The 72089-nt window shown below is 36.8% G+C and overlaps 3 protein-coding genes across 10 annotated transcripts in view; all 3 read left to right on the top strand.

Annotated features, from left to right (window-relative positions):
* spock1 (SPARC (osteonectin), cwcv and kazal like domains proteoglycan 1) overlaps positions 1 to 3852 on the top strand; it is a 218237-nt gene extending 214385 nt beyond the window's left edge. For all 3 annotated transcript variants that reach the window (XM_026242697.1, XM_026242695.1, XM_026242696.1), the window contains one exon: positions 1 to 3852. This exon is cut by the window's left edge and continues 1394 nt beyond it. The gene's annotated coding sequence lies outside the window, so the exon portion shown is untranslated.
* A 13132-nt stretch (positions 3853 to 16984) lies between these two features.
* LOC113069548 (eukaryotic peptide chain release factor subunit 1-like) lies at positions 16985 to 30825 on the top strand. 2 transcript variants are annotated; one of them, XM_026242693.1, is made up of 11 exons: positions 16985 to 17134; positions 17449 to 17542; positions 21746 to 21921; positions 23007 to 23146; positions 23228 to 23366; positions 25706 to 25896; positions 26107 to 26236; positions 28392 to 28565; positions 29685 to 29749; positions 29899 to 30046; positions 30265 to 30825. In XM_026242693.1, exons 2-11 carry the CDS (start codon positions 17457 to 17459, stop codon positions 30345 to 30347), a joined length of 1332 nt encoding a protein of 443 aa, XP_026098478.1. In that variant the 5' UTR covers positions 16985 to 17134; positions 17449 to 17456; the 3' UTR covers positions 30348 to 30825. The 2 variants fall into 2 exon arrangements, with proteins under 2 accessions (XP_026098478.1, XP_026098479.1); XM_026242694.1 differs by having other exon boundaries at positions 17046 to 17134; positions 17310 to 17542.
* A 1050-nt stretch (positions 30826 to 31875) lies between these two features.
* On the top strand, positions 31876 to 64404 carry LOC113069547 (F-box/WD repeat-containing protein 11-like). Of its 5 annotated transcripts, XM_026242688.1 has the most exons (14): positions 31894 to 32031; positions 41153 to 41257; positions 45712 to 45780; positions 48663 to 48882; positions 51232 to 51418; positions 52953 to 53043; positions 53169 to 53306; positions 53388 to 53506; positions 56704 to 56953; positions 57060 to 57178; positions 58470 to 58580; positions 58697 to 58775; positions 61562 to 61726; positions 63497 to 64404. In XM_026242688.1, exons 1-13 carry the CDS (start codon positions 31993 to 31995, stop codon positions 61721 to 61723), a joined length of 1689 nt encoding a protein of 562 aa, XP_026098473.1. In that variant the 5' UTR covers positions 31894 to 31992; the 3' UTR covers positions 61724 to 61726; positions 63497 to 64404. The 5 variants fall into 5 exon arrangements, with proteins under 5 accessions (XP_026098475.1, XP_026098474.1, XP_026098473.1 ...); XM_026242690.1 differs by lacking the exon at positions 41153 to 41257 and having other exon boundaries at positions 31876 to 32031; positions 45664 to 45780; XM_026242689.1 differs by lacking the exon at positions 41153 to 41257 and having other exon boundaries at positions 31884 to 32031.
* The last annotated feature ends 7685 nt before the right edge of the window (positions 64405 to 72089 follow it).

Raw genomic sequence — 72089 nt, 5'->3', positions numbered from 1 at the left:
ATTTATTTCTGTTGTCAAGGCAACATTTTCTAATTTTCATTTACTTTACATTCAGAATGACATAAGACAGTTCGTGAGGTCAGAAAAAATGATCTTTATTTGAATGAACTTGACTTCAAGATTATTTTTCTGACCCTAGTGGTGCTTCATTTTGCTACATTTTAACAACAAACAACACTTGAAGTGAGTTTATGCTTAAACCAAGAACGAATATCTGCAAATGGGGTCAGAAAAATACATTTACAAGATTATTTATTCTGACCCCATTAGCAGATATGTGTTCTAGTTTTAAGCATGAACTTCTAAAGCTTTTCAAATTTCAGCACAGATATCTCAGAAAACAAGACTTGATATCTTATTCCGTTTTGGATCTGGAGTAAATGTATCTTGAGTTAAAAATGTTTAGACGTTTGTACTGGAAAACAAGACAAAAAATAATGAGGAAGAACAGCATTCTTTTGCAGTGTTGACCAAACAAATCAAATGAAGACAGTTTCCTGACTTCTTGTTTGGTAGGATTTTATTTTAATGCAGGTAATTTCTGAGCCTTTTCTTAGTTTTTCAGTATTTTACTAAATAATCTGAACATAAATTCTTATATTTACTATCACGGATGCCATAGTGAGAAATACCCTGTGTGTCCAAGCATGTGAACTGAATCTGGTAATTGCAGGAATTCTGAGACGATGTGAGCGCAGCGTTGAGCGTGCCGGCCGTGAGCCTGATATTATTGTTTGTTTGATGTTTTCGGCTGATGAGTCCTTCATTCTGTTTTGTTCTGTTTTTCTTTCACCGACTCGGAGTGTGTAAGTGGATCTTGACCTTTGCGTCGGCTCTCTATGTGAGTTTCGTCTTGACATAATTCAGAAGCGATCAAATGGCTCATCAGCCTGACCTTTTCAAACCATTACTGAACGCTTCCTCGCGCCGAAAAACTGAAGGCGAATAAAATAGCATGACGGCTGTCAGCAGATGTATTTGCCGTCGTTAGCGCATCCGTGAGACTCTGGGCCCTGGGGTCAGGTTCGCTTCCAATCTTCATCTCATTTTGCATTTGATCAAAATAGTTTGATCCGACCCAGTATGTCAAGCTTGAAAGTTTTATAAGCACACATGAGAATCATATGGCTGAATCAAGGCCTTCTGATCGTTTTCTGCGTTTGATTTGCATACAGTTCTGAATTTCTCATGCTTTTGCTGATCTCACTTGTTCCCCATTGTGAAGGAACTGGCGATGCACCGATCCTCAAACACAAACACTGCTGAAGAGTTAAGTGCTGATATCTGATCACAGCAGCTTAGTTCTGTTCCTCTGACTATATTCACACATTCGTTTCTCATCTTTTTGGCGCGTCTTTTCTCACTCATTTAAGTGGTGAGTTCTCTTCAAAAGGAGATGTTTCACTCAGTGATCATAGACACCTGTGCAGATAGATTATATGAGGCATGTTGTGCCTAGGGGGAAGTCTCTGGGTGCTCCTGAGGGATTATGGGTAACAGAGGAATGAACTGATAGGCTTATGGCTTCCTAACACCTTTTTATTCTCTGCTTTTTTCATGTGTTCCTCACTGCAACTTTTCATTTACATGTAAATGGTGATATATCTTGCAGTAGGAGACACATTAAATAGATCAAGATGAGTAAATAATAACACTCATCCTGGTGTTGTTCCAAATCCATGTGAACAGGTTTTTGAATAAAGTTTTCACTGCTTTTAAACATTACAGTGAAGGCAGACAAAAAAAAAAAAAAAAAAAAAAGCATCATAGAGTCTTGAAATTTTTTTTTTTTATTGGCATCAATGGTTCCACGAAGAACCTTAAACATCTATTCTACAAAAGGTTCTTTATAGTGGAAAAAGGTTCTTTACACAAAGATAAAATGGTTCTCTTAAGAACTTTTCATTAAAAGGAATTGCATTTCTATGGAATTTAAGAAATACATTTCTAAAATCTGATTTGGTATTTTATTAAATATGTTTAAAATGTGAATATGATAACAGACACCATTGGTTTTCATATAACTGGAGGGATCTGAGAACTGCTAAAAAACAAAATCATGGCGCTTTGGAACAACGCACGTTTTTTTTTCTTTGGATACCCTGAAACAGGGCTGCATGATTTCAAGAGGAACAATTATTATTATCATTATTTTCATTAATAATTAGGAAAAATTAAATACAAAGATGTACATTATTAAATTAATTATTTAAATGAATACATCTTAAAAGCTTTAACTTTGGCAGAAAACCACAGATATACACACAGCGTATTTATATCTTTAATTAAATCACAGCCTTTTTTTATTTCAACAAAGCCATATTGTGATTTAGGATTTAGTTTGATTAATCTTGCAGCCCTATCCTGAAATATGAACATCAAGCTATAATAAGTCCATCTTTCTTTCATTTTGACTCTCTTTCTCTCTCTCTCTGTCTATCGATCACATTCTCAGATGAAATCAGTTGTCATCTTGATAAGCTGAGAGCATCACACACACACACACACACACACACACTCCTACCCCTTATCTGATCTCTGCAGAACTGCATCATGGACTTCTGCAATAACCTAAACTCTTTGAGGTGACCTCTCCCCCCTTTAGCGCTGCTGTCTGATGCCTGGCCTGCAACTGTAAACTTCCCCCGGCCTGTCATGCCCACTTCCTGTCCCGCCTCTGCCTGCTTCGCTCCTGTACAAAGGTGCAATAAAAGCTTCATCACAACGTTTTCACATATTTTACCACACACACACATACACAGGCGATCTGACCGCTCACACCTGCAGCTACAGATGAAACAGTCGATGGCCATATTTGCAAGAGTTTCCTTTGTTAATCCTCTATATTTTTTACTCTGTAAAGACAATAATTAATGTGTAAAAAAACATGCTGAATGTTCAACTGGAGATGTAATTAATGACGTCATGTGGCTTTGTCCTTTTGCCTTGCCTGAGTCTGGATGTGTAAAAACCCTCTTGTGGTCCTGAGTTCAGTGTACAGCCCCTCCTCTCGCGATCTGTCTGTCTGTCTGTCTCTCTATCTGTCTGTCTTGCTCTCTTTCCACTGTCACAGTGCCGCTGTTCGCACCAGATTCAGTGTTCAATCTGGCCCAGTATAGGTTTTTAACAGCCAAAACTGAAAACTTGGTGGCTTACCAAATTTAATGGTGGAAAATGAGGTGAATACAACATGATTGAAATGGAATAAAACATCTAAACTCTTAAAAATAAAGTTTCTTTATTGGCATTCCTTGAAGAACCTTTGAAACTATGTAATGAAAGTTTGCATGGATGATAAAGGTTTTTCAAAAAAATAAAAATAGGGTATTTTAAGAACTGTTTCCTAGAAGGTTCTTTGAGGATCCAAAAATGGTTCTGCAAAAACCCTATTAAAACCCCTTTGAAATCTTTATTTTTAAGAGTGTATTTAACTCATTCTGTGTTAATAAATCACTAAACCACAAAACGGGGCAGTTTTGAATTCACCGCCCAAGTAGACATTGTTATAGGTCCATGATCTCAAATATGAAGTTCTGGGTCAGATCTGAAAAGTGAAGCTGCTGGTTTTGATTCAGTAACATCCGACATGTTTCAGATTCTCCAGCCGAACGCAGGCACCGATTCGGTGGTTTCTCTCTCTTCTTGTGTTTTCCCGTCATTTTCCCTCCTGATCGAGAGTCCCAGTGGAATGTTCTTGTTCTGGGCTGATTTACTTGCTCTCTTTGGTTTGTTTTGTTTCTCTCTCTCTCTATCTCTCTCTCTCTTCCCTTTTTTATTTTTATTTTTAGATGTAAAATGGTTCCTTGAGAAACTGTTTGTCTGAATAAAACTGGAGTTTGTCCTCGTCCAGTTCTTCTCCATCTGTGAAGCTCTTTTTCTGCTTGTGTGTCTGTAGGAAACTGCTCACTGTGAGTCTACACAAGGTTTGAGAAGTAGTTCTTATTCTAAATAGAATGGAATTAAACAGTTTTCATTTTCATTTTTGAATGTCTTAAATCCATCAACACAAATATTTCACTTCGATTTGTGTATTTAAAGTCACATTGAAAAGAAAAAATGTAAGGCGGGACTTGGTTCTATGCATCAGTTGTTGACTGGATGTTGATGGATGAGAGCAGTCTGGCACTCAATAGTGAATGCAGAGTTAGATGAGTTTGCAAGGAATTTTTATTTTGTATTATTTTATTTTTTCTGCACGGATAAATTATACACAGTAAGATCTATAACATGCGGTTAGAGTTAGGTTTATTCTGAAATTAGTTAGGGTTAGGGTTAACGTTAGTTAGGGTTAGGGTTAAGATTAGAGTTTTTATCTCATGGTGACTTTCATCACTGTCACAGCTCAGATCAGTATTTGGCTCTCATCTAGAAAAATACAATCTGTCCATCTTAATATCATCAATGATCCCTATGTATTGATTGTTGTCTGAGATACTATTTCCCATAGATACGCCCTCAGAACGGCACGCATCTGTCAAAGCTAATGATCTCCAGTGGACACGGCAGACGCTGTTCCTTTGTCTTCATTTGATAAGCTTTATTCACCCATTTATTTCATAAGATCCGATTTATACGCTTTAATTCATTAGGCCAACAGAAAAATCCATTATTTTGTCAGTCACACTTCCTGAGCGTCTGTGTCGCCCACTCGATCTCTCTCTCTCATCTCTCTCTCGTCTCCCTCCATTTAGGAACTGCTAACTGATATGGTTTCAGTGGGATTCTGGAACAATCCTCTTATTCCAGAAATCTTTATTGAAGTGGGATCTCCTCACTCTCAGCTCCTCACCTCCGATAAAAGCAATTTCGAGCTGACAGCAGCCGTGGAGTTTATTTACAAAGGGTAACATGGGATTCTGCACCATCTGGACTGCTTAAAATACCTGCATTCAACGTGTCAAATTTTCCCCTTTCAGAGTCCGTCAGAAAACAAGAGAGATGTTTCAGAGGTCTCCAGAGGGGTTGTGGGTAGCTGGAACATATGCCAGAACGTGTGTTCCCTCTGAGTGAGACAGCAATTAGCATTAATCTGTTATTTCCTAGTATTTGCCAAAATGTTGAGGATTCAGATTCTAATAATAGAATTGAAAGGTAAAACTTGATTTTTGTGTTTCTTCCAGTTTTGTGTCCAATTTAGTAAATCATAACTGTTTAACTATATAAATCATAATGTTTAACTATATACATCACTTAAATCATAACTATGGCAAAAATGATGAAGAAATTCACTGCTTATGTCAGAATTATAACATTTTATCCCATTATTTCAATGTTCAATTTATCTTTTAAAACTAATAAAACTACTTATCTCATAATTTTGAATTAACTCATAATTTCAACAGTATTTAATATTTTCAGGTTATCTCCTAAGTTAGCACTTTGTCATAAATTACTTTTCATCTCAAAATCTTGATCTCAAGAAGAAAGTCAAACTAACTCATAAGTTTACTCTGTCTCATAATTTCCAATTTCATCACTTTCATTTTATCTTCATAATTTCCACCTTATATCTAATAATTTTGGGAAATAATTTATTATAATTGCAACTTTTATTTCATAATTTACATTCATCTCATGCTTTTGACACTTTTTCTCATAATTTTGAACTTTTGAATTTCGAATTTATTGCAAGCTGCATTGTGTTTATTATAGCAAAGGCAGCATATCATTTGAATTCCGTGAGCAGAGGACGAGAGCGAAAGAATAGAAGAAGAAATTGAATCGAATAGAAGAAATCTCTAGCATTAATTCTGATGATGGCTTGTCTTGGAAAACGAAGACAGTACGCCGTTCGTCGTAAGAGAAGTAACACTGCAGGGCTGTGCGCCAAATCTTCTGACACTGCCAGAATTCCGGCGTAGGTAAAATTAGATCGCAACAGCCATTAATCGGCTGTCGGTGAACATGTCAAAAAAGCAAAGACTACATATTTTAGCCTTGGATTACAGGAATCTTTTAGGATTTTCAAAAGTTGTCTCAGACGACCAAATCGTTGCCAAAATCAAACAGTGTGAGCTGGGCTTTATATTTATATACATATATATTTAAATTTGTCTCCGCAATTCCAACTTTTTACCTCATAAATTTGTCATAATTATGACATTTTATCACAAAAATTCAAATTAGCTCATACTTTTGACTTTTATATAATAATTTCAACTTTTGTCATAGTTATGATTTTTTTCTTATGATGACAATTTATATCATAAATATGGTTTATATTAAATCTGAAAATAGGTTTTTCTTATGTGGTGGATATGTGCTTACCTGAGTTGTGAGAAGAGTCCTGATCATCTAGTTTCTAGATATTGCAGGACGATGCACACACTGAACTTTCATTAAATATTTAATTTGGAGTTTTCAAAAAATCCCTAGTCATTACCACGTGCCAATCTTTGCCTTGGTGAATATCACTAACTAGCACAAGCTCATTCATATTGAAAGGTGAATTGTGAGGAGAGCAACTCTTTTTCTGCACTAATGATGAAGAGGGCAGTTGTTTCTTGCTCAGATCAGATACACTAGCCACTAGAGGACGTGCTTCTCTTCCTGCACTGCCATATTAAACAGAATAACAGCCTCTTTCGGCCTGTCAGTCAAGCCAAAACGGCCCTGAACTCCTGCTTTCCCTCGTGTTTGACCTTCACCGCTTAAATGACATGCTCACATACACATACGCGTAGTTGGATTAGCTGTGCGCTTCGCCTGCACCAGTCGCGGAAAATACAGCCTGCATGTACTGTCCTAGATCTCAACTGTCTGTAAAACTCCTATTTATATTTATGAAACTGAAGCTCTTAAATACTTAATATTTCAGAGCTGGAGCATAAAGCAGCTTCTATCAGATGTGACAGGAATGATCTCATAGAGATTAAAAGGGAAAACCCACACACACACACACACATAAGATCAATGACAAATAAGCATGTTTGAGATCTTAAACAGCTAAACTATATTAAATTGAAGGTGTCAGTTTGTTAGAACTGCTTTTCATTTTCCATGTTATTTAAAATTCAGTCCATTAAATGCCTGACAGTTTTTTTTTAATTAAACCATAATTAAACAACTGCTTTACTTATTTTCCTTATAAATATTTGTAATAATAATCCTAATAATAAGCAGATTTTTTTTTTTGTTACAATCTCAAGAGGGTTACAATACCTAAATATTTTTAACACCTCACAAAAAGGTTAAGAAATTAAAACATTTCCTGTGTCATTATCTGTCTGAACAGCATTTTTAATGTAAAATTGAAAAAAATCCAAGGCAAAGCTAATGCTTAGCCCAATTTATTAAAGGGGTTATACGATGCAATTTCAATTCAATTCAATTCAATTAAATTCAATTCAAGTTTATTTGTATAGCGCTTTTTACAAAACAAATCGTTACAAAGCAACTTTACAGAAAATTATGTTTCTACAATATTTAGTAGTAGCTAGTAGTTTGTGCACATTTGACAGGATTTTAGAAAAAATAATAATAATACAAGACGTAGTCAGCTAGACGATGAACTATCAATATTATTAAGTTATTATATGATTCAGTCACACATTTAGCAATAATTGTTAGTTCTGTTTGTTGATTCAGGGTTAGCATCATCTGAGGTCCTCTGAGGGTCAGCATCATCTCTTCTCAGGTGTTCTGGATCCAGACTGGAGCTTGTGTAAATCCTAGTTACCACGGGATGTGAATCCCGTGGCGAAACATAGAAACAAAATACAGACATCATTAGCATAGCTGCTGATCCAACAAAGTAAAATTAGTTTAACCCAAGCTAATGAATAAAAATGCACCTTTGATCAGATGCAACTACACTCACAATTAAAAAGATACATTATTCGAATGCTTGGCGAAAGAGATGTGTTTTTAATCTAGATTTAAACAGAGAGAGTGTGTCTGAACCCCGAACATTATCAGGAAGGCTATTCCAGAGTTTGTGAGCCAAATGTGAGAAAGCTCTACCTCCTTTAGTGGACTTTGCTATCCTAGGAACGACCAAAAGTCCAGCGTTTTGTGACCTTAGGGTGCGTGATGGGTTGTAGCGTGGTAGAAGGCTAGTTAGGTATGCTGGAGCTAAACCATTTAGGGCCTTATAGGTAAGTAATGATAATTTGTAACTGATACGGAACTTAATAGGTAGCCAGTGCAGAGACTGTAAAATTGGGGTAATATGATCATATTTTCTTGACCTGGTAAGGACTCTAGCTGCTGCATTTTGGACTACCTGTAGCTTGTTTATTGACTAAGCAGGACAACCACCTAGAAGTGCATTACAATAGTCCAGTCTAGAGGTCATGAATGCATGAACTAGCTTTTCTTCATCAGAAACAGATAACATGTTTCGTAGCTTGGCAATGTTTCTAAGATGGAAGAATGCAGTTTTTGTAACATTGGAAATATGATTTTCAAAAGACAAATTGCTGTCTAATATAACACCCAGATTTCTGACTGTAGAGGAAGTAACAGTACATCCGTCTAGTTGCAGATTGTAATCTACAAGATTCTGTGTAGTGTTTTTTGATCCAATAATTAGTATCTCTGTCTTATCCGAATTTAATTGGAGAAAATTGTGTGTCATTCAGTCTTTTACATTTTTAACACACTCTGTTAGCTTAGATAATTGGGAAGTTTCATCTGGTCTCGTTGAGATATATAGCTGAGTATCATCAGCATAACAGTGGAAGCTAATTCCGTATTTTCTAATAATATTACCAAGGGGCAACATATATATTGAAAATAGAAGGGGACCTAGGACGGATCCTTGTGGCACTCCATATTTTACTGATGATAAATGAGATGACTCCCCATTTAAGTAAACAAAATGGTAGTGATCGGACAGGTAGGATCTAAACCATCTTAGAGCCTGCCCTTGAATACCTGTATAGTTTTGTAATCGATCTATGAGTATGTCATGATCTATGGTGTCAAACGCAGCACTAAGATCAAGTAAGACTAGAAATGAGATGCAGCCTTGGTCTGACGCAAGGAGCAGGTCATTTGTAATTTTAACAAGTGCAGTTTCTGTGCTATGGTGGGGCCTAAAACCTGACTGAAATTCTTCATACAGATCATTTTTATGCAGGAATGTGCTCAATTGAGCAGACACAACTTTTTCTAAAATTTTAGACATAAATGGAAGATTGGAAATAGGCCTATAATTTGCCAGTACACTAGGATCTAGTTTTGGTTTCTTAATAAGAGGCTTGATAACCGCCAGCTTGAATGGTTTTGGGACATGTCCTGAAGATAACGACGAGTTTATGATATTGAGAAGCGGTTCTTCGGCTACAGGTAACAGCTCTTTCAGTAATTTAGTGGGTACAGGATCTAATAAACATGTTGTTGGTTTAGATAGTGATAAGTTTATTTAGCTCTTCCTGTCTTATGGTTGTAAAGCACTGCAGTTTATCTTTGGGTGCGATGGATGAAACTGAAGTGTTAGACGCTGTAGAATCTACATTCGCTATTGTATTTCTAATGTTATCTATTTTATCAGTGAAGAAATTCATAAAGTCATTACTATTTAACGTTTTTGGAATATTTGAATCAGGTGGCGTCTGGTAATTTGTTAACTTAGCCACTGTGCTAAATAAAAACCTTGGATTGTTTTGGTTATTTTCAATGAGTTTGTATATATGCTCTGCCCTAGCAGTGAAAAGCGAAAATAATGTGAAAGCACTTTATTTGGCCTTCAGAAAATAGATGCATTTATGAATCATTAAGTTATGCATTTTAAAGAGAGGAGAGGCATAGAGGACCTACAAAAATGTGCAGTATTTGAAAAATAATGTTTCTTGAACATTAAAGCATGTCAACATATTATTTCACACCAAATACACAAAATAATGATCTTTAAAAAAAGCATCATATGACCCCTTTAAAGGCTTTTTACATCTCATGATGAGCACCTTTACATTTTTGATTTTACATTTATGAGCACCAATGGCCATGTATTTCCCCTTCAAGAATCTGTGGCATCAGAAACGCTTTGGGAATTCCTCTGCGTGACTGCATCCTGAAGCACATGTGACATCAGTCCAATAGAGTGGTGAGACAAAACAGGTGGGGTGAAGCAGCAACCAGGAAGCCATAAAGCACACTTGGGGTAAACGGCATTAGCTTCTGCTCTTCAGCAAGCTCGGTGTTATGTCTTTGAAATGCGTGTGAACTGTGTATGTTGTGCCAATGCACAAAATAATCAGTCAATATGCAAGATAGCAAACAGAGTGACAGGCAGTCTTTCAGGTTGTGTGTTCCTCTCTGCCATTGCTACATTATAGGTGGGGATACATTGTGAAACACAGTCAAGTAGATTGTGAAAGCATGCAGGTCCCCCATGCAAATGGCTAGTAGAGGGGTTAGAGACAGGCATGGCCCTTTCTTTGTCCTCACCCACCAGATGTGACGGTGGGTTTTGGGAAAAACACAAGGTGAGGGCAGGATCCAAATGCAAGTATGGTTTATTGTAACAAAAGGTAACATACAAAATAAACAGTCATGAGAGACAAATAAAACCAAAAATTAAAGAGGAAACCGGATGGAACGGGAACTCGGAGGAAGCGAGAAGGTAAAGTGAAGACTCGGGAGACGAGCACAATACACACATAGGGTAAGGACTCCATCCAGACAACAGAGAAAGACAGCTCTATATAGGGAGACTAATGACAAAGGATTGTCAGCACCTGTGCGATTTAATTGGAGTGCAATTACTGTGACGACATGACCGGAATTAAAGTGCCTATGGTGAAGTGCCTAAGGAAAAGTGAGCTCACTAGGGGACACCCAGGAAAACAGAGACTGACAGCGTGACACCAGATCCAGTGCCCTCTCTTAGGGTTCGGAAGCCAGTTCTACATTTTTTGCCCCCAGAGTGAAGGCATAAGGCTTTACCTTTCTTCCTCTGAGGTGGTTAATGCGGTGAGCCTTGACCAGGATGAAGCTGGGTAATTTCACCCCAGTCTATCCATGAGGAGCTCTTGGAGGTGGTAACTAGGGTTGTATGAAAATTAAAGATTGAATGGCCTGATGAGAAGCAGGAAGAGCATCCAAAACTGTATGAGCAATTCCTGCGCTCTAAGTCACCTCCTCCATACCTTAGCCTTCCTTTCTTTCCTGATCTCCATGCTGAGGTTGAGAGATCATGGTGAAGACCATCTCTGCCCGCATATTCAGCCCCAATGTAACCAGTTATTCCAACATCCTGGGGCTGAAGTAGCACGGCTATGGAACAATGCCTAGGGTTGATCCGACACTTGCCAGCTATCTGTCCACTCAGTCAGCATTGTTCCTAAAGGCTCAGGCACTACTCACCATGCCGTTTAGAAATACTTCAGCTTGGGTAGGTAAAGCCTTCATGGCTGCGGGTCAGGCTTGCACATGCCTGCATAGTATGGCGGTGTTGCGGGCATACCAGGCTGACCTTCTCAAAGACCTGAACGAAGGTGAAGAATTTTTCTCCAATGATATCAGGGAGCTCTGGAGGGCCGCAGATTTGGTCACGGAGAGACATTTCTTGTTGAACTTGTCCAACATGAGGGATAAGGACTGGTTCTTCCTTTTTGTGTCCCCCGCTTGTCCCTTCAGCGCTGTGTCCCCAGCTTGTCCCTTCAAATAATGAGATGTTGTTCTCACCCATATGAAAGAGTTGGAGTTGAGGCTGAACACAAAGAAGAGTGTGCTTTCTCTGGTTCCGATGACCACCTAGCTTGGCATTGAGTGGGATTTAACGATGATGCAGGCATGATGCATTTTGGGTCTAATGGCAGTATCCAATGTGATGTCTTTTGGCCTACTGTACATGAGACTTCTGTACTCAGATCCAAGAGGTTTTCCCTGAGGGGCAACCCATTTCACATTATCTAGTTCACACGATGCTGCATTCATGCCTTAGTCATGTGGAAGAAGTCTTTGATCCTGTCTCAGGGGCCTGTGTTGGGTGCTCAGTGTCACCATGTCATCATTTTTAATATGTGTTTAAATAAATGAACAGATATGAAAAAAGTCTCTTAATCACAATCAGCATTCTTATGATGTCACTGGTTTCAGGTCTGATTGCAAATAATTTCAACAGTTCAGACTCGATCCTCCCTGCAGTTAAAGCACCTCAAACATGTTACATAAGAGATGGTCAGCAGTCAATCCTGTGAAGTCTTAACATTTCATGCTGCTCTGTCACACAACTCAAAGACGTTGTGTTTGAGTTGTTGAAGAGTTTTCATTGAGTTTCCTGGAAGGCGTGACTCATTGAGTGTAAGAAGCACGTTGGAGTGCCCCGGAGGGATTTTATCAGTCTGAAGGCATCGTGAACTCAAGCCTGAAAGCCGAGCAGATGTCGTCTCTCACTCCTGAAATTACCCACATCCACAAACACATCCACATCCACTTGATCGACAAATAACATCCTATGAAAGGTGGAAGAGAGCACATCAACCCCTATGTGTGAGTGAAACATTCAGTATAACTCTGTCACTCACAATTAATCATGATTATTTAAGAAAAGCAGAAAAAAATAAAAAATAAACATGCAAGGTTAGAAGAAATGTTTTGCTGTTGCATATGCTTTCCATAAAAACACTGAGCAGTATATGCATTTAGGCCTAAATAGAAGATTTATGTTTTTTTAAAATTGCATTTAAAATAACCATGCAATTAGATTACACAGTTTATACATAAAGTAATCAACATAATGTGATGCATATTGGTCAGACACACATCAGTGGAGCAGGTCAGTTTCCTGCAAAACTATAAAAACTATAAATAACCAGATTTATTTTTAGCATCAATAAATCCAGTGTATCATACAATCTCATACATTTTAACTAACTGTATATCAATTGTTCTACATCTAGGCTATTAATCTTTTTTTGTTGTTGTTGTTGTTTTTAATTAAACCTTTTAACTAAATGGCTGCAGATGGACACTAGAGCAGTCTGGAACAGTGATGTGTGAGTGTGTGTGTGTGTGTGTGTGTGTGTTTGTGTGTGTGTGTGTGTGTGTGTGTGTCTGTGCGTGTGTGTGTGTGTGTGTGTGTGTGTGTGTTAGTGTGCTTGATTCAGGGGAGTCAATCATGAGCTTTGCCTCTCTGTTCTGTGGAACTGTTTTTACTGCTAACATCTGTTGTGGTTCTTTTCACACACATATGCAACTAAAACAAATGTTAACCTTAAATCACAGTACTCAATCTGACCTTTAACCTTGACCTCTGACATATGGCCAAGGTCAACATAATTCAAATAATTGATTCTGTTTACATTCTTAAATCATGTTCCTGGTCTTATTGTAAGCAACTCATGAGTGCATATTATAATATGCATATGTGTAATTAATTAATTCTAACCGTGACCTTAAAAGACAACTACTATAGGACTGGATCAACACTGAGCTAAAATTGAATCTTTTAAACATTCTGTTCTGAATAAGGCGCTACAGAAATAAATGTGACCTTTGACCTTAACCCTGAAGCATAACCAGGACAGCGCTGAAGACATGAGTTTTTCCTAAAGGAATGATGGGAAATCACGTCTGATCAATTAGTGCTAGTGAAGAGACACGCTGTTGTTGACACATTATCGCATCAGTTCCTCTGCAGACGGCAGCTATTAGTCTCCATTTGATCTTGTCATGTTGACAGCTCGTGTGTGACATTCAGACTGATATCTGAGATGTATGAAGAACCGTTTGCATAAGCGAAAAGAAAAAGCTGCCATGTCACCGAAACTGCTGTATCATGGGATTTTTTTTTTGTGCAAACTGACACGACTACAGGAGGTCATCTGTGTTTGAAACACATTTGCATAGCTGAAGCACGAATCCTGCCCATTACCCAGCATCCTCTCTGCAAGGAGATCCTGGCAGGGCCTGAAAGTGCTTACTTCTCCAGCGCAACGATCTGTCATTCCTCTCTGAGTCATCTGGTACCAAGCTTTTCCATTTGGAACAAATCTATTGGCCGGAGTTTCTGACTTGGACAAGCGCAAGCCCAAAAGGCCTCTAAAATTACCCCATAAAATCCAATTAAATAATGCAGGAAGTGCAAACCAGATTAGACCTGCTCCTGCTTGAATCATTTGGGGAGATATCTGAAAATTGCATTCATAAGTGTGTTTGTCTCAAAGACGCTTCATCGAGTTTTTCCAGCTAACGGCCGTCTTAATTCTGCTGTTTAGTTTGGGATTTGTCCCGTGAATGCTGCGTCTAGATTCAACAGTGGTGAAAATGTATATATTTCAGAAATATATTTCTACCAGAACCTGAGCAGAACCATATCAGAGAAACACACCTGCAGGAAGTTGGGACAGAAAGATGGTGCACTTCCTGTTAGTGAAGTAGCGAGGCAGCCATCTTTTGGCAGCAACTCTGAAGATGATTATGATAGATCTGCTCAGAAATAGATTTACTGTAGTTTTTCTGAACTTTTTCTGAACCCAATATGTACAGGTAACCAACAAGTCTCATCAAACAGCTGTGTTCATTTAGAAGAACTCTCACTGCTTTTTCTGAATTCTGTCCTAAAAACTAAATCTCAGTTTGGGGCATGTTGTCATATATGTTGTAAATGTTAAAATTATAATTTATAATCTTCATGCAGTACCAAGCAGCATGACGATATGTTTTGTACGGTGTAAATAACTGGAAGCAAGTGAGTCTGGAAGCCTTGCATATTGAAATTAGAAATGTAGTGTAATAATTGGTGTGCTGATGCTGTGTTCTGAGCGCGAGGACCTGCGGTGTAATGACCATCTGCCTCCTCTGATAACTGCTGCAGTCTCTGCGCTCGTAAACGCTGACCTGACTCTCACCGGGAGCAAACGTCCTCACACCCTCCACCAAACACATCCAGCCTTCCCAAAATAACCCGAACATCAGCGCCTGAGAGTGTGTGCTTCAGTCTCAGGGTGTTCAAAGGTGTTCGAGCCGAGAATGACTGGGATTGTCCTTAAATCGCTGTTATCACAGACAGTTTCAGCTGAGATTTCCTTCGCCTGCATAAGGGAAGCAGCCTTGAGTGTGTGTTAGCATGCACAAACACTAAATATAAACATGCAAAATATCTATAAAGTAATTTCAGTTGTTGCAGTTGGAGTGTGTATTGTGTGAACATATATTTTATACCCAGCTAACAATTTATGTTCCCAGAATGTTCCCATAACACACATTTAAGCATTCAATTTTGGTTAGCCAGGAAAGCTTAGCAGAAATATATTTTCTAATATATATTTTTAAATGTATTTCAAAATATAAAAAAATGCAAAAAAAATGCAAAAAAAAAAAAAAAAGAAGAAGAAGCTAAAATTAAATTATTTTCTACCAATATAAGCACATTTGGGAGGTTTTTTAAATAATTGTTTTAAATATATATTTTAAAAATGCAAATATATTTTTAAAAGCATATTTTTAAAGGTTATTTTGCCCTCCATAGGTTTTAACCCAATAAATAAATTTATACATGTCACATAATTTGTTGTCATCATGTAACACATTTAGCCTAAATGTATGCTACTGTAAGATTGGAAATGTATTGTCTTGTCCCTGGAATACATTTTTTAAATATGTTTTGGTATATGAAGGTCAAAATAAATTATGCATTTCAAAAACATATTTCATTGAGCTTAACTGTTTGCAACATATATTTAGCATGTATTTAAAATATATTTTAGCCAGAATTCATTCATTCATTCGATATGGGATTTTCTTTATGTAAAAAGAACTCCAATCATTCTCTGTATGTAATAAGTAGGCTATGCCTTGTTTTATCTATTGTTTAATTAATAAAAATAGTACGCACTCATCAAACACCATATGGACAAATAAATGTGTCTACTAATATGTAAGACTTTCTAAAAATGTTAGATGTTTTATTCAATGATTAAACTGACCAGAGGCACAATGTGCTCCAATGAACTGCACTGGATTGTAAAGGAAACACTAACACTCCATTATAATCCCTAGAGACAAATTCTTGTAAAACAAATAAGTCAAGTCTTCATTTTTTCCAAATCTATCAAACGTCTCATATTTGTCTCAGTGTGGGATCACAGTGTTGTGCCTTGTGAGAGACAATGTCTCCCTCTGCTGGTGACAACGAGACCATCATACGGCAAACGGAGAAATCATGTCCTCATTTCAACATCGAATACAACTGGCAAAATTGAAACCACGTTATTACATTATCCCTTTATGGTACGGAGTTGTTAAACAAATGTCCTTGTTATTTTGAAAATAAATAAACAAACAAATAATAATGATCTTGCAATAGCTATTGGAATTAAAAGGGCAGGCCTTAGACAATGATGTGCTGTTTTTAAGTCAAATGATTGATTTTTTTCCGACTGTCACCTTCACACAGAAGACAACTTTGAATTGCTCCAGAAATTGCTCTGTTAATCTCATTTCAAAAAATGTATTTCACATATATATATATATATATATATATATAATTTTATTAGTATTTTTTGTTTTCTTCGAAAATATGTTTTGATTTGTATGACTGAAGCTATTTAAAAAACGTATTTGCAATATATATGTATATATTAGGACATAAATAGGCTCCAGTCATTTTTGATATTGAACATCATAAAAATACATTTCCCATGCACCCTTTCTGGGTTAAGTTATACTTATTTCCGCTTTCCGGCGAAACTCTTAAACAATCAAAAAGACGTATTGGCGCTGTTTTTCTACCTTAGATGTTTGTACATATGTATATCTACAGATATGCAGTTAATACATGTTTACACACATCTGTGGTTTCTACTGTAGGAACAGAATAAGCGGCTAGAATGGAAAGCAAATATAAAGTGGGCGGGGCTTAGCGCGGCCCGGATGTTGTCCGCTGTATTTTTGCCAATTCTATAAAAGTTTATTTGTGTCTTTATTCAGGTGTACTGTCTTTATTCGGTCCTCCTGCTGACGGATTGTCAGTATATATTTGATATCTGATGTTCCCATTAAGTGAATCCTGAGATTTGAATGCGCTTCAGTCGAGCGCCCGCTGGACTCACGTGACGCCCGACGGTTTCTAGGCAGGTAACTAGGAAGTGAATCGCTGGAGCTCCTCCTCCCGCGTGTATCCGCAGGAACCGGCGGCAGCGTGACGCGGGTGGAACAGACCGACCGATCGGAGAGAGACACTCAGGTATTTATAATCAAATAATGTGTTACGCACTGGTTTATATGAGGCTCTGGAGGGTACTGTTAGTGTACTTCGACGTACCATACTGTTTGATGATACCTCGAAGAATACAATAGCACCTCCGGGCTACGTGTCAGAAATCAGGGTAATACCATGCTACTTTGGTACTTTTTGTTAGTGCGGCCTTGGGGAGCGAAGAGGGGCGTCAAGTCACCGATTACCGGGCGCTAGTGTGGACGCGCTCAGGCCGGACACGCACGCGCACACGGGGCTGGTCGAGCCCGGTTTTTAACGGCCGTTTCTTTCCGCTGTTGTAGGACTAAAGATGGCAGATGATCCTAACGCGGCGGACAGAAACGTGGAGATCTGGAAGATCAAGAAACTCATCAAGAGTCTGGAAGCGGCGAGAGGGTGAGATAGTCTCTGTGTATGTGTAACAAAATAATAATAAAATCTAAAACTGATATAAAAATAAAGTAAACAAAGTTTTTTTTTTTTTTTTTTTTTTTTTGCCATTGTAAAAAGGCAGAACGTTTTCTATGAGTGGTAGAGGTGGGTTCAGGTTAAAAGTGAATAACTATCTGTGTATATATATATATATATATATATATATATATAAAAAAACAATATAAGTATGTGTAATGTCCACGTTTAGATACGTACACACGTATACGTACAGCTACGTAAACACGCGCGTCTGTGAAAGAAAGACGTAATGAATGTTTCTTTGAGTGCATTCACGTGTTTTAATGCTGTTTTAGTTTAGTGGTTGACAAATGAACTGGGAACTGAAAAGCTAAAGTGTCAAACCCCACAAAGATTAATTTATTACATGTCAACACCCGTATTTATAAAAAAAAAAAATACATTTTGTATATCATGGAATTCATGTTTTGAGCCGAAGGATCATATGTGTGCCTGCACACACACAGACACACACAGAGTTACATTTCACGTGGTTTTCTTCCTAATCCCTAAAGTTTAAGTATGAGCAATAGTAGTGGTGTTTCCTGCCTTAGTAAACGGCACTTAGCATTATTTACTCCAGCCTCAGGGCCAGGTGTAATATACTTCACTTCAGACCTTCTGTGTGTGTGTTTGAGTTTTGAATCACGGTGAGTTTCAAACCGGTGTGTAAAGTGCCTCTTAATGACTATAATCACTCATTAAACGGTACATTTATTGTTGGTTCAGATAAGAGTCTTGGTCGGGGACAGAGTTGTGATTGTTCTTGATCAGCTTTTGCTGGATTTGAGCCTTCAACCTACCTGCGAGATGCTTTGCTGGATTGAGATTGGGGATCCGTGAGCGCTTTATCGTGGGTAAAGCTTGTGTACATTAGTATCTTTGAAGAAAAACCACTGTGTGTGTTAGAGAGCTTTCATTCTGACAGGTAGTTATGTTGAGCGTCACAACAATAGAGACCTTCATTCAAGGGTAACTTCTGTGTGTGCATACTGATCTATAATAGAGAATATATAGTTCAGTGGTGTGCACACTGCACATGATAAGAGTAAGCAATGCTCACATGCACATAAAGTCCCACATCAGAAACTGAAACTCTTTGTTTTCATGCTCGCGTGCCGCTGACCTTCATGCCACGTGTGTGTGTGTAAATAAACCAGAGTATGTTGGTCTGTCTCTGTGTTTTGGCACCAACGTGACCCTGTTAATTCCTAACAGCTCCGTGTGGACGGTGTAAACCCAGTGTTTGAAGTCAGTCTCTGTTTTAGCAGTGGTTTGTGTGCGAGAACTCTAAAAATGCCACTTTCATACACTGGCAATACTGAGGCCTTTGACCTCTGTGTGACTCTCTGACTCTGTTCTAATAAATAGTAAGCTACCCGTCTAGGCACCATTATAAGGGATTGTATGTGTATTTGTTGATCCCTGACTTATAGAGAAGGCAATCCCAGAATGCACTGTGTTGGGAAAATACCATTTCAGTCTTTTGACTTAACAGGTTCACCCTTTAATTCATTGTGTTACTTTGTTTTTGGGTGAAGGACCAAAAGCACCAAAACTAAAGTTTAATGCAGCTTTCTTTGTACTTTAGAATGTGTTCTGTTTAATTTTTCTGAACAAAAAATTAGTTTCATACTTTTTTTTTACCATGATTCACAGAAGGCACCCACTAAAATGTAATTCAGTGTATCAATAGATCATGTAACAAAAAAAAAATAAAAAAATATATATGTATTGTAAGGGATATTTAGGACAATTAGATGACATTAAAAATCTCTATTTAAGGATCAAAGTGCAGTCTTAAAATACTTATCAGTTGTCATTTAAAGGTTCCTGTGAGTTCATGTCCTTTTATCTAATTTAATATTGTTTCACCCTGGGAAATGTTACATTACAGAAGAAAAAGTTGTTTGCAAATGCCAATTTAATGTTGACTTCATTTTTACTTAAATATTGTATGTTTATGATACTTGTCAATTCTTTATTATTTGTGAAATGTACTAGCAGTAAAAATTGTCTACACTATCGAAGTTATAAAGCACTTAATGCAGAAAAGTATTGATTAAAAAGCAATCCTGGTAATTCTGTGTGATATGTGTTATGCATATTAAAACTTTTGCTGACTATGTAGCATTCCGGGTCAGTCATCTTTTGAGTTAGGATTAGAGATTTCCCGATTCCGATACCTGGGCTCAGGGTATCGGCCGATACAGAGTACTGATCCGATTCCTGGGTGTATATCTGTATATACAGCTGTATATACTACTAGCCCTGTGTAAATTGCTAGAATTATTTTATGGTGTGCTTCAGACTGATCTCTTATTAAAACATGAACAAATACATGGTGAACTACTCTATTCATTACAGTATTTGTATAATCTCACATGAATTTGACAGTATAATTTATTTTCTTAAGCGAAAAAGAACTTCAAATGCAGCCAAAAATCTAACACCGCAAACTAAAAAAGGTATTTTAGTTTTACAATACAACTGTATAAAAAACTGCAACAAATAAGTCTAGGAATATTAAAAAATGATATATTAATCAGATAATCTCTTTACAACAAAATTAAAAAACAAGCAACTGTCTAGGCATAATTATTATTATTAATAGAGACGTATTATTATTACTACATAGAGACATGGATAAATCTATTGTAGGATACTACAGTAGCTTAATATATTGTCGATTTACTCATGTTAAACCAAACATTTATTTTAATGAGCTGCCATGAAGATTTTTGAGTGTCTGTGTTTGATATGACAGTTTTCTCAAATGAAACTAAATTCTCATGAAGTGACGGTTTATGCGTTCGTGTCCTCATATAGTGGCAAGGCAGAGACTACAAAACAGCGAGCTCCTGCGCATCTGCACCCGTCACTCACAGAGATGTAGAATTTGCAGATGTAATATTTAAATAGTATTTTGCAGTTTAATATTCACAGACACTAGTATATATTCGGCTACAGTCTGGAGCCGTGCGCTTAGACTAACACGGAAGCGACTGAACGCAGCTGCGGGTACCGAATATACTATAGTCTGTAACTACCGGTACTACAGAGACATACTGCTAACCACTGATCTATAATATAGAAGCGGCTTCACTGTCTGTTTGCAGTCAAGAACGCGATGAGCGATCCAGTCATATATAGATCAGTGCTGCTAATGCGTTTTCATTTCTTCTTCTTAATTGCTCTAAACAGGGGTTTCTTGCGGCAACACAGCACAACTTCCTGTGTTTGCAATGCATTCTGAGCAGCGAAGAAGAAGGTTAGGCAAAGCCAGGCGGCAAGGAAGTTGAAGTCAGCCGCGTGCCGCCATCTTGTAGCAGAACTTCACTTATTCATTTTGGCGTCACTTTGACAGCGAATAACTTTACATCTGAGGCGTTTAAAGACTCCGTTTGTCCATTATTTATTTCTAAAGATACACGACAATGTATAAAAGGCTCCATTACCTTCTATGTTACATTATGGCCCCGTAGAAACAGTTTTTCTAAAAATAGGCTAACGATTGCGTCATAACCACTAGACTCTCTGTCGCATTACCGTACAGACAGGAGGAGAAGCTCGCAGGCAATTAACTTAATATGGCATACTGGCGTTACATTTTAAAATACTATACAAAATAATTAATCAGAATACTTACTCCTGCTCACTTACGCCAAAGAACTCCCCACTCAAGCTCGCCACTCAACTTTCTGTCTATGGGCAAAGCTAGTGGTCGTAGCTAGGTCTTGTTTAAAAAATGGTATCGGATCGGTATATGGGTTCATGTACTCGCCGATGCCAGAATTTGTTGTGGTATCGGAGATATTTCCGATACTAGTATCGGAATCGGAACAACTCTAGTTAGGATGCTGCCTTAAAAGGATTCTTCATAGGTAGCATGAATAACTGCTTAATTTTGGACATTTTGGTCATTTGTTTGATTGACAATAATTTGTCAGTTTAATATTTCCAGCTTGACAAAACTCAGTTCCTCTGTTTTAACCAGTAGATAATGGCACTAGCAATGGTCATGTTCATGGGTTTGATTCCCAGGGAATGATGTACTTTGAATGCAATGTAAGTCCCTTTAGATAAAAGCAACTGCTTAATGCATAGATGTATATGAATAACATTGCCGTTTGTTTCTCTCTGTGTCAGTAATGGGACCAGCATGATCTCGCTCATCATTCCTCCTAAAGATCAGATCTCCAGAGTGGCCAAGATGTTGGCGGATGAGTTTGGTACAGCGTCAAACATCAAGAGTCGAGTGAACCGGCTCTCAGTGCTGGGAGCCATTACTTCAGTGCAGCAGAGACTCAAACTCTATAATAAAGGTGTGCTTCTTCATCTCCACAACCAAACATACCTGCATTCTGGGTTGGCAATATGGCAAAAATATCATTATTTTTATCATCAAATATCATATTTGAGACAAAAGCCTGTTTTTCCGGCCACTCGCAGTCAATTTATTTGATCAAATGAGAACAGATTTATGAAGGCAAAAGGCCATAGCATTTTGTTTCTAAGAAGAATAAAATAGGGGCTAAATGAATACTCTGCATATTTGTGATGGGAAATTGTGAGTTTTTGCTAGCTGGAACAACATTAATGTTAAAAGGTTAATTTTGATCGTAGGCTATACAGTCATCATGCCCCTAAAAAAAGACATTTTTGTACTTTCTAAATATCCTGATCTTATTGTGCACAGTCCATTTGTGCTCCAGTTTGTGTATTTAAATTGTAGCTTATTTTTCCTTATTGGCTGACATCTCATATGGCACATAGACAAAAATTCACAGTAACCAATGGACAGTTATCTATTCTCTTGTAGGTCATGTATGAAATCTCACCAATTAATGGTGCCATGATATTTTGGTAATCCAAAGATATTCGTCCGCAGCATGAAATTTGTGTTTTGGCTAAAGTGGGGCGATAAAACGATAACGATAATTATCGCAATGTTTTTCCTTAATAAAACGAGATGAAGGATTGCATAAATGGTCGATATAATGTTTGTCATATGTTTCAATCAAAAGCAGAAGGAATTAGCACTACTCAGACTAATGGTGAATTTTAATAAAAACTAAATAAAAGATCAAAATGAGGTTGTTACAATTTTTCCAGATGTTGCTGTTTTTGATAATATAAATGTATTCTGCATCCTACTCAAGCTACTACTGTCAAATATGCATTTCTGAAAGACAAAACAATCTAATATTAATATTGCAGCCTGCACCGCAAACTGTCATCAAAGTCGGGAACACAAACCTTTCATGATTTGAAACAATATCACTTATTAGAACATGCAGAAACGAAGAAATAATATTTTTTTTGTATAGAATTGTCAGGCTGTAGCAAACATACCGTTGGATTTTTCTCCCGTATTGATGGTTTTGGTTTGTTTGCTGTGTAATTGCAGTGCCCCATAACGGTCTGGTGGTTTACTGTGGCACCATAGTGACAGACGAAGGCAAAGAGAAGAAAGTCAACATCGACTTTGAGCCGTTTAAACCCATCAACACCTCTCTGTACCTCTGTGATAACAAGTTCCACACCGAGGTACAATCCCAGTCCAAATCAAGCCTGTTTCATGAAGCTCGTTGTTCTTGAGGTGCTGTATAATCATCTGTCTTTCTCTAGGCTCTGACGGCGTTATTGTCAGACGACAGTAAGTTTGGATTCATAGTCATTGATGGTAATGGAGCTCTGTTCGGGACTCTACAGGGAAACACCAGAGAAGTGCTGCACAAATTCACTGTGGACCTGCCCAAAAAACACGGTAATCACTAGGGCTGCCCTTGGGGAAAGACTGGTAGTTGTTCATTTTTAGCAATTAATATTAATAAGCCTTCAATTGCCTATAGCTTATCAGTGCTCAAGCGCACGCATAAATCTTGCCACAGCACACCGGCAGAAGTAATGATTATGAATGCATCAGGGGAAAAACAGCAAGAAGACTGCCTTAAAATTATAAGTTAATTGATAAGCTCGCGTTTTCTGTATTTCTCATCATCTCCACAGTGGAGGTGCATGTTTCATACGGATTACATGATCTGAAAATATTTGTTTTCCATTTGAATCGGATCATTTAAAAGTAGACATTTCAGTTTCTATAGTCAGTGAGGCAAGCACACAGTTTTTTTTTTTTTTTGGATGTGCGCAAGTTCACAAAGAGCTAAAGAGCAGAAGGCACACCCTGTTTGGTTTCATTATTGTGAGTGCACACAAGTGAAAGTAAACCTTTTACAAATTCAAAAGATGTATTACTCTGTATGAGAAAAAAAATGGCATTTTAAATTAAATGCAAATGATCGCACCGGTGAATCCCAAGTTAACGGTCATGCATATTCAGCCTACGCACAAATACGTTAATGGCACACACCTTTCTAGGTTAACGTTGGAGTGAGAGGCCATGTAATCTTGCTTCTACTTGCATGTTTCAGATGATAAGCCACATTTGAGGTCGAAACAAACGTTTGGATGTATGATGTACTGTAATTATCACACAGACCAGCTGTTAGTAATCTGTCCGTCATGAACTGTGTGACCTTGCTACTTCCTATGGATCGTTTTTTTCCCTGTGACTAATAAAAGCCTCTTCTCCTCGACTAATGGTTAATCTGCAGCCTGGTAATCACAGCCAAACACTTGACTTTGATGTGATAGGGATTTCAGTGCACTTAGTATTTAGCCATTAAGCTAGATTCATAATTCAGCCTTCTCTTGAGACTTGTGAGTATGAGTTTCTTAGACATTTTAATAGCGTCTGTCATTCAGTGAAGAGCAGCATATCAGTGTTGGATTTGGTAAGTATAGCCCCTTTCACACTGCCATTCTGGCAAATACACGGGTAAAGTGTTGCGGCAATTGTTCCCGGGTCGCTAGATTTTGCACTTTCACACTGCCAGTGATTACCGGGATATGTGCGTGCTTTCACACACAACCCGTAACGACACGTGACATCAGCGCGTGACGTGTTATGTACGAGTCGAAAACGGTAGGCAATATACTGTGACTGAAGCAAGCGAACGATCTCGGCGTCAATGCGGAAAGTGAGGAACAAACTGATCTCTGCTTCATTACAATTTGTTCATATTTTTTCCTTCGGGAACGTTGATCTTCCTTCAAAAAAGCTGGTAAAAGAGTCATGCGATAACGTGTGTCATCACTTCGATCCGGCATTAGATCTGGCTTTTGTTCACACAGCGCTCGTCCCGGGTTGAACCCGGCAATGTTACTAGGTCCCCGACCCGGGTTCAATGCCGGAATCAATCCCGGGACATGGTTGCATTCACACAGAAGGCGACCCGGCAATGATCCGGCAATATGCCGGGTCCGACGTGCAGTGTGAAAGGAGCTTATGCTTCATTTGCATTACTGCATTCATTTGAATTATATAAAAATGATCTGTAGTTAAACGGCGCTGATTGTTATGTAACATGGGTGTATACAAATTAAAATGATGGATTATTCCTTGTCATTTAATGAAATATTGTTTTGAATTTTAAAGGTAAACATAATTATTAGCCTTTTAATTTTACAATAAATGCATAAATATAGAAATTTTATGATAATTTCTAGCCGTGTTTTCTTGTACAATAAGTGTTGTTTTTCTCAAGTATATTTTACTTCTTGAATAAACATTTTTAGCTTGTTTTTATTTCTTCAAATAGTCACTTTTAATTTTTGAATGAATGCATAAATATGGAAATTTTCTATTTTATTTTAGCTATATTGTCCGGTAACAGTGTAATCTTACTCAAAGTTAAAGATCTCTGGGTTTCTATTCTAGGATGTTATTTTATAGAATTAAATACATTTTTAATGTTAAATTGGTGTTTACAAATTGGTTTTATAATTATTTTTTATGATTATTAAGTGAAAAATATGCCTTGGCTATTTTAAACTAGATGAGACTATATTTTACTTCTTGCATAAACATTTTAAATCTTGCTATCTTTCTAATTATTACCCTTTTATTTTTGGAATAAATGCATAATTATTGAAATTAAGGCTAAATAAAATTCAGTGTCATCTTCACTTTTTTATTTTCTGTTCTTTTCTTTTTGAATGTTATTTTATAGAATTAATTGCATAAATCATGATTTTCTCTGTCAGGAAGAGGAGGTCAGTCTGCGCTGCGTTTCGCTCGGTTACGGATGGAGAAGAGACATAATTACGTGAGGAAGGTGGCAGAGACGGCTGTGCAGTTTTACGTATCTAATGATAAGGTCAACGTGGCCGGACTGGTGCTGGCCGGATCTGCAGATTTCAAAACCGAGCTCAGCCAGTCAGACATGTTTGACCCGGTAAGAAAACAAGCGGATTGGTCGGTAGTTGTTGGCCTCTGATGAGTTGAATTCACTTTCTATAGTCATTGTTAAGAGAAATACGTAGAAATATTCAGAGAATTATTTTGATCTGTACATGGTTTGTCTTTGGAAGTGACCAAATTGCGGTTTCTTTGTGATTGGCTGAAGTCTAACTTTCTAACATCAGTTTGTTGTCTTCGGTTTCAGAGGTTGCAGGCGAAAGTGTTGAAGCTGGTCGACATCTCTTACGGAGGAGAAAACGGCTTCAATCAGGCCATCGAACTGTCTGCTGAGGTCCTGTCCAACGTCAAATTCATACAGGAGAAAAAATTAATAGGTAAATGTTACTTCTCACAAAGATGCAATTCTGTATCATATGCATCTCTAACAAGAGCAGAGTCTAATTTTGCATTCAGAAATTATTCTGTAACCTAAAGTTCTAAAGTTTTGCTTGTGCAAACCCCAGAGAGTCCTTAAGTTCTTAAAGTGCCTTAAAGGGATAGTTCACCCCAAAATGAAAATTCTTTTTATGAAAGTGTCTTCCTACTGTTGAGCACTAAAGAAGATATTTTATTGAATGTGGGTTTCTGGTTTCCATTGAATTCCATAGTATTTTATTTAATTTTTTTCATACAATGTAACCCTCTACGGGCACCTTGGCAATTGAATCGCCAGTGGCTAGTAAATATTTTAGTTTACTCGCCAGTCTCTCTCTATTTTATATATATATATATATATATATATATATATATATATGTGTGTATATGTATATGTATATATGTGTGTATATGTATATATGTATGTATATGTATATATGTGTATATATGTATATGTATGTATATGTATATGTATATATGTATATGTATGTATATGTATATATATATGTATGTATGTATATATATGTATGTATATATATATGTATGTGTGTATATATATATGTATGTGTATATATATATATGTATGTATGTGTATATATATATGTATGTATGTGTATATATATATGTATATGTATATATATATATGTATATGTATATGTATATATATGTATATATATATATATATATATACACACGCACGCAGATTGTAAAATGGTGCAGTGTTTTTAAATATCTGAAAGTACACCATTAACATCAGTCAGTCAAGCTTTATAATAATTAAGTATTGTTTACGAATAGAACTTTAGTAATTAGAAGTAAACTTGAATGATAACCATGTTTGAATGCATATTAGTCATTTTAACTGAACAATTTAATTGGACTAATTTGGATAATAATGATACGAATTCTACTAATAAGAACTATAAAACATACTAAGGATTAATGAGCTGCTGGATTCATGAATATAAATCAGGTTTTGTGCATTCACTCGAACTGATTTGCTGAAATCAAAACAGAGATGATGATAGCCAGCCAATGAGATCGCTGTTTGCACATTAAATCCATCCACCACCGGAGAACCCAGCTGTTCTTAAAATCTGAAGTCTTCCATAGTATCGACGTTATTTTGATGGGAAAATGCCACAAATAATATTGTTTAAATGTAGTGTGTCAGTTCTCTCTCTCTCGGTCACTGCATGTGTGTGTGTGTGTGAGAGATAGCGATGGCGATTTGTGCATCTTCAAACTAGAGTTTACGGTTCATTAAATACAGGTGCACTGCGCATCCATTGAAATTAACTGGATAAAAAAAGCACAGATCCCCTGACAGAGTGAAGCTCTGAAGCACTCAGTCAGAGAGTGTTGTTCGCGAGTGAAAATATATCCATGCTAAACATATACTTAGCCTCCAACTCGCACACTGGCGAGTAAAAGCAGATAATTTATTGTCCATTGGCTAATGTTAGACATAATTTAGTCGCCAGGGTGAAGATTTAGTTGCATAAGCAAGTGATTTACTCGCAATGTAGAGCGTTGCAGTGGAAGTCAATTGTTTGGTTACCAACATTCTAGTTTTTGGTGACCTGTGCCTTTAAATACTATAAGAAAAGTCTTAATTATAATTTTTAAGGAGAAAATCCAATATCGATTGATCCCTAATTTGTATGTAGTGATGCACAATTCAGTACATACTGCATGTATGCTACTTATCAGAAGAAGTGGTTTCTGCTCACCAAGGCTACATTTATTTGATTAAAATACAGCCTATTAGAATGATTTCCAAAGGATAATGTGACACTGCAGGCTGGAGTAAAGATGCTGAAAATTCAGCTCTAATAAATTACGTTTTAAAATATATTTGCATAGAGAGCACTTATTAAATTATAATTTCACATTTCTTATTGCATTTTTGTCATTGAATGTGTAAAAGAAATGAATGAATAAATTCTGAGCTATATCATTTATTTTGATATTGTATTCATCCTAAAAGGCCCTCAAATCGACGTGACAGATTCTCCAGATTCTCTGTTTTCTTTAGAAATTCTAAAAAGCCAATTTAGGTTTCAAACATGTTTGACTAGTTGCTAACATTAATAGCGGTGTTCTGTGTCTCAGGGCGATACTTTGATGAGATCAGTCAGGACACAGGGAAGTATTGTTTCGGTGTGGATGACACCCTGAAGGCACTGGAAATGGGAGCCGCAGAAATTCTCATTGTCTATGAAAACTTAGAGACGATGAGATACGTCCTGAAATTGCACGGCGCAGAGGTCAACGGCGCGGAGAACGGTAAAGAGACACACACATGACAGTCTACTTTCAGTGCATTTCAAATAATTAAATCATACAAGATATGATTATTCCTGGATTATAATAGAAACTATTTATATTTCAAGATTCACATTTGAATTTCAAGTAATTCAATTTAATAAAATCATGCCAGAAAATCTGTTGTAGGGCTGCATGATAAATTGAAAGCAATTTTCATGCGCAATTTTTTTTGTAAAGCCGGTTCTGTAATCAGCAGTAAATCATCATTACCTGCTTTCAGATGGAGCAGCATTTACTACAAAGAGCCGTAGTACACTGACAAGTTAAGCAAAAAAAAAACGATTATAAAAAATCGAAGAAATCGTTCGCGATAATGACAGCTGTTTTCGTAGTTTCTTAATGAACAATGACTTGCGGTGATAAGATATATAACTGCATTATAAAAAATACTTCATTTTAATATAAAATAATAATTAGAAGAACTCTGATAAAACATATATTATTGTAGTCTTTTGTTTATTGGTCACGTTGAATCAATGAAATCTTCTGTTTATTCAGTTGCAACAATAGGCATTTCCTGGATTTCTTCTTCGGGGCATATTTGGATTTGTAGCGCGAGAGCGCCCTCTGGCCTTCGGGTGGAGATTTACTGCTGATCACAGAACCGTGCATCACTGAAAGATATGCATGACAATCACAGCTTATGTCGAATCATGATTTCAATTCCATTTTAATTAATCCTGCAGCCATACACTTTCATTCCTATTTCAAATTTTAATTTGAAATTTAAATAAATACTTTAAATTAAATCACATCATAAATATAATATGGACACGTCCGTTCTTATTTGAAATAATTAAATCTAACTAAATTACATCAGAAATTATAATATGGATCATTCCTGTCTTCTGATTGGTCAATCCTGTGTTCCAGTATAGTAACGGCTATTTATCTGATTATATTCTCTATTCAGTACAGCCCTCTTGTGCCTTCAAGCGCTGCGTGTCAGTGTGTCCAGTGTAAACATTCACAGTGTTTCTTTTTTACTGCAGGATGTTGTTTCAACAGATAGTAGGAGATTAGATTGTGTCGAGCGGGAGCGCTTCTGTAATGTCTGCTCACTGCTGTGTGTTTCAGATGAGAAAATCATTTATTTGACCCCAGAGCAAGAGAAGGACAAATCGCACTTCATTGACAAAGAGGTGTGTATGTATCTGTGTCAAACGTTTGACACCGATTGTCAAATTGCCTTTTATTCACCATGCAATTCATTTATTATAACACTTTTATACTGTTGACAGCCCTGCTCATTTCTTTGATTGTGTGTTTGTGGTGGTGTTATGCGGGTCAGACGGGACAGGAACACGAGCTCATCGAGTGCATGCCGCTGCTGGAGTGGTTTGCCAACAGCTATAAGAAGTTTGGAGCGACTCTGGAGATCGTGACCGATAAAAGTCAAGAGGGATCGCAGTTCGTCAAGGGTTTCGGAGGAATTGGAGGTGAGCGGGGCGCTGAATCTAGATTTCTTTATAAACGAAAAATGATGCAGATGTTGATATAGAATATTATTATATTGTTATATATATATATATATATATATATATATGTATGTGTGTGTGTGTGTATATATATATATATATATATATGTGTGTGTGTGTGTGTGTGTGTGTGTGTTTTTTTTTTTTTGTTTTTTTTTAACAAAATGTCTCTTTATTAGGTATTTTGCGGTACCGAGTGGATTTCCAGGGGATGGACTACCCAGAAGAAGATGAGGAGTTTTTTGATTTGGATGACTACTAGGTAGTTGAGAATGAGCTAGAGAGAAATCAATGAAAATTTGAAGAATTAATGAAAGAAAAAAAAATTATTCTTTCTTACCAAAAAAAAAAAAAAAAACTAAACAAAACAGTTTGAGAGGTGTGTCATTTGTCAGTCAAATGAACAGAGCCGTTCATGAATAATTAAACAGCCTTGCCTTTAGAGCGTTCTGATTGGGCAGGACTCATTTGTTTATTCTCTTCCCCTGTTTGAATTTAAGTCGCAGGAACCTTCAGACTGTTTTGAAATAAGTTTATTTTTCTTTTTATTCTCGGTTCTGTTTTTCTTCTCCTAACTTTTCCCACCATAAATCCACCACTAATTCTCTTCCTTTAGTTATCTTCCTTTTTTTTTTTAAATTGCCAATTGCTGCTACTGTATTTTATGACAGTGTGGTGTTTTTTACATGGGTTTCTGTAATGAATAGGGGGAAAACTAAATAAATTTGAAAATGCTAAAACCTGCTGCCTTCTATTGGTGTTTTACCGATGTGTGGTCTGTATATTCCTCCAAAAATGTGCAGTTCTTATTTTGTGATTCTAGATTTTTAGACAAAGAATAATTCATTGCTGTATCATACTATATGAACACTCCTGCAAAAACTTTTTCCCCTCATTTTTTTGTTACACCAGTTAAGAAATACAATGAATAGTATTAATCTGCTTATAAAAAAATGTTGTTTTAGGGCTGGGGAGCCTCGCATGAGAATAATCATATTTGGGGGTTTGTTGCATCTGAAAAATGTAAAACCTCTGATGTAAAACACAGTTAAGAAAACTTGGAAGAAAACGTATGTGATTATATTATTATTATCATTATTAATTTTTGATGTTGATGATGATTTTTTTATTTAAGACCCTTCTAACAATTAAAATTATTTTTACATCTAAGAGGTCTGTGAGGTCAATCAGTGTTTTTCTCTATTGAGGGGAAAGACCAGTAGACTATAAAAACAGGGAAAGACCCAACCAACAACAGAAGGACCAATCAACTGAACGCAGGCTTGATTACCATTGCCCCTCGTCTCGGTTTGACCAATCAGGTTGTCTGCATTTTAAACTAACTGCAGGTGGCGCCGCCCCTTCCAGACACAGAGCCACGTGACCCATTGAAAGCGCAAATCCCGTAACCGAGATCAATGTTGCTGGTTTTGCAAACTAAAAGTCCAAATATCATTGCGCCTTAAATTTGTGCACGTGTACTCTTAATTTGATTTATTGAAATTTCTTGAATTTCGATCCTGAAATTCGAAGACTAATGTCAAATAAAATATAAAACGTTGTTTATAGTTAAAATAAAGTTGCATAACATATAAAATATTATTGAGTAATATATTATTTATTATTTATGTTATATTTATTGTTTTTTTTAAAACAAAGGAAAATAGAGTAAAACATTATATAAACATTACCCAAACAATGAATCAGCACTGTAATTAATTTAAAACAAATGGACTTGTTTTATCAAGTGTGAGTGTCACCAGCGTGACTACTGTGGCCTAGGACTCTTATTTTGCTGTACGATTGTGTAGCTCCATGTTTTGTAGGCGTTTGTTGCTACTCTCTTCGCTCGGTTTCACGGAGAGGTTTCCATTTTCACGGTTGGATTCAACCAGAACAACAGTAATATGGATCCGGACATCGAGGACAAAACGCTGGAGCTGATGGTGCGTGCGGAACAGCATACACGACACGGTCTGAATATGTGATGCTCGTGCAGATGTTTATATTCGTTATAACGCATTATTACGCGGGCTAGAGAACGAGGAGGAAAAACACAGAAGCGGCCCGAATAGATACAAAACATTCGGCTGTTATCATGTTGTGCTGTATTGATTGTTTCAAGTTGTATCATTAAACCGACTTTTCGCTCATGATTTGACGCGTGTGAATGTCTAGGTTTAGGTTCGCTGGAGGAGCGGAGCAGTCATTGCGGCACCGCTGCGCCACTGCGCGCGTCGTATATCACAGTCGTTATGCGCTTTATATATTATACACATATACACTTGACCAGGTGTATACGGTCTGTTTATGATTCTAAGATCATATACATTTGCACGTCATGTGTTGTATACAGTTTACATGCACTGCATATGTGTGTGATTCATATATTAAATAACGTTAGTCTATACGCGTTTGATGTGTCAGTTATATTCGCTTCATATAGTTATTAATATATTTGGTTTATATGTTAAACAGTGTATACGCGTTTAATAGGCTATATAACATTGCCTGTATTTGCTATACACTTTTTTTTAGCTTCATTTATCACACGAGTTTCATATATTAAATAATGCATATGTGCCTCATTAACGCATATAGATGATTCAAATTTCATATATTGAACAATCATTATTAAACAATCTGTATGTGATTCATAAATCACACGCAAACTATGTGCTTCATATATTAAACAATCTGTACAAGTTTCATATATTAAACCATCTATATTTTCTTCATATATTGAACAATCTATTTGTGCTTCATATATTAAACAATCTGTATGTGCTTCATATATTAAACAATCTATTTGTACTTCATATATTAAACAATTTATACGTGCTGTGCTTCATATATTAAACAATCTATATGTGCTTCATACATTAAACAATCTATTTGTACTTCATATATTAAACCATCTATATGTGCTTCATATATTAAACCATCTATATTTGCTTCATATATTAAACCATCTATATGTGCTTCATATATTAAACAATCTATTTGTACTTCATATATTAAACAATTTATACATGCTGTGCTTCATATATTAAACAATCTATATGTGCTTCATACATTAAACAATCTATTTGTACTTCATATATTAAACCATCTATATGTGCTTCATATATTAAACCATCTATATGTGCTTCATATATTAAACCAACTATATGTGCTTCATATATTAAACCATCTATATGTGCTTCATATATTAAACCATCTATATTTGCTTCATATATTAAACCATCTATATGTGCTTCATATATTAAACCATCTATATGTGCTTCATATATTAAACCAACTATATGTGCTTCATATATTAAACCATCTATATGTGCTTCATATATTAAACAATCTATTTGTGCTTCATATATTAAACAATTTATATGTGCTGTGCTTCATATATTAAGTAATCTATATGTGCTTCATACATTAAACAATCTATTTGTACTTCATATATTAAACCATCTATATGTGCTTCATATATTAAACCATCTATTTGTGCTTCATATATTAAACCATCTATTTGTACTTCATATATTAAACCATCTATATGTGCTTCATATATTAAACAATCTATTTTTACTTCATATATTAAACAATTTATACGTGCTGTGCTTCATATATTAAACCATCTTTTTGTACTTCATATATTAAACCATCTTTTTGTGCTTCATATATTAAACCAACTATATGTGCTTCATATATTAAACCATCTTTTTGTGCTTCATATATTAAACCATCTATTTGTGCTTCATATATTAAACCATCTATTTGTGCTTCATATATTAAACCATCTTTTTGTGCTTCATATATTAAACAATCTATTTGCACTATTTCACATTGTCTGTATAAACAAATGTAAACAATCTATAAGCGCTTCCTATAACATTTTGTCTGTATGAGCTTAATTTATTAAACAATCTATATGTGCTTTACAAATCTGATGCAAAATGTATTTACTTTTCATACATTTCATCCAGTCTATGCTTCACATATGACACAGTCTTTATGTGCTTCAATGTATGCAAACTATACGTCTCACATTGTCTATTTACGCTTATTTTTTCACACTTTATACTGTCAGTATGTGCATATCTAAATGTGGAATCCAAATATACAGAATCTGCATGCATTTCATATGCCATACACAACTTGTATGCGATTCATGTAAAAAGTCGAATATATAATACCACTTATATGTCTCCCGGATATCATTACATACAGTTTATTTACTTAATTTAACACTGTCTTCATGTTTATTATAGGTTATACTCTATATGTAGTTATAATGTGCTGTCTATAAACGTTGTGTTACAAAGTCTATTGTTTATGTCCACTTTGCATAAGAAACATCTAATAAATGACTAATTAGTAATACTTATGCTATTCATATTTACTAAACTAAACATCTGTCCCCAAATAGGTCATGCATAGTTGAATCAGAATGTAAACGATGCACAAGGGGGTGAAATCACTAACTAGTTCAGTCTCACTAGATCTGCCATAATTATGCTGGTCTTCATCCTGGGTCATGTTAGGGTGAGTTTAACAGCCTCTCTGTTAGAGGCCAGCTGTATGGAGAGCCTGGTTTGTTTTGAATGGGATTTGGAGTTTTGGATGCAGATCTATGAATGGTTATTATTAGTGTGAGGTCTAGTAAAAGATTATATCATGAAATGGCCAAAATGTCTTATAGTGTAAAGGGATATTTTACACAAAAATTCAAATTAATAATTTATACTCTGCTTTGTTCTAAACGTGTGAGTTTCTTTCTTCTGCTGAACACAAAATAAGATATTTTGAAGAATGTGGGTAACTTAAGAGTTTCTGGCCACCATTTTTTCCCCCATACTATGGAAGTCAGTGAAGACTTTCTTCTTTTGTGTTCAACAAAGAAACACATACATGTTTGAAGGTGCGTAAATTATAACAGAATGTTAATTTTCAGGTGCACTGCATCAAATGAGCTCAGTGTTTTTAAATAATAATAATAATAATAATAATAATAATACTGTGTGTGTGTGTGTGTGTGTGTGTGTGTGTATATACACACACACACATACACATCTCAAAAGCTTAGGATCAGAATGACTAGCAAATTTTATTAAAGAAGTCTCTTATGCTCATCTAGGTTCTGCATTTATTTGATCAAAAATACATAAAAAAACAGTAGTCTTGCAAAATGTTATTACAATATCAAATAATGATCTTTTTAAATATGTTTATTTCTGTGATGCAAAGAATTTCCATTAGCAATTACTCCAGTATAAAGAGTCACATGATCATTAAGAAATCATTCTAAAATGCTGATTTATTGTTAGCATTATGTGTTGGCAAAAGAGTTGTGCTGACAAATTATATATATATATATATATATATATATATATATATATATATATATATATATATATATATATATATATATATATATATATATATATATATATATTATTTTTTTTTTTTTTTTTTTTTGGGAAACTGTAATACTTTTCAGATTTCTTTGAGGAATAAAAAGTTAAAAAGAACAGCTTTTATTCAAAATACAAGTATTTTCTAACAATATCAATCTTTGCTATAACTTCTTAATTTAACACATAACTTGTAATTATTAAAAATAATTATATTTTAAATAAATGTTCTTCTTTTTAACTTTTTATTCATCAAATATCCTGAAAAAAGTATCACAGCTTCCAAAAAGAAATTAAGCAGCACTGATAATAAATAAGCGTATTAGAATGATTTCTGAAAGATCGTGTAACACTGAAGACTGGAGTAATGATCAATAATAATAATTACCTTTAAAAAAAATAGTTAACCATCTTTAAATTTAAGGTTTAAATAAACATTTTTATCAATGTTTTAGTAAATTTTAATAATAGTCATTTAAATAATTAAACGTATATAAAATAAATCTAAATAAATTATTAATAATATAGATACTAGGGAGTAGGGATGCACCAATATTTAAATTTTGGCTAATATCGATAACCGATAATTCCTTAAATATTAAAGCCGATAACCGATTGTTGGTCGATAAATCTAAATCCACATTTTTACATATTTTTTGAGAGCCTGATTACCAAAATAGTCTCCCCATTAAAAGGTATTAACCCTTTCGAGTCGATTAACGCATATATGCGTTTTGAGTCATTTTCACCTGATAACCCCGAAAAGAACTTAAATTACACTCTCAGTTTTAATCGTACAGATAAGAGCAATACATCAATCGAATCTGTAAAGGGTCTAGTTTTTTTTGGATACAGACATAATAACAAAAAACCTTTGTGCACTCATAAAATAAATATAACAAACAAGGTGCGCTGTCTACAGTCTTTGTCTCCACTGATCGTCATGTACAAACATTTCATTAAAATGAACTGTAACTCCGTGAATACTCAACGAAGAGACATGAGAGAGATATCTATAGAAAGCCTGGAATGTCTACTTTTAAACTAAACAAGTGCTGCCGAAAACAAATATTCTGAGATAAAGTAATCCATATGAAAACAACGCAATGTCTGTTTTTCATATCTCCGCTCATTATATCTAATGTGACCACGCCCCCGCGCTGAACGCGCTATTCAGATTCAAACTGAAGCGCGCGGCTTGAATACGCCCACACAGAAGAAAAAGCAGCCAGACTATTCTTCAAGTTTTTATTTTATTTTACTGTTTGCTTCGCGATGAGAGGACTAAGACATAATTCACCCCGAAAAGATGTGATGTGGTTGAGGATTTGAGAAATGGATTTCCTCAGGAAAAAGAATGAAGCACTTTATTCAGCAGAGATCATAAACATGAGTAAGTCTCTTTTTATTTATTTGTACTAGTTTTCACATAACGTGTAAACATTTTACTAGTTAGACTTTTTCCAAATACTTTTTCCAAACTATAATTCCTGACTAAATGTATAATCAAGTGAAACATTATGAAGTTTCAATAACAATATACAATACTATACCATTCAAAAGCTTGATGTAAATAATATAAATGTGACAAATAGAGATAACTCTAACAAATGTAAAAACAATGCAGTTCTTTCGATTTATTCCCCCTAAAAAAAACTGAAAAATATTATCAGCTCTTTTCAACATTAATGATAATAATAATAATAATAATAATAATGATGATAATAAATGGGGTTTATTTGGTAGAAAATAAGATTGTTAAAAGGATTTCTGAAGGATTGTGTAACTAGAGAAAGGATGCCAAAAAATTTGAAAGTCAGCTTTGATTGTTCCTAATAAACTGTTTAACTGCTCCCCCAAGTGGATATTAAATTATGTTGTGGGATAATTAAATATATTCTTAATAAACTACAAACATAAAATTATATACTTTTATTTTGTTCTCACATTCTTTCTTGTAAGTCCTCCCTCACAGTGGCACAGTTCAATGGGAGGCTCATTATGCAGCTCATTATGCAGGCCTTTGTCTTCTCAGGTGTAAATCACAATGATATTCATGATAGTTGACGCCTACTCGCATATGACTTTTACCAACAAAAAGTGTTTTAGAAAATTTAAATCAATATATTGTTTTCTGTGAGTGAGTAAACAAGATGATTTTCACATCATTCAGAAAGAAAAATTCTAGGCTACAAGCTCCAGTTCTCAACTTTTCCGGCAACCAGTTTTATGTATGTGTTTTATGGCCTTATTCAAGTGATTTAACATTTTTAGTTTTTCACTAACCATGCATAACATTTTTTTTCTCAAAAATACAATCATGTACATGCATGCATTTCACATATTATTATAGCCCAGTTTGTGCTGATTACAGTGATATTAGACTTTACCCATTTAGATATTTATAAGAAACTGAAAAAAGCACAAATGTCAGGGCATGACAAAACTTCTCAAGGCCCCAAAAATACCCTTAGACTCCAGAGGGTTAAACACTTCAACATAATAAAACATAAAGCTGCCTTGCAAATAAATAAATTAATGCTTAAATAATGTAAACAAGTTACTGGGTAATATTACTTGCATGTAAATTTAAAAAAAAAAAAAGAAAAGAAAAGATGATGGAGGGTGTTGAAAGAGGACAGTCATGTAAGGACTATAGCCAGAGATACTGTCAAAATCATTAAAAATTTCCATTATTAAGAGTATTTGGCATTTCCAATTAATGTAGGCCTGTTATTTTCTGGCTATTATTATTAGGTTACTTTTATTATTAAATTAATATTAAATTAATTTCCTTCGCAACAATTATTTAGCGCATCAATGCATAACTGACACACTGTGTCAAAAAAATTTAAAAATTAGGCTATTAGCTTAGGCTACTACTCACTGATACAACCTGTTCAACAAGAAATGCATTTCTTCTAATTTTTTTCACTATGTTTGGGCCACAAGAGAAACATTAAAGAAATAAATTAAAACAGATATATATACTACTTATTAGCAGATTCATCTCTCATCATCTCTCACTGTTAATGCATCGTCAGATGCTGAAAGCGCTGTCAGTTTTTACTTTCACTATCATGGTGAAAGACATTTACCGGCATAAGTTTGACTTGCACAAAGTTTGTATGTTGCTTGTGTGATATCCTCTGGATCGCCTTCACAGTTTAAAACAGAAATAGCCTATTTCCAACATTGCAATGCACCCGCGTTACAACCCGAATAGTCGAATGTGTTGTGGACACACTATTGGCTCTTTGTCACAAACATGCTGAAACACGGCACATAAACCCAAATAATTCACAACTTTTTTATTATGGTAATATTCTCTTTATAATACTATGTTTATGACATTTCCAATTATAGTTAGCCTATTAATGTTGTGCTGAAGCTGTTCAAGCTGCGTGTGCTGAAGAGCTGAATGAACTCCGGTAAACTATAGTGATGCCGGCTTATTCAACACAGGGAAACGCATCATATATTCAGATATTTATACAACATAAATATAATATTACAATATACGTACAAAAAGACCAAATGCACACGTGAACTCGAACTAAGTGACGTGCTAATCAGAATGTGTAACTTCTGTTGTGGATGCGCTCTTGGCCTTTCCCGCAACAATGCGCTGAAAAACGGAAACCAAACCAAAAGAATTGATAACTTTTTATTATAATAGTGTTCTCATTATAATGTTTATGTTTATGCACATGTTTATGTGTATATATATATATATATATATATATATATATATATATATATATATATATATATATATGTGTGTGTGTATATATATCACTGTGCTGATAAAGCCAATTTCAAGGATGGTGTTTTATGTATATAAAAGTACAAACACTATATAATAATATTTTAGCATCCAGATGCGTCGGGAATATGGAAACATTTGGATTCGTGCCAGATGGAGAGATGCAGGCATCAGCTTCAGCTTAAATAAATTTGTTTTTGGATTGAGGTTTTTATAGCCTAAACTTATGTTTTCGAGAGAAACTAATAGCTGTTTTTATAATGCTTGTTAACATTTTGCTTTAGACTACAGGCATTTTAGCCTTCATTATTTCCTAAAGTAATGGGGCTAATAAAATGCAACTTTAGTTTATTTATTTATTTTTTTTTTAACTTTTTATTTTTACAATGCAGCAAATATTTTTAAATATCTTAAAAAAAAAACTTTGATGTCTTTAAAGTGTTGATAGATATTTTTTTTTTTTTTTTTTTTTATAGCCTACATTTGGCCAAAATCTAGAAAAGATGACAAACCACAGCGGGTTATTGACTAACATTAGATCTCTATTTTTTCTTTTTCTTTTTGAGTAAATAAAATGCTGTACTTTATTATTATTACATTACTATTATTGTAGGGAGTGAAAATTAAGGTTAAAATACATTTTTCTATAACTTTAAATAAGATGTAAAGGTAATATCGCGAGAACAGAGACCCACGAGTTATGAGAGGTAGAGAGATAGAGAGAGAGAGATGACGCACACTGTGTAATCAGATGTGGTGTAACATTATTATTAGGCAAATTATAGACACATAATATTGTTTTTAAAAAATAACGTTATTAACCGGTAATTTTTCCACCCGAACCGGTTTTGGAACGGTAATAATTCAGAGGAACGCAGGAACAGAAACGTTAAAATATGGATTCCGGTTGAATATAATACGGGAACCGGTTGAATTTTCTTTTCGTTTTCAAGCCTTGCAAGAAAATAATGCATTATTTATCAGCTCTAAACTGTCGGCCACATTTTCTTACTGGTTCGATAACGATAACAGAAAAATTTACATTTATCAGCCGATATCGATATGGTGGCCGATATATCGTGCATCCCTAATAGAGAATAAAGAATAATAATTAAAAATGGTTTAATAAATAAATGATAAATGAGCAATTTACCATCTTTAAATTTGACTTGAGACTTCATAGAGTGCCATGCACAAACACACAGCTCAGCACTAGAGCATGAATGTCTCTAGTGTTTAAAGTTTGTGTCTTCACATATCCATACTCTTAACTAGTTCCCTGTACTTGTGCAGATGGGGAGGAGCCTATTAGACCACTCCCTCTTTCCCTCCCGCTTACTCATAATTGTTTGTTGGTCCATGTAAAACACTGTCTGCAGGAATGTGTGGGTGTGTGTGTGTGTGTGTGTGTGTGTGTGTGTTGTTGCTCACTGTTGCTCTAATGCTGTTTTTTCCTCTCACTTTCCTCACTGACTCTCTTTTCTCTTTTTCACACTTTCACTTGTACGACCTTCACGTCATTACTGTTTTTGTATTTGCATGCTGCTTTCTTTTCTATCTTTCTTTCTTTCTTTCTTTCTTTCTTTCTTTCTTTCTTTCTTTCTTTCTCATTTTTGTTTTGTTGATTTTTTTTTTCTATGTTTGTTTGCTTATTCCTTTGTTCATCAATATGTTCATTCTTTCGGACTTGTCCTTTGTTCTTTTCTTTCTGTCTTTCATTGTTTTCCTTGTTTACGGTTTCTTTCGTTCTGACTTTTGCTGGTCTGGTCTTTTGTTTGTTCTATACTTCTTTTCTCTCTGTTTTGCCTCCTGTTCTCTTTCTTTTTTTATTACATATTCCCACTCTTCTCTCTCTCTCTCTCTCTCTCTCTCTCTCTCTCTCTCTCACAGTGTTCTTTGCCTCGTTCTGTCTGGCTGGGTTGTTCGTCGGTGGCAGAGAGTCTGTGTGCTCTCAGATGCCTGCAGAGCCTCCCGTCCTCCCGGGCCCACAACCAGGTTCTGCTCTACTCTTCTCTTCTCTCCACTTGTCTCCACTCCTCCCGTCTTTCTGTCCGTCCCATGCACTGGATGTGTGTATGTGTGTTTGGCTGATATAAATGGCTGATCTTTAAATTCATAGATTCATTGAAGTTTACTGGGCTGTAATTCAGTCAGTATAATTGGCCTTTTTTTTTTTTTTGAAAACAGAAAAGGAACTGCTGAAGAGTAGAGTGTCTGTCTTTCTTTTGGCTCTCTCTCTCTCTTATTCTCTCTGCTTGGCTGTTTGTCTGTGTCTGCTTTAGTCTTACCATCTCATATCTGATCTTTGTCCATTGAGAAACACACACATGCATTCAAAGTTTATTAAACCGAAAAATTCAATTTTAATCAATTTAATCAAGTGTCTCTGATAGTATTTATGGTCAGGACCATTTTATTGCATCAAATTGATCAAAATTACAGTAAAGACGTCACATCTTACAAAAGTTTCTATTTCAAATAAATGTTGTTCTTTGAAAAGAATCCAGAAAAATAAAATGTATCATGGTATCCACAAAAATATGAAAGATGATAATCAGAAATCAGTATGATTTTCGGAATGATTTCTGAAGGATCATGTGACACTGAAGTAGGGCTGCGCGATATTGGAAAAAATCTCTCTCTCTCTCTCTCTCCCGCGCTCTCTCTATCTATCTCGCGCACGCACTCTCTCTCTCCCCCTCTCTATCTCTCTGTTGCTCCCCCTCTCTATCTCTCTGTCGCTCTCTATCTATCTCGCGCGCACTCTCTCTCTCTCTGCCCTGTTAAAACTTTCACTCTGTGATGTGCAATTAATCCGTGAATCACGGAGCAGCTGGCCCATACAGTTAATGAATAACGGATCAACTAGACAGCCTACATCGCACATCCTGCCATGTGACTATCGTGGATTCGTACATCGCAATATCGATGCTTAAACGACACATCGTGCAGCCCTACACTGAAGACTGGAGTAATGATGCTGAAAATTAAACTCTGATCACAGGAATAAATTATATTTTACAATATAATCACATAACCCTTATTTTACATTGTAATAATATTTCACAAAGCTACTGTTTTTACAGTATTAGTAATTTCTAATTTTGGTAATGATTCCACAATGAAACCCATAATGCATTGCGCTGAAATAGATAAAGTAGAGATGTGTTTATTATAACTAGTCTTATAATAACATTTTTACCAAAAAGGTGTAGATAAAATAGTTCAGTATAACTAAAATGAAATATTTTTTCTGGTCGACTCGTAGTGGTTCATTTTAAGCTTTAGACAACTAATCGCACATTTATTAATAAACCATTTAAATCATGCTATTGGGGAAGTCTTGGCCTAGTGGTTAGAGAGTTTGACTCCTAACCCTAGGGTTGTGGGTTCGAGACTCTGCCTGAGGTGCCCTTGAGCAAGGCACTGAACCCCAAACTGCTCCCCGGGCACCGCAGCATTAATGGCTGCATACTGCTCTGGGTGTGTGTTCACAGTTTGTGTGTTCACTGCTGTGTGTGTGCACTTTGGATTAGTTAAATGCAAAGCACAAGTTCTGAGTATGGGTCACCATACTTGGCTGTATGTCACTGTAATGATATTAAAACTCCATATACATCGGGAAGAAGGAGGCGGGAACCGGCGCACAATCAAAACATAATTTTAATATTCAAAATAAACATAAAACAGCGCACCAGCCCCTCGCGGACGACTGGTGCGCGCAAATAAAAAGCAAACATAAAATAATGTCCCAGGCCTGGTCCTCTCTCTTCCTTCACTATAGTCGCTCCAGTTTTATATCCTTCCGTCTCCTACGTGGGACTCAAGAGCGGCGGTGGGGCGCAGGTGCAGCTCATCTCCAATCACTACACCTGGCCTCACTCCTCGTTCCCACGCCTCTCGGCCCCGCCCCACTCGCCACATACCCCCATCGCCCCTCGCAGGCCGGGGGGGTACCCTCGAGACTGCACTCTACTCCCCCCCCCCCCCTTCCCTCCGGGGGGGACTGCTCACGGGGACCTGCAGGAACCTGGAGGTAGGACAGACGAGGCGAGAGAAAAGGAGACGGAAGGAGGAGTGACAGGGACGAGAGAGGGGAGAGAGAAAAAAAAAAATGCTGCTCGGCCCTCCACCAGCTGGGTGATCTCCTCCGGGGTGCCTGGCGGTGGCACTGGACGGCCCTCGGCGGACGGCACGACACTCCTCCGCCGCCCGATGGACGGCGACGGCTCCTCCGATTTTGGGCAGCGGCAGGAGTCCCCCGTTCCCTGCCCCTCCGGATTCCATCACGGAGGCGGCAGGCTCCGGCCCCCTGGCGAACGGCGCCGACTCCTCTGCTCCCTCACGGACGGCAGCCGCCCCTCCATATCGTGGGCGGTCGGCAGCGAGCTCGCCCGTCCCCGGCAACTCGCTCTAGCCCACCGCCTCGAGCATCCATGGCGGCACATACTTCGCCTGCTCGAGGGCACTGCGGATTCACCACAGCGGCGAGGGATCTTCAGCAGCGCGTCCCTCCTTCTCCCGGGCTTCGGCACCACTGTAACGATATAACCTTTGTAAAAAACATAAAATAATGTCCCAGGCCTGGTCCTCTCTCGTCCTTCACTATAGTCGCTCCAGTTTTATATCCTTCCGTCTCCTACGTGGGACTTAAGACCGGCGGTGGGGCGCAGGTGCAGCGCATCTCCAATCACTACACCTGGCCTCACTCCTCGTTCCCACGCCTCTCGGCCCTGCCTCACTCGCCACAGTCACGTCACTTTCACTTTTATTGCCTACATAGCCTAATAAGTGATCAAGCACATACATAAAGCTTGTCTAAGCTCATCAGCAGAAGAAATGATGAATGTCAAGAAAAAACAGTAAGGTTAAACTGCATTAACATTTGAATTATCTACTGATAAATTAGTGTTTTCTGTGATTTCGTCTTACGAAATGAATTCAACGACACTGACTCATGATCTCCACAGTATAGATGCGCCTGCTTCCAAGTTTCATATGGATTACATAATCTGAGAATATATATAGTTTTTCTTTTTCTTTTTTTCAGATTTGAATCGTTTCATTTGAAAATAGCCATGTCACTCTGATATGGTATGATATGATAAAGATATGTTTTTCATGTCTGTAAGGCAAGTAGAGTTTCACGCTCAAGTTCACAGAGGCCGAGACGGCAGAAAGCACATTCTGTTTGCTTTCAGTATTTAACAAAAGCGCAACGTTTGTTGTTATAGTGAGTGCACACAAATAAACGTAGAGGCTTTACAGATTCGAAAGATGTATTACTCTTATCCGTATGACCAAAATGACGGATTATTTTAAGAGTATTCACCGGCACCTCCATCTGTCATGCTGTGAACGGGCAACAGTTCAGTTTTTACACTCCGCATAGACTCTTGAATAGCGCACATTTTTCTAGATTAACATTAGACTGAGCGGCCATGTAAAGTTGCTACAATTTACATATTTCAGATGATAAGCCATAGTTGAGGTCTTTGTATGTACCGTATTACCACAAAATCCAGCCGTTAACGATCTGCCCATTGCAGACTGCATGACCTCACTACTTCCTGAGGATTTTTTTTTTTCTGCGCCAAAAAATTATGTTTGACACAACCTCCTCTTGTCGACTAACGTTTAGTCAACTTTAAGGGGGCAGCCCTAACTGAAATATAGTATGAGTAAACATTCACATATCATGCCATTTTCTTTGCAACACTCTATTGCTCAACACACATTCAACTGGCAGCTCATAGTGTTGTTGAAACAGACAATCTGTATTATTTGTCTGTGCTTGGATAGTGGATGATGTTGTTAGTTGATGTGGTTTTCTACACTTGAACTGACAGAACTGACTTCATACATTCATTAAATCCACCAAAATACTGGCTAATTTAAATTCAAAATAAAGTGAACATTAATGAAGAGAAAAGATCCCGCTGCATTTGCACATTGACTCAGGCCACATGTGTTTAATGAGGGATTTTAGTAAGCAGTGTGTATTTACATCAGGTTTCATCGGTCTGTCTTTATCTTTGTGTTTCACTGTTTGCTATGTCAAAAGTGCAATGCATGTACTTGTGATTTTTTTTTAACCCTTTATGTGATTAAGACTGCTTAAACACACCATGCTAACCAGTTCAATTATTGCAACAGTTGTTCCATATATGAAGCTCCGCCCACTCATCCTTAAACTCCTCCCCTCCTGCATTTATGTTCTCTTTGTGATGGTTGCAGTGGAACTGACAGAAGATTCAAAGTTCTCACAGACATTAGATTAGGGGTTATTGAGAGTTGAATCTGTTTATGTTTGTCGTCTCTGTGTGCATGTTAAATTGCCTGTGTTTGAAATGTTTTACCCAGAATGCACTATTCGGACCAATTCTTTTCCTTTTTTTCAGTCAGACACGATTACCACCTGTCGCTCTCTCTTGTGTGTCTCTCTGTAGAGCATGACTGTGATGGAATCACAGAATAACACAGATGACATCTCACCAAAGAAGACAACAGTGTTTAAGGTGTGTGTGTGTGTGTGTGTGTGTGGGCATGTTTTTGTGACATATCAGGACACAACTCTGTATAATGACATGGGTATGACACAGGTATTACAAGGAGAGGGTGACTTATGATGACATAACCCATGTCCCCATTTTTCAAAACGCTTATAAATCATACAGAATGAGTTTTTTTGAGAAAGTAAAAATGCACAAAGTTTCCTGTGAGGGTTAGGGTTAGGTGTAGGGTTGGTGAATGGCGATAGAATATACAGTTTCTACAGTATAAAAACCATTACACCTATGGGATGTCCCCACTTTTCACAAAAACACACGTGTGTGTGTGTGTGTGTGTGTGTGTGTGTGTGTGTGTGTGTGTGTGTGTGTGAAAAAGAGATATATTTACATTTACAGGAGCTGGTCAGTGATTTTATTTCCTTCCAAATCCAGAATATCCAGAAATAAAAATTCCCAGCTGAATGGGCTAGTTGCATATCTCCGCCATCTTGGATTTCCGGTCTTGCGAGTGTGCGCGTAGATATTTCCGGTTGTGCTTTAAGTCAGTGCAGAGAACCGGAGAAGTCCAAATATTACCTTCTATATGTTTACAGGATTTATAATATCACTTCATATGCAAATAAGATATACACTGCTATTATCACTATACTACAAATGTTAACTGAGCCAGTGGATTTGTTACTTGCGTATGTTTGGGTCTGGTGAATGAATTAAATACACTAATGTTCACTACTGTTCACGAAATGAAAGTTGAACTCGTGGTGTGTATACACAGCTATATAATGTATTTTATCTTACCAAATATGTAAATGTACAAATGACTTATTTCTCTTCTATTTTTATATATTAAATATTTACCTCGTGAGACGTGGGCTGCGATTTATCTTCAAAAGTATCCATTTCTCAATTGTACACATACATCAGTCTGTTTCATCGTTATTTTCACAACATATTTTATTATTTTACACAGTAAAAAATACGTGACTAGTTTCACTATCTGTTTAATCTGATAATTAATGCAAAACAATAACAATATACATGGCTGCTCATAGACAGATGATGATTTATGCTGCAGATCTTTCACAAAACAAATAAACAGATAAAAACACACATGAATGCAAACAGCCATCTTTTAAGGCAAACCTACCATAATTATATTATGTTTAATTGTACAGTTAGTTATAAATTATGTTATCAAATAAAGTTAATAAAACATGCTTTATCAGAAATCTCTGTGCGTCGTTTGACAGTCAGAAACATTGATCTTACATAACAGAACAAAACCAGCTCTTCAAAAATGAAAAGTATTGCATATTTGAGAGGTTTGTTTTTGAAAGAAGAAATCCCTGTGGACCTGACCTGACGCTGATCCGCATAATCAACAGAAGAATAAAGCAATCTCTGCGTTGTATCTTGATGAATTTCCACACAGAGGTATGCAAAATATAGGGAGGATGTTTCCCCATGTTTTTGATATACCACCATCGGCTGTTAAATTTGAAAATCATTAATTATATACAGGGTTGGGAAGTAACTGAAAACATGTAACGGCGTTACGTAATCAGGATACAAAAATCCAGTAACTGTAATCCGTTATAGTTACGTCAAAAAATGTAGTAATCAGATTATAGTTACATTTTGAAAAAAGGGGGAATACTTTCAGGATTACAATGGTTTCATTTAAACCTAAATAAATCAGTATTTTGGCATAATAACACTATATTAACCGCAGCTTGATTAATGACTCACGCGAGTCACGTGTGCCACCAGCTGGTGCATGCGCAAATAACAGCTGTCTACAATCTCCTCAGACGCAGATTGAATCACTGCTGCAAAAACGCGTTCATTTCATGGAAATTCCGCTGCTATTTTGTTTAAAAAGAAGAAACTGCAAACAACGTTGAACAATGCAAACTGTGCCTCCCAGCAAAGAAAACACTTTCTTCATCGTAGGATTCAACATCCAACCTAAAGAAGCATTTGCACTTTTTAAAATTAGTTTTATATTTGCAAAGATAAAAGATAAAAACATTTTCCATTGTCTAAAAATTGTTCTTATTATTTTCATTGAAAAAAAAAAAGAATTTGTATTCTCTATTTTCCTGTTGAAGAAACATTTCCTTAAAATTCTTTCTTATTATATTTTTTTTCAAAAGAAAAAAAAAAATCTGTAATACCAATACCATGCACTAGATGTCTGTATAGTTTTTTATATATATATTAATTCAGGGCTGTGAAATTCTTTATTAATAAATGTTGTTGTTTTTAAAAATAATATTTGACCTTGAAGTAATCCAGAAGTAACCCAAAAGTAATCAGTTACATTACTTTCCTATTGTGGTACTTGGATTACGTTACTGAATACTTTTTTTATGAAGTAATTAGTAACTGTAACGGAATAAATTTTTAAAGTAACCCTGCCAAGCCTGATTATATACATCTAGCCAAGTTTCGTTTGTGAGTTTCCCTTACAGTCAATGCCATAGTCGCAAGACCGGAAATAAGTACGCACACACTCGCGTCGCTGAAGCTCACCGGCGCCATCTTGTGCACCTAGCCCATTACCTGCTGTTGACAAACACCAAGGTCATGTGGTAATTTAATTGCCCTCCGAGTTTATAAAAAGAGATCAGTTCAAAAGTAAAATACGGTAACTGTTGTGCTTTACTGTAATGCGTGTGCATTTAAAAAAATAGACTTAAAGAGACAACAAAATGTATTTTAATGGCACCAACAGGTATGCAATACATTTAAGTAAAATATTTCTTATTTACTTTTAGATACTTTATTTTTAGGCTAGTTTTACTAGTTGACCAAGTGCTTCTATCAACCCTTCTATATATATTCTCATTTTCACTCAGCCACTGTCTTATTGTCTGTCTGTTCAGTTCGGGAACGGTTCAGTGGCAGGTTCGAGGAAGAGGTCGTCACAGGGGAATTTCGAGAAAGAGAAAGACCTGTGCATCCAGCTGTTTGATCAGTGGTCAGAATCAGATCAGGTGGAGTTTGTGGAGCATCTGATTTCTCGCATGTGTCACTACCAGCACGGCCATATAAACTCATACCTTAAACCCATGTTACAGAGAGACTTCATCACCACGTTGCCAGGTAACTAACTCACACATAAGCACATGTACCTTAAGCCTTGGCTACAACAAATCCTCCTACTGCAACACATGCTTTAGCGGAGTCAGAAATGTGAGTGTCGGCATGTGGCCAGAGCCGCCCACTTACATCACTAAAACACGCATCTGACAACATGTAAAGCAGTTTGTTTTTACGTGATGTTTAGGGAAGGGTAAATATTAAAAATGCTAATGGTGAATGATGAACCAACGGGCAATAAAGTAGTAGTTCAAATGGTTTTACAGACGTTTAAAAAAGGCATTTATATAGGCGTTGTGGAAGAAATTAAGGCTTTTGAGGAAAACATTCAAGGATTTTTCTCCATATAATTGACTTCAATTGTGGCCAATGCAGCTTCAAAGGGATCTTTGTGTTCCCAGCTCCGGAATAAGTGTCTAATAGTGAAACAATCTGTCATTTTCTAAAAAAAAAAAAAAACATTTATTCACTTTCTAACCACAAGTACTCATCCTGCACTAGCTCGACTTCACGCATTGTGCTCACACATTATGTTGGAGTGATGTAACCCAGTGTTTACAAAGCGAGCTTGCAAAGAAAGTAAACTTAAAAATTAATTATTCATCAGCTGAGATCGTGTAGAGCCATTTGAAGCTTCAGTGAAACTGCACTTTAAACTTTCAGCCCATTGGTCCCCATTGAAATCCATTATATGGAGAAAAATCCTGGAACGTTTTTAATCAAAAACCTTAATTTCTTTGGGACCGAAGAAAGAAAGACATAAACATCTTGGATGACATCGGGGTGAGTAAATTATCAGGAAATTTTTATTCTGGAAGTAAACGAATCATTTAAAGTAATAAGAACAAATGTTCATTTTACATTCATAATATAGAGTTGCACACATTCTATGAGTTGCAGTTCTGGCGCCGCCGTCTCAATATACTGTACAATGTGACATATATTCACATCAGATGTTGACTCAGCGGTAAGAGTTGCACTAATGGAACAATGTACTTATTCGCAATCACAAAAGTACATCATTTGCATGTGCTTTAAAGCCTTGTTGGTTATACTTTTAATTCGCCTGCTGTTCTGACATGCGCTTTTTCTGAGCGCATGCTCATGAAACACACACACCTTTAAAAAAGCCTGTCAAACAGCTCCTGATTCCCGAGTTATCTTTTGCATCTGATTGCACCGATACTGTCAAAACACACAAGGTTTCATATAAACACAGTTGGTTATGCCTACAGTGAAAGTAAACAGTTGAGCGAAAAATGAATCCGTACCTGTATATTAGACGTGTGCCGTTCTTAAATAGAGAGCAGATTAATAGTACTAAACATGCTGCTGCTTGTTAATAAAGGGATACTTTAAAAATACTGAAAATTCTGTTGTTATTTACTTACTCTCATGTTGCCGCTAACCTGTATTCATTTATTTTATTGAGAATGTGTGTAACCAAACAGTTGCTGGTTCCCATTGACTTAGGAAGGAAATAGTAGATGGAAACAATTATATGGAAGTCAGTGGGGACCAGCAACAGTTTGGTTACATTCTTCTAAATAAACTTTATGTTCGTCAGAAGAAAGAACCTCTTAAAAGTTAGTAAATGCTAACAGAATTTTAATTTGTGGGTGAACAATCCCTTTAATGTTCATAAAACAACCAAAGAGAAAAATCCCTCACTGCTCTTGACTGGAGAACTTTAATACAGTTGTTTTAATAAGAATCAATGTATTATTGAAGTGTATACAGTGTTTTATTTATTTTTTCATTTTATTTCTTTAATGTAAATACACCAACTGTCCCTGAAAAAGAAAGCAGTGTTAGTTTTATTTGTATATTATGTGTGTTTTAATGTGTAATTATTATTATTATTTTTTTTTAACAAAGATAAAATAATAAGAGTGATTTTTAATCTTCTTGCCTTTTGTTTTTGTTTTTATTTTTATTTAATTTTTTTTTTTTTTTAATGGGGAAATGAAAAGAAAATACTTGTGTGTGTATATATCAGCACAAAAAGAATTAACAGCATTAATTATTTCACATTTTGTTTTGTTTATATATAGACAATTTAACTGCTTAGGACAAACAAGGGACAACTGTAAAATACCTTATTTAGGGCAGCAATACATTTTTTTCAATACATCAATTTTCATCATTCCACTTTTCTAAAAGGTGTATTTAAACTTGGGACTTTTACTTTATCATGTCATGAAATATAAAATCTTGTTCCTTTTTTTTTTTTTAAGTGCCTCAAATATTCAGTTTTGAGGAAGCTCTTGCTATTTTTATTTGCAGGATGCATCAGGTGCTCTGTGAATGTCAGTGATTGCACACAACTTCACTGAATCTCTCTGTTTGTAGCTCAGGGTCTGGATCACATAGCGGAGAACATCCTCTCGTTTCTCGACGCTCGTTCTCTGTGCTCTGCTGAGCTGGTCTGTCGAGAATGGCAGCGGGTCATTTCAGACGGGATGCTCTGGAAGAAGCTCATCGAGAGGATGGTGCGCACAGACCCGCTGTGGAAAGGCCTGTCAGAGCGTCATCAGTGGTAAAAACACACACAGATGCGCATTTGCTTTGTAACACTGATCAAACGTGTGTAAACCTGTGCAGTCTTTTTCAAGCCCTTGATTGTTGTTGTACAAGACAAGCACAAAATTATTAGACATGTACTCCACAAGAACATTATATTAAACAGAGATATATATTTAAAATATACATGTATATATCAAAATACAGAAAATTCATACAGTGTCTATATAGTTTTTTAATCGATTTGAATTGCAGTTTTATTTAACCCTCTGGAGTCTAAGGGTATTTTTGGGGCCTGAAGAAGTTTTGTCATGCCCTGACATTTGTGCTTTTTTCAGTTTCTTATACACATCTAAATGGCTAAAGTCTTTTAAACACAGTTTGAAATAAACAAAAATGTAAATGTATTTCCGTTATTTTATTTCAGCTAGTTGCCAAGGCATTAAGTTTATTTCAGGTGACGAGAGATCTTCAGCAGAACAACAGTAAACCTTAGTCAGATGAGATGTTGTCTGGCCATATGTCAGAAAACACACATTTCCTTTCCTTTCAGCTGTTATATTGTACTCGTAGTGCATGCTCTTCAATTGCACACGCAAGTACAGTGATGCATGCTGTATATATTTATTTTTATATAATAGAGAAAATGAAACCGTGAGAATGCGAAGTCGGAGTTATGTGATCAGTTAAGTCGTGAAGTTACCAAAAGGCAGTTAAAGCTGCCATAATGACCCAGTCTGTTGTGATTGGTCTCCTGTGTACAGCGCATGTCAGAAACGGAACGCGTGTCAGATCTGTGTCACGCTCAGCAGCAGCAGCTCTTAAAGTAATAGCAGCCAAAATAACCTAATAACCAGCTGCTTTGATGTCTGTTAATCAAAGAACTAAATAAAAAATGATGAAATCTATAACTTTTGTTGCTTTAAGGATTCATCCATTTAATTTTGAATTTAGTGTTTACTTCAGTATAACTTTATTACATTTTTGTAGATTTCATACTTGCTGAAGGGCACCGGTAGCTAAATATGACTTTTTTAAGTTCACTTAAATTATAATTATAATTTTATAGTCTAATTTTAAAATTGATAGCTCTAAATTATACTGTAATGTTGAATGGCTATAGTCAGTGATTAAAAATTGGTAAAAAAAAAAAGGATTCCTAGATGCTTCAATAGTATTGGTATCAGTGATGTTTGTCTTCAGTCATGAAAAGATGCCATAAAAAAAAGCTGTCTTTATGATGTTGCTACAATAATTGAAAGATTGAATGTGAAATGAATGCAAAAAAAAAAAAAAAAAAATATATATATATATATATATATATATATATATATATATATATATATATATATATATATATATATATATATATTGTTTTTTATTTTTTATTATTTATTTTTTTATATTACATGTAAAACTGTTAAAATTACTAAAATAAAATTATGCCATCCAAACGTTCTTGATTAATCATCATAATCAGTTCAGAATCATTTAGGTTGTTTATCCTTTGCTTGATTCTGATTGGTGTTTTTTTTTTTTTTCGTCCCCAGGGAGAAATATTTATTTAAGAACCGAACAAACGAAGTTCCGCCCAATTCATACTACCATTCACTCTATCCCAAAATTATACAGGACATTGAGGTGAGCGTCCATCCATTCATAAATCTGTCCATCCAATTACAACCTCATCCATCCGATTGCCTTTTCTTCCATCCATCCACCCAGTCATACATTCAGTCTCCTGTTTGCATGTTCTGTTCGATTAGACTATTGAAGCGAACTGGCGTTGTGGACGTCACAATCTCCAGCGGATTCAGTGCCGGTCAGAGAACAGTAAAGGTGTTTACTGCCTTCAGTATGACGACGACAAGATCATCAGCGGCCTGCGAGACAACTCCATCAAAGTACCTATCTGTCTGTCTTTGTGTCTGTCTGTCGTTCTGTGTGTTGTGGGGATCGTCACGCTCTCTCTCTCTGTCTGTCAGATCTGGGACAAACAGTCTCTGGAGTGTCTGAAGGTCCTGACGGGTCACACTGGTTCAGTTCTGTGTCTGCAGTACGATGAAAGAGTCATAGTGACAGGCTCCTCTGATTCTACTGTCAGGTACGTACAGATATTACAGCGGCATAATTGCTGACAGATTTTACACTACTGTTCGAAAGTTTGGGATCAGGTCTCTAATTAATACTTTTATGCATAAAGGATGCATTAAATTGATCAAAACTGACAGTAAATACATTTGTGACTGTGAAGTAGGGCTGTCAAAATTGCTCAAAAATGACGTTCGAACATTCCCTCTAAAAAAACACGAACATTCGAACTATTCTAACATCTGGTTGCGCATGTTGTCAATGACGCACATTACGTCAATAAAAGGATAAAATAATACAAAGAGACATAACTACTTGTATAGGTAGTCTATTTAAGTTTAAATATATTTGACAACGTATTACCTACACAAAAACGAGGAAATCGACTAATGGCCAAGACCGCAGACCTCACCCTCTCTCGCCCTCACCCTCACGCTCTCTGCGCATAATGGTTTAAATGAACAAACACATTTTGAGTGCTGATCAAGAGTTTTGTGCAAGCAATTTAAGGTTGCGACTCTTGTCCCAAATATAGCAGGCTTCATTCAGTGATATTACAAATTTCAAATATTATTAATATTAATTGAAGTTTTACAGCATATAGAACTGGCATTGAATGCTCTGAATGCTCAGTGCTGTGGTAAACATTTGACTTTTCCTTGATATGAAACGATAAATAATCAAACCTCGGTTCCATCGCTTGACAGAACTCCCTGAAGCCTGCTCCATCCACGATACTGATCGGTCTCATTTCCTTACAAATGAATGAAATTAGTTTATCCATTATGGCCTCTTTTCGTGTTGCAGACAAAGAGCTTGTGGTGGGTGATGCAAAGTAACGCTAAGTGTCTGTTTAGCTGGAGTTCCACACATTATGCCATGCTCATTTTGGTGCACATTTTTGAGATGTGACCTCATGTTGCTAGTGGTCGAATGGTGTGCTAACTGTATCTTAAATAGCTTGCATACAACTTTATCTCGCGGGTCAACAATTTTACCTCGCTTTCTCTGCTGCGGTCGAGTTGGGCTCTGCACTTTCTGCCATCTTCCATGAAGACGTGTCAACTTTCAGCAGTGATGCAGTGACTCCTGTGACCTGTGCTTTAACCTTCTGGCACGCTAGCGCGCCCACTCGCAAAGCAGATAGCCACGCCTCTATTACCACAGGCGTTTTTTTTTTTCTTTTTTTGAATATTAATTTTCACCTTCAAAATTTTTTGTTTTAACTATTCTAATATATATTCAAATTTAGAATATTCGTTGACAGCCCTACTGTGAATACATTTACATTTTATCATTTAGCAGACACTTTTATCAACATTGAATTACAAATAAGGACAATAGAAACAATCAAACCAACAAAAGAGCAGCAATATATAACTGCTATGACAAGTCTCTGTTAGTCTAACGCAATACACGTCTTTTTTAATAATATATAAAACCGAATAAGACATAGATAGAAAAGAAATTGAATAGATGGAGCTAGTGTTCAGTTATTATTCAGGGTCCAGTTATTATTATAATTTTTCATAATAATTAAAAACAAGATTTCCAATTTGAATACAAGCTGTTATTTTGGACTTTCTATGAAATGTAATTATAATTTATTTTATTATAAACTACACAGTAAAAAAGAGCATAGATATATTTTTTAATCAATACACATTTTTCTCTCTTTCACAATCATCTCTCAGATGGTTTCTAACCTGTATCCCTGAACAGCTATAAAAGTCCTTTGTCTAAAATTATGGAAATCTATATTATATATTAGGTAATTGGTTTTAAATGTCTTACACACATACTGCCTCCAGCTAAACAATCTTCATGGAAACGGTGACCTCACTTCCCTAGAAGCCTTTAAATCTGCGGACAGAGCTCTGTCATCTTTTCCAGTGCGTGTGTGTGTGTGTGTGTGTGTGTGTTTCTCTCACCTGTGTGAGTTTGAGGGAATGAGCTGTACAGCTGCATAAATCAGGTTTACATCACTCTGAGTGGACGTTTAACACCTGAAGAGGGAAGCAGCTTTGTAATGTGATCGTGTTTAAAAAGCATTAACACATCAGTTGGCCGCGTTCAGCTCGAGCAGGATGTTTGAGCTTCTGGTGAGGTCGTTCACATGTCATTTATGGTCCATCTGTGTTTTGCACCTGCTGCGCTTATTAATTTATGCCACTAGAGTTTTGCCTCTAACTTAGTTTGTTTTAACAACAGCTATGCCAAAAGAGCATAGCAGTTATTACAGGAGATATTTAGTACCTGAATTGTTGTAAAAATAGTGTGGGAATCTTTTCTTTTGTTTTAAGGAAATTCTGTGCCGCCAAAAAGTCAAAAGGAGGCATTAAATTGATCAAAAGTGACAAAACACATTTATGATGTTACAAAAGGTTTCTATATCAAGTAAATGCTGCTCTTTTCTATTAATTTTTTTTTTTTCAGAGAATCCTGAATAATAAAATGTATACGTTTTTACAAAGATATGAAACAGCACAAAAGTTCTCATCATTGACAATAATCAGAAACGTTTCTTGAGCACCAAAACGTATTAGAATGATTTCTGAAGGATCATGTGACACTGAAGACTGGAGCAATGATGCTGAAAATACAGGTTTATCATCAATAGAATAAATAACATTTTACAATATATTCACAGAAACAGGTGTTTGAATTGTTTATATATGTAACAATATTTGTTTTTACTGGTTTACTGAAATAGTGAGCATGAATAGAATAAAATTCTCACTTTTTTGTTTGTACAGCATTGTCAGTGAGAATTTTTCCAAATGTAATGTTAAATACTTTCTTTAATCAGTACAAATGTTGCTGCTATGTTCAGATTTTAAATATTCCTTTAGCTAGAAATTGTTTTTTCTTAACGGTTCTGTCTAAATGAGTAAGTGTAAAGGGACCTAATACATACTAGATACTGTAAGATTTTAATTAGTTTTTTTTATAATTTTTTCTAAATTTATAAAAAATATTTAGTAATCTTGTTTTTTTTTTTATACGTTTTAATTTTTTAAAAGTGTCTATATATTGTTTATTAATTTATATTTCAGTTTTAGTTATTTTAGTACATCAAGTTAAACAAAATTTTATTTTTATTATTATTAATAATCTTAATTTATTTAAATGTTATACCACAAATTAGCTAACCATAGTCTCTCTCATATTAGTTGTGCACAAGCTCATCTTTTTCTCTGTTTCCCTCAGGGTGTGGGATGTTGTTTCTGGTGAGGTTCTCAACACTCTGATCCATCACAACGAGGCGGTTCTGCACCTGCGCTTCTGTAACGGTCTCATGGTGACCTGTTCAAAAGATCGCTCCATCGCTGTGTGGGACATGGCGTCTGCGACCGACATCAGCCTGCGCCGTGTGCTGGTGGGTCACCGCGCCGCCGTCAACGTGGTGGACTTTGATGACAAATACATCGTGTCTGCGTCTGGAGACAGAACCATAAAAGTGAGCGGGTGGAAGTGGTCAGTGGGTGGGCGGGGCTTTAGTATTGAGTGATTGGCAGCTGTAGTGTGATGATGATGTAGATGAAGAATCTTGTATATGTTTGTAGGTTTGGAGCACCAGCACGTGTGAGTTTGTACGGACGCTTAACGGTCACAAGCGCGGCATCGCCTGCCTTCAGTACAGAGACAGACTCGTGGTCAGCGGGTCCTCGGATAACACCATCAGGTTTATTACATTTAATTGTGTTTATTTATTGAATTGTGATTTTTAGTTTATGTATTCATTTATTTTATATATATATATATATATATATATATATATATATATATATATATATATATATATATATATATATATATATATATATATATATTGTTTTGTTTTTATAATAATGGTAAAACCGTAATTTTAATACATTTATATCAGTACACAAATATGTGAGTGTGAAAATAAGAACAATATGTTTTGAGTGGAAAAAAGTTATTATTTTAGTGTTTATAGTAATTTTTTTAACATTTTAATTTAATAATTTTCTCATTGGCATACACTTCCATTAATATGTTTGAAATGTGGGAATTTAAGTTTTTTTGTTTTTTTTTTACATTTTCAAAAAAAATTATACCTGCTCTACTAATTATAAAACACAGTATAAACGGTAATATTGTGAAATATTATTAAAATTCTAAATAACCCTTTTTTCTGTGTAAACATAATGTAATATTTAATTTATTTGCAAGTTGCAAGCTGAATTTTCAGCATCATTACTTCAGTCTTCAGTGTCACATGAGCCTTCAGAAATCATTTTAATATGCTGATTTGCTGAAATATTGAGGTGTCATACATTTTTTTCACAATTTTTTAAAGGAATAGAAAAAGTTCAAAATAACAGCATTTATTTGAAATCGAAATCTTTTACTGTCACTTTTCTCAATTTAATGCATCTTTCCTGAAAACAATTGTAATTAAAATCTTAGTGACCCAAAAATTTTGAACAGTACAGTATTAATAAGAGTTGATGTGCAAGGTGATATTTAACAAGTACCTTTTATTAGATCTGAGAAGGTTTACGAAAAAAAAAAAAAACGTTAAAGTGTTTATGATAGTCTGTATGACTTACATTATAAAACATTTTTCGGAGGCATACAAAAGCTGTCTTAGAATATTCATTACACACTGAAAATCTTCCCCTTTTTTGGTAAATATTGCTTTAATTCATGTGTTTTCCTCACACAAATCTATTGTAAGCATTCAGAATGCTTAAAATATAGTTTACGAGACGAGTTGTATAGACTACTGTTACTAATGTATTTTTATAAAACTTTTTTATTTATTTAATTTATTTTATTTTTTTCTTGACTCATCATTTGAGTCTTTATTTTTAGGTTTCCACTGAAGAAATAAAGTCATGCATGTTTGGAATGAGTAAATGTTGACCATTCAGATTTCTTGTTGAACTAACTCTGTAAATGCTCTCTAAAAGCTCTCAAATCTTGAACATATGTTTGTGTGTGTTCAGATTGTGGGACATTGAGTGTGGTGCTTGTCTGCGTGTGCTGGAGGGTCACGAGGAGCTTGTGCGCTGCATCAGATTCGACAACAAGAGGATCGTGAGCGGAGCATATGATGGGTGAAAACACACACACAGTCCCAGCACCATCTGTTTCTGACAGGCCGTTCATCTGTGAACCTGGTTAATAACGAGCAGCCATAACTCACCCTCACATTCTCTCTCTTCTTCTGCAGGAAAATTAAAGTTTGGGATTTACAGGCAGCTCTGGATCCTCGGGCCCCTGCCAGCACATTATGTCTGCGTACACTTGTGGTGCGTGTGAATAAAATAATCACATCGTCATATTTTTTTTTGTCACATTCACATATTATAAAACTGAACGACTACAAGAGGTCACTGCAAGTTTATTTACCCTGCTAGTTAAACCATTTGAAATAATATTTTAGTTAACTTTATAGGAAAATTTGTTCAATATAATTCATATTTCTCAAATAAGCAGTCGCACAGTGCTACTTAAAAGACAGATTGACAAGCTGCAGGCTACTAGAAATGCTAGTATTAAAAACATAAGGTCATATGGGAATGTAGTGATGATGATAAATGAAGTGAATTACCGTATTTTTCGGACTATAAGTCGCACCTGAATATAAGTCGCATCAGTCCAAAAATACGTCATGATGAGGAAAAAAACATATATAAGTCGCACTGGACTATAAGTCGCATTTATCCAAAACCAAGATAAAACATTACCGTCTCCAGCCGCGAGAGGGCGCTCTATGTTTTCAGTGTAGACTACAGTGTAGCGCCCTCTCCCGGCTGTAGACGGTAATGTTTTATCTTGGTTCAGGTCTCTTAGTTCATTTCTCTTGGTTCATGTCAAATTAATTTTGATAAATAAGTCGCACCTGACTATAAGTCGCAGGACCAGCCAAACTATGAAAAAAAGTGCGACTTATAGTCCAGAAAATACGGTAGTTGATCAGTTATTTTTGAGATTGTTCATTGAAACAGCTGCTTCACTGAAATAATTGAATTCCTAGCTGTACTATTAAACAAACTTTGAAGAAAAAAAATCGATTCACTAAAAGAATCAGATTTCCATACTGATCCACAAAAAGATTCAGATTCCGAGCAATACTGTTAAACAAACTTTGAAACAAATTGATTCACTAAAAGAATCTGATTTCCATACTGATCCACTAAAATAATTAAATTCCTACTTGCAAAGTTTCGGAGTTTGCAAGTTGTGTTTTTTTTTTTTTTTTTTTTGGGTGGGGGAGGCTATCTGGTGGCAGAAAATGACAGTTGTAAAGTAGCTGTCTATTGAAGCCATGGAATAAAATAATTTAAAAAAGAGTTTATATTTCTAAAATCTGATAACAAAATCAACTCCTCAATCTCTTTTTTTATTTTTGACTCAGAATTATGAGTTTCTATCCCACACTTCTGGCTTTTTTTTCTCACTATTGTTGAGTTAAATTGAGTTATAAAGTCTGAACTAGGAGACTAAATTCAGGTAAAAATAGGCAAAAAAGTCAGTATAAAATGGGTCAATGTTATGTTAAATGTTATAGGTTTAAAGGGTTAGTTCACCCAAAAATGAAAATGATGTCATTAAAAACTCACCCTTATGCTGTTCCAAACATGTAAGACCTCCTTTTATCTTTGGAACACAGTTTAAGATATTTTAGATTTAGTCCGAGAGCTCTCAGTCACTCCATTGAAGCTGTGTGTACGGTCTACTGTCCATGTCCAGAAAGGTAAGAATAACATCATCAAAGTAGTCCATGTGACATCAGAGGGTCAGTTAGAATTTTTTGATGCATCGAAAATACATTTTGGTCCAAAAATAGCAAAAACAACAACTTTATTCAGCATTGTCTTCTCTTCCGTGTCTGTCGTGAGAGAGTTCAAATCAAAGCAGTCTGGATATCCGAAATCGAAATCACCAAATCAAACTGAATTGTTCTAAACGGTTCGCATCTCTAATACGCATTAATCCACAAATGACTTAAGCTGTTAATTTTTTTAATGTGTCTGACACTCCCTCTGAGTTCAAACAAACAAATATCCCGGAGTAATTCATTTACTCAAACAGTACACTGAATGTTACTTTTTATCTCACAATTCTGATTTTTTTTTTCTCTTGCATTTCTGACTTTATAACAGAATTATTCTTTTATAAAGTTATAAAGTCAAAATTGCGAGTAATAAAGTAAGAATCGTGCTTTAAAGTCAAGAGTTTGTTTTTCGCAAATCTTGCAATTCTGACTTTCTTTTTTCTCACAATTGCTAGTTCATATCTCACATTTCTGACATTTTTTTTCCCTGAACTGCAAATGCTAAAGTCAGAATTGCACATTTCTTGCATTTCTGAGAAAAAAAACCTATTCTTTATAACTCGCAATTGACTTTAGATTGACTTTAGATAAAAGTTAGAAATGCAAGATTATATCATGCAATTCTGACTTTACAACTCGCAATTGCCATTTAAAAAAAAAAAAAGTCTGAATTGCAATTCTGAGATAAAAAGTCACAATTACCGTGCTGTTGTTTTATTTACATTTTCTTTTTTTTTTTTTTGTGGAGGAAACGAACTTCCATAAGAATCAGATTCCTAGCTAAACTATTAAACAAACTTTGAAACCGACTGTTTCACTGAAAGATTTAGAATTTCTAGCTATATTATTAAACAAACGGATTCAATAAAAGAATCAGATTCCTCAATAGTTATCTGACCTTTTTTAGCCAATCAGTTTGTTTAAAAATAAATAAATAAAAATCTACCTCTGCTTTTAGTACAAGTAGCCTGCAGTTTAACAGACTAGCTGCAAAGTTGTTTCCCCAGCACAAGGAGACTGTTGATTTGAGAATTATGAATTCTGTTTTGTATACATTTCTATAAAGGTTAACTGAATGATTATTTCAACAGCTGAGCAGTTAATATGCTGCAGAATCATGCAGGTATGTCAGTAACATTGCTGCGTTTACTCCTCAACACCATACTCACCGTGTCTGAGCGAGCTCTGCAGTGTGTTTGCGTGTGCGTTACTGTATGTTCTTTTGTTCATGTGTGTTGTCATGGTAACCTCTGGCAGGAGCATTCTGGCCGTGTGTTCCGACTGCAGTTTGATGAGTTCCAGATTATTAGCAGTTCCCATGACGACACCATCCTCATATGGGACTTCCTGAATGTCTCCACCAACGGCCAGCCGGAGAGGCGATCGCCCTCGAGGACATACACATACGTCTCCAGATAGCAGGTACACACACAGCAGAGTTTTCAATCATTCATCAGATTTGAACTTCGTAACATATATCATGATTTTTGGTTTAGTTTAGCTTTAACTATGTTTGGTGATTTTACATGTTTGTCAGAAAGTTTTTGATTCTATATATATATATATATATATATATATATATATAAAAGGGGCCGGGACCGGATTAAAACAATTTATCTAATTAATTAGAGGCTTTGTAATTAATTAATTGAAATTAATCGCATTTTAATCGCATATAAATATTTGACCTGAGAACAGTGAGAAGTAATTTTTTTTTCACATGGATTTATAGTATACCATTGAATAGTGACTGAATACATAAGCTTAAGCGACAAAATATTGTTTATTTTTGTTCAACCAAGTCTAGCACACCAGTGCAATTTTTTGCCATGAAGTGTAGCAATAGCATATTTAGGAACAATTTAGAAATAGTACATTTCAGAAATTCAGGAAGCTTATAGGTGCTGAAACCTTCTGTAAAGTGTTTTTTTTTAAGTAAAACACAATACTGTCAATTACATTCAGAACATTGGAAACACTGACTATTAGAAAACATCTCTCTGTTGCTTCAGAGGCCATAACATACTAAGTCCAACTCTCAATAACCTTGGCCAAAACAATAAAGAGTTCAACATAAACTGTTGCAACAACAAAATAATACATAGTTCAACATAAAGTGTAAAGTCCACGCTAGCTGCTATATTTTTTGCGTTGAGGTGATACTTGAGGTTCGATGCATAGACAGTAAAAGAAATGGACACAGCGACCCCATTGGAACTCAATTGAGACAAGTGAAGCCCAGTTTTAGCGTTTTTTAGCACTTCTGTTTCTGACGTGCAGACTCAAACGAAGCTTGACGATGTCAGCAACCTGTCTGACAGATGTAAATCTTCTAGTAGCTGTGCGTGAAAAATGCCATCGTTAATCTTGCAGAGACGGCGAGCTTGAGCGGGGAGTTCTTTGTCGTGAGTGAGCAGGAGTAAGTATTCTGATTAATTATTTTGTATAGTATTTTAAAATGTAACGCCAGTACGCCATATTAAGTTAATTGCCTGCGAGCTTCTCCTCCTGTCTGTACGGTAATGCGACAGAGAGACGAGTGGTTATGACGCAATCGTTAGCCTATTTTTTACAAAAACTGTTTATACGGGGCCATAATGTAACATAGAAGGTAATGGAGCCCTTTATACATTGTCGTGTATCTTTAGAAATAAATAATGGACAAACGGAATCTTTAAACGCCTCAGATGTAAAGTTATTCGCTGTCAAAGTGATGCCAAAATGAATGGGAGTCAATGGGAATGCTAACGCAAGTGAAGTTCTTCCGGTCGAGTTCCTTGCCCCTTGAGTTCCTTGCCCCCTGGTTCGATGTGCTGCGGTGATATGCGAACGCTAGTTGGTGCTTCAGTATAATCGGTCCCGCCGAAACTCATCCAGTGAGAAACGTTCCGCGGTGCAAAAATAAGTTATTAAAAATGCGGGATCTTAGTTAACGCGTTATTTTTTGTGTAATTAATTAATCTCAATTAACGCATTAAAGTCCCGGCCCTAATATATATATATATATATATATATATATATATATATATATATATATATATATATATATATTTAGATATATATATATATATTTATATAAAGATAAATATATATATATATATATATATATATATATATAAAAAAAAATTTTTTCCATTCTTTAAAGACTGATTGATTGTATCTCTCATTCATACGTCTGTCTCGTCTGTTCAGGTGCCTCTTCTATGTGCCAGTGTATCCTGGGAGAGCTGAGAGCTGATTGGTTGTTGGCCGTGTCCGTCACAGAATGGTGCCTAGGGATCCACCTCCTCTTCTCTGTCTGACTATAACTTTACACAACAAAACCTATATAGAGTCATGCTTTGCCAAACACACACACACACACACACACACACACACACACACACACACAGACTAAAGATTCAAACACACACTTTTGGGTTTCAGCACTGTTCTGCTTTAAGTAGCAGGGAAAAGAAAAGCACAATTACACACGTGCGCACACACAGACGTATCTTCAATCCGCTTCAAACCGTATCTGTACTATCACTGCTGCTCAATAACCCAGAGATCTGCACTACTAATAGCTCATATCCACACGGGGATCACTGACGCTGGGATTCTGGGAGTGACGTACGGATGAAGGACAGGTCATTGAGACTTTGCGAACTGCTGTGTGAGAGAAAGAGACCTGGACAGTAGTCAGACTCTCGCGGAAATGAAAGAAAAGTGAGCGGTGAAGGTTCAGGACTTTTTCATGCCTCATCTCTCTTCAGGACCAGGGACACAGGTGTTTTTCAGGATGACGGCGAGAAGCAGAAGTCCGTCTGCATGCATGCGAGGATCAGTTTGGTGACCGTCTGCTCTGATGCCTCTTTCCCATTCGTCTTTAGTTTTTATGATTTTGTTTTTCTATTTAATTGGCCTCTTCATCTCTCCTGTATGGTTCTGCTAGGCATTGTATGTCTTTGTCTCTCAATGTCTGGTTTGATTTCTCTCTGCCTGCTTGCTCATCGAGGGCTGAATCTAGTTGTAAACGAAATTGTCTTGTCAGATTGTGTTGTATATTAAAAAAAGAGTTTTTTTAAGAAAAAATATTGTGAATAAAGTACCTGACCATGATTAATGTATCATTTTAAACCTAAAACATACTTTACACAAGTGAAAAAGACCTCTTGTGGTTCATATGCATGCATTTTCTTTGCTCAGTTTCTCTCTTTCAGATAAACTGCTGTCATGGCGGAGCAAAGGTTTGAAGAAAATCTCCCTGTGCAGGTTAGTTCAAGTTAATTAAACTGTTGACACGTTTACAGTAGCTACAAGATGTAAATAATACATCTTTTTTTTTTTTTTTTTTTAAGTCAGACTTGTGAAGGAAACTATCGGCTCCTTGAATACTGGAGTTTGTTACTTTCACAGTAATGCAACTTATGCAAGAATCTGGTTAAGTTTGTTTAACAGGTTGGCCAAGCTTATATATATATATGAATTTCTTTTACATTTACTGTTTGAAAACCACTTAGTCTGAGTATATTTCTGACTTCAGGTCTTTCATTTTAACAGAGTTAAGCTTCAGAAAATCCTGACTGATTAACAATAATAATCAATATGCAGTTTGACCCCAGAAGTTCCCCTTAAATAATGAGATGCAGCAAAGCAGCGTGTCCTGCTGTTGTCAGAGCGACCGCTAGGTGTCACTGATCAGCTACGTTCTGTCCCTCTCCAGACTGACCCAAGTTCATCCAGACTGAACAAGCCTGAACTTTCCTGATGAGCTGCTGGTTAAAGCGCTTGATTGATTCAGGAATAATCGGATGACAGAGCGCCGTGGGCTGGGGATTATTCCAGACTCGTGCCAAGAGAGAGAATTCTTCCAGAAATCCTGTCTTGTCTTGGTTTGTGTGATAAACACTCTGACATTGGCAGTCCGTTAAAGTGAAGCCAATAGTCTCATTTTCTTTTAGCAGATTATGATACTTCTTGTAGGTTTGCACTTATTCAGAGGAGCTAGTTGTATCTGAGACTGTCCTAAAATGTATAATTTGAGAATTATATATTATGAAGGTTTAAATATTATTATAAATGTCTAAAATGTTATCTGGAAAATATTTAATGTCTTTAAAAATATATTCAGTTATTCATTGATTTTTACTCAACCTTATACTGTTAGATGTGTGGGTTTTTTTTTCAGATTTTATTTACTCATTTTAAATCCTTCTTTATTATTTTTTTTTTCTTCTTTTTTTTTTTTTTTTTTTTTTTTTTTAAGCATGCTTTTTCTCTAATCTGGATTCCAGTTTGAAAACCAAAGGCTCAGAGTGTTAAGACTCAGGGAAATCCTAATTAATTATCAATAATAGAAGAAAGAAAGAAAAACATGTATAGATGAGTCCATCTAGATAAGACCAGGGACATGTATTAAGAAAGTAAATGAAGTCAGTTCTAATATATTTTGACGTTGAACTGGAAAATAAAACTGAGACTGCATACTCCCTTCGGTCGGATAAACGTAATTAGAAATGCCCTCCTTCATCTGAACATTGGTCTGATTGGCTGGCTTGAGTGCAACCTCTGCACAGGTTCCAGAAACATGATTGGCTGATAGAAGTGTTGTTCCATTTGGATAAAACACGTTACACTCGACCCCTGCCAAACATCTTCACCCCTGGGTGGACTTATGCTTGGAAATGTTAATATGTCCTCAATGGGTTTTCCTTGGCAAACTAAAGCATTTAAATGCGTAAATGTCACTCGTCCAGAATAGATTGGAAAAGTTCACAACAAACCAGCGAGAAGAGTGTAAACTAGCACAGGCAGGTTCAGAAGAGGCCACAAGCCGTCTTTTCCCCAACATTCCCAAACAAACACCAACAGTCCCAAACGCTGCACCTGTTTGCGGTTCCTGGCGCACCTCGAGACTCTCCCCCGTTTCAAACAATTCCTCCGGCTTTACAGCCAGCGCCGACATGAGAATGTTTGTCTGGGAATCTTGAGGCCATTTCAGCCCAACACATCTTCAGAAAGGGCATGTGTCTTTGGAGAGTTTTATCGTGGCGGGCCTGTGTGTCTTCACGGATTGGAAAGAGGGAATGTGTGTCAGAGGTCAGTTGTTTGTGGTGTCAGCGAGAGAGAAGGAGCACGTAATGCTCGTTGTTTTACATTGTGGGTCTGGCTGCGGTGTGTCAGTGTCATTGTGGTTTGCTGTGCTGAAAAATGTGTGTGTGTGTTGTGCTGTGTGAGCTGTGGTTATTCACTGCTCAGCAATATGACCTGGATTCGGTCTCTACACTGTGGTATAAGTGGTCTTCTAGTAGTGAATATTTGGGGCTAGATGTTACCCATGTTACAAAAAAAGTCCGATTTGAGTGTCATGAGCCAAATTTCCTGGTCATATTTCACTCCAACATCAAAGGTAAAAAATAAAGTATATTTAGTTTTATGTAGGCTAAATCAGGTATAATAATACTTATACATTTTCTATATTATTTAACTTACACAATTATTTACTTTTATATAATTATTTACTTCTGACTTTTATCACTATATATATATATATATATATATATATATATATATAAAAATGGCATTACTGTAATATACCATGCCTGTATATTTTAATGCATGTCTGTATACTTAATATACAGTGCCCTCCATAAATATTGGAACAGTAAAGACAAAAATGCTTTCTCTGCTGTGGAGTCATTTGGACATTTGCAAATATGATTAAAAGATGAATATGCAACGAAACTACAGAAGGTCACATTTTATTATTAAAGCACACACGCTTTACCAAATAAAAAGGACAGCACTTTTAGAGTTCATACCACTATTGGATGTGAGCATAAGTGTCGGGACAGTTGAATAAAGATTAAAAGCTAATATTTAGTTGCAGAACCCTTGCATGCAGTCAGAGCAGTGAGTCTGCAACCCACAGACATCACCAGACTCTTGGTCAATTCCAACTGTCGCTTGTTTTGGGGAGTTTCTGTCTTTGGTCTCCTCTTCAGCTGGTGAAATTAATGTTCAATCGGATTTAAATCTGGAGATTGATTAGGACAATCTAAGACTTCACATTTCTTTGCTCTGATAAAGCTGTTGACTGAACTGGCAAGGGTCATTGTCCTGATCCAATATGAAGTGCTTTCTAATGAGTTTGGTGGCATTTTCTTGAATATTGGTAGCCAAGATGATTTTCTACCCTTCCAGATTCATTCTGCTACTGTCATCATACATTAAGTCATCATAAAAATGAAGACACCACCTCCACCCAGCATTACAGATGAGCTTGTATGCTTAGGATCATTTGCAGTTCCCTTTTTTCTCCATACTTTTGCTTTAGATTGACAGAGCATCACACCAGCTTTCTGGAGGTTGTAGGTGATTTTACAGACATGTATCATGTTCATTTTCACAGCTTTTATGATTTGGCTGTCATCAACTATTGTTCTTCTCAGCCGATCAGGTCGTCGCTGGTTGCTGATTTCGCCGGTAGTTTCCAAACTCTTGATTTCTCCATATCCTTTGTTTTTCCTATAGTTCTAATCCAAATTGTTCGTTCTTCTTCCAGAGTCGACTTCCTCATCTTCATCCTGGTTTGTGTGTGTCATCATCGAATGGAAGACTTTAGAATGCAGAAGCAATAGGTATTACTGAAAACACATTCCCTACTTTTCATATCTGAAGAATTAATGCAACAGGACACAGCTGAACACTGTGAGAGCTGTGAGGCAACTGTTCCAACACTCACATCAGATAGGGAGATGGAACTCTAAAAGTACTGAATACTGATCTTCTTAGCTGGTAAATCATCTTTGTGTTGAATCACCCAATAATAAAATGTGACATTCTGTAGTTTTGTCTCATATTCATCTTTTAATCATATTTACAGATTTCTTGACTCCACAGCAAACAGAACAATTTTGTCTTTACTGTTCCAATACTAATGGATGGCACTGAGTGTGTGTGTGTGTGTGTGTGTGTGTGTATGTGTGTATATATACAGTACAGATCAAAAGTTTGGAAACATTTATATTTTTAATGTTTTTGAAAGAAGTTTCTTCTGCTCATCAAGCCTGCATTTATTTGATCAAAAATACAGAAAACACAGTAATATTTTGAAATATTATTACAACTTAAAATAATATTTTTCTATTTTAATTTACTTTAAAAAATAATTTATTCCTGTGATGCAAAGCTGAATTTTTAGCATCATTACTCCAGCCTTCAGTGTCACATGTAACATCCAGTCTATCACATGATCATTTAGAAATCATTCTAATATTCTGATTTATCATGAGTGTTGGAAACAGTTCTGCTGTCTAATATATTTGATGAATAAAAGGTTAAAAAGAACTGCATTTATTAAAAAAAAATCTAATAATATATATTCTAATAATATATTTTCTTTACTATCACTAAACTAAACCCTCACAAACCCCTTATGTTAACATTTCAATCAAGGACCGTGATGCCGCCTGGCATGGCACAGCCGGGGCCCCACCCTGGAGCCAGGCCCGGGGTTGGGGCTCGTATGTGAGCGCCTGGTGGCCGGGCCTTCCCCCATGTGGTCTGGCCGGGCTTAGCCTGAAGGAGTGATGTGGGGCCGCCCTCCTGTGGGCTCACCACCTGCAGGAGGGAGTGTAAGGGGCCAGTGCATAGTGGATCGGGTGACAGTCGTACGCGAGACCCCCGACAACCCAATCTCTGGACATGGAATCTGGCTTTAGTGACGTGGAATGTCACCTGGTTGGCGGGGAAGGAGCCTGAGCTTGTGCGGGAGGTCAAGAGGTACCGGCTAGAGATAGTCTGGCTCACCTCCACGCACAGCTTGGGCTCTGGAACCACACTTCTTGAGAGAGGCTGGACTCTCTACCACTCTGGAGTTGCCCATGGTGAGAGGCGGAGGGCTGGAGTGGGTTTGCTCATAGCCCCCCAGCTCAGCCGCCATGTGTTGGAGTTCACCCCGGTGAACGAGAGGGTCGCTTCCCTGCGCCTTCGAGTCGGGGATAGGTCTCTCACTGACGTTTGTGCCTACAGGCCGAACAGCAGTGCGGACTACCCGACCCTCTTGGAGTCTCTGGGAGGGGTGCTGGAAAGTGCCTCACCTGGAGGGGCGTGATTGGGAGGAACGACCCCCTGACCTGAACCTGAGCGGTGTTCTGTTATTGGATTTCTGTGCTAACCACGGTTTTTCCATAATGCACACCATGTTCAAGCATAAGGGTGTCCATCAGTGCACGTGGCACCAGGACACCCTAGGCCAGAGGTCGATGATCGACTTTGTGGTCGTGTCATCAGACCTTCGGCCATATGTCTTGGACACTCGCGTGAAGTGAGGGGCGGAGCTGTCAACTGATCACCACCTGGTGGTGAGTTGGATCTGATGGCGGGGGAGGAAGCTGGACAGACTTGGCAGACCCAAACATGCTGTGAGGGTCTGTTGGGAATGTTTGGCCGAGCCCCCTGTCAGAGAGATCTTCAACTCCCACCTCCGGCAGAGCTTCGACCGGATCCCGAGGAAGTCTGGAGATATTGAGTCCTAGTGGACCATGTTCTCCACCTCCATTGTCGCTGCAGCTGCTTGGAGCTGTGGCCGTAAGGTCTCTGGTGCCTGTCGAGGTGGCAATCCCCGAACCCGGTGGTAGACACCGGAAATAAGGGTTGCTTTCAAGCTGAAGAAGGAGTCCTATCTGGCCTGGATGGCTTGTGGGACTCCGGAGGCAGCTGACAGGTACCGGCAGGCCAAGCGGACTGCAGCCCGGGTAGTCGTGGAGGCAAAAAATCGGGCCTGGGAGGAGTTCAGTGAGGCCCCGAAGAGATTCTGGCAAACTGTTCGACGCCTCAAGAGGGGGAAGCAGTGCCCTACCAACACTGTTTACAGTGTAGATGGGCACACCGTCGGGCGGTGGAAGGAATACTTCGAGGATCTCCTCAATCCCACCGACTTGTGTTCCGTTGAGGAAGCAGTGGCTGGGGACTCGGAGGAGCACTTGTCCATCACCCGGGCTGAAGTCATCGAGGTAGTTAAAAAGCTCCTCGGTGGAAAGGCACCGGGGGTGGATGAGATCCGCCCCGAGTACCTCAAGTCTCTGGATGTTGTGGGGCTGTCTTGGCTGACACGCCTCTGCAACAACGCATGGCGGTTGGGGACAGTACCTCTGGACTGGCAGACCGGGGTGGTGGTCCCTCTTTTCAAGAAGGGGGACCGGAGAGTGCGTTCCAACTATAGAGGGATCACACTTCTCAGCCTCCCCGGGAAAGTCTATGCCAGGGTACTGGAGAGGAGAATTTGGCCGATAGTGGAACCTCGGATTCAGGAGGAACAGTGTGGTTTTCATCCCGGTTGTGGAACACTGGACCAGTTCTATACCCTTTCCAGGGTGATGGAGGGTTCATTGGAGCTTGCCCAACCAGTCCACATGTGTTTTGTGGATTTGGAGAAGGCATTCGACCGTGTTCCTCCCGACATCCTGTGGAGGGTGCTCTGGGAGTATGAGGTCGGCGGCCCCCTACTTAGGGCTGTTCGGTCCCTGTACGACCGGAGCAAGAGCTCGGTTCGCATTGCCGGCAGTAAGTCAGACCTGTTCCCAGTGCATGTTGGACTCCTGTTAATAATTTTTATGGACAGAATTTCTAGGCGCTGCCAAGGGCCGGAGAGTGTCCGGTTTGGGTACCATACGATTTCATCGCTGCTTTTTGCAGTTGATGTTGGCCTCCTCAGACCAGGACCTTCAGCGTGCACTGGGACGGTTTGCAGCCGAGTGTGAATCGGCTGGGATGAGAATCAGCACCTCCAAGTCCGAGGCCATGGTTCTCAGTCGGAAAAGTGTGGATTGCCCACTTCAGGTTGGTGGAGAGTTCCTGCCTCAAGTGGAGGAGTTCAGGTATCTTGGGGTCTTGTTCACGAGTGAGGGAAGGATGGAACATGAGATTGACAGACGGATCGGTGCAGCTTCTGCAGTAATGTACCGGTCTGTCGTGGTGAAGAAGGAGCTGAGCTGTAAGGCAAGAAATTAGCTTTCTTCGTTGGGTGGCTGGGCGCTCCCTTAGAGATAGGGTGAGAAGCTCGGTCACTCGGGAGGAGCTCAGAGTAGAGCCGTTGTTCCTCCACATCGTGAGGAGCCAGCTGAGGTGGCTCGGGCATCTATTTCGGATGCCTCCTTGACGCCTTCCCAGGGAGGTGTTCAAGGCACTTCTCACCGGAAGGAGGCCCCGGGGAAGACCTAGGACACGCTGGAGGGACTATGTCTCCCAGCTGGCCTGGGAACGCCTCGGGGTCCTCCCGGAAGAGCTGGAAGAAGTGGCTAGGGAGAGGGAAGTCTGGGCGTCTCTGCTTAGACTGTTGCCCCCGCGACCCGGCCCGGATAAGCGGAAGATGATGGATGGATGGATACTATCACTTTTTATCAATTTAACACATCCTTGCTGAATAAAAGCATTGATTTTATTTAAAAAGAAGAAAGAAAAAAAAAATACTGACCAGTAGTGTATATTGTTATAACAAAATATTTATATTTTAAAAACATAGCTTCTTTTTTTTTTTTTACTTTTTATTCATCAAAGTATCTTAAAAAAGCATCACATGTTCTGAAAAAATATTAAGCAGCAGAACTGTTTCCAACTTTGATAATGAATCATCATATTAGAATGATTTCTAAAGGATCATGTGATAATGATCCTAAAAATTCTGCTTTGCATCACAGAAATAAATGATATTTTATAGTATAATACATTTAAAAACTATTTTAAACCGTAATAATATATCACAATATTACATTTTTTTCTGTATTTTTGATCAAACAAATGC

The sequence above is a fragment of the Carassius auratus genome, unplaced genomic scaffold (assembly GCF_003368295.1).
Source record: "Carassius auratus strain Wakin unplaced genomic scaffold, ASM336829v1 scaf_tig00001753, whole genome shotgun sequence".
Taxonomy (NCBI): domain Eukaryota; kingdom Metazoa; phylum Chordata; class Actinopteri; order Cypriniformes; family Cyprinidae; genus Carassius; species Carassius auratus.
Note: the sequence above shows the minus strand (reverse complement) of the source record. Positions and strands in the feature narration are given on the sequence as shown.

Bases quoted from the DNA above. Each gene is read 5' to 3' on its own strand.
- LOC113069548 (XM_026242693.1), top strand. From the start codon at position 17,457: ATGGCAGATGATCCTAACGCGGCGGACAGAAACGTGGAGATCTGGAAG. The intron at 23,367-25,705 runs GTAATCACTAGG...TTTCTCTGTCAG, and splicing joins GGACCTGCCCAAAAAACACG to GAAGAGGAGGTCAGTCTGCG. The intron at 29,750-29,898 runs GTGTGTATGTAT...TATGCGGGTCAG, and splicing joins CGCACTTCATTGACAAAGAG to ACGGGACAGGAACACGAGCT.
- LOC113069547 (XM_026242688.1), top strand. From the start codon at position 31,993: ATGGATCCGGACATCGAGGACAAAACGCTGGAGCTGATG. The intron at 48,883-51,231 runs GTAACTAACTCA...CTCTGTTTGTAG, and splicing joins CTTCATCACCACGTTGCCAG to CTCAGGGTCTGGATCACATA. The intron at 53,044-53,168 runs GTGAGCGTCCAT...CTGTTCGATTAG, and splicing joins AAATTATACAGGACATTGAG to ACTATTGAAGCGAACTGGCG.